At 37.7% G+C, this 72,089-nt stretch overlaps 1 protein-coding gene across 1 annotated transcript; it reads right to left on the bottom strand.

The window, feature by feature from the left end:
- Positions 1-44,499: 44,499 nt before the first annotated feature.
- On the bottom strand, positions 44,500-70,567 carry LOC141594203 (uncharacterized). The gene is made up of 2 exons (XM_074414359.1): positions 70,331-70,567; positions 44,500-45,372 (listed from the first exon to the last, which is right to left on the bottom strand). Exons 1-2 carry the CDS (start codon positions 70,537-70,539, stop codon positions 44,676-44,678), a joined length of 906 nt encoding a protein of 301 aa, XP_074270460.1. The 5' UTR covers positions 70,540-70,567; the 3' UTR covers positions 44,500-44,675.
- Between the last annotated feature and the right edge of the window lie 1,522 nt (positions 70,568-72,089).

Below are 72,089 nucleotides of genomic sequence, written 5' to 3'. Positions count from 1 at the left end.
CACGAGAAACTCTTCGTATTATAATGTTGAGGTAAAATAAGTCAACACAAACTACTTACCCAACGTAGAAGGGGTCACATGGAGAGTAAGGTCTTATATGCCTACCGACGAAGAAAGGATTCATAGTTGTTTGCCCTTATAAAGACTAGTCTCAATTTTAGTTTTAGAGGAAGATCCCATCAACTTTATTTTAATTCATTTTAAGTGAACTAATATCTAGCATGCATGAATGAATAAACTAAGGTGATGGCTTAAAATTTTGTGACATCTTTATGTCCATGAAAACTAACATACAATCTATATGAGTCAATTTTCATGCATATAATTAGTAGTAGGTGGTTTGGTTTAGGCGGAATATGATGCACTAACTATCATGCGAATGAAAAACAACGAGAATGAAAAACGTAAAACAAAATAAAGTCCTAGTGTGGCCTATCTACCAAAATAAACATAAATACAACTTTGGAATCCTTCCTGGGACCCAAGAAGCTTGTCTTGATGTTTCATCTTGGTCCATGTAGCGGGAGTGAGCAATCCAATCTCCATCTTTAGTCTTCTCAAAATTACAATTAAAAATTACATAATAAACCTATTTACATTCTAATTTCAAAACCATAATATAAAAGAAAACCAAAAGGAGATTCGAGATCTCAAAATTACATTAAAATTATGTTTCCATCATTACGAAAACATAATTAACTAAGGCCACACTAGTTATTACAAATTACAACCGATTACAAAAATACGTAAATTAAACCATTCAACAATTCATACAACTAAATAAAAATGCATCAACTATAAATTAATCATTCAAGACATAATTCCTTAATTATGTAGAGTAATTTATCCAAACCACCTATTTAAATGATCAAATTATGTAACAATTCCTCAATTACTCACAATAATTTCATCTTAATTCAGATTAACCTATAATATGAATTAATCTAACATTATTTTAAACCTCTTTAAAATAATTTTGGGTATCTCAAATTTGTGAACCTTTTCACAACAAACAATCATACATTATAAATAATGTATAAAAACTATTGGCCAAAAATAAACAATTTTTTTTTTTTTGTAAATGGCTCTCGGCAAAACCGAAAAACAATTTTTTTTTTATTTCGGCATTTAGCCCTAAAACCAAAAACAGTTTTTTTTTTCTCTCGGCATTTAGCCTAAAAAAACAGTTTTTTTTTCTTAAAAAACTCACGGCATTCATGCCCTAAAAAAACAGTTTTATTTTTTTATTTTTTTTTTCAAGAAAAACAACCCTTTTAAAAATGAACAAATTTGTTTAATGTTGCTATTAGAACAAGATTGGCATAATCATCAACATTTAAATTAATGAATAATGATTCTTAAACAACAATTTAACATCATGTGTGTCAAAATCTATATAGCAAAAACAAATAATCATCATTAATCAAAAACAATTTCCATTTACATTTCAATTTAATTTTTATTAAATCAAAACATCTACAAATTTATCATATTATCATCTTAACATATTAAAACAACAATATCAATAAATCAAAATGGAAATTAGGCATCAAAAAAACAAAACCTCTCGGCTGAAAAAAAAATTCTCGGCAAAAAAAAATTTGGTTCGGCCGAATTGTTTTTCTTCAAAATCTTTCTTTGTTTAAATTCATTTATGAAAATCATACAAAATAATTTCGTGGCCTATGCTCTGATACCACTTGTAGGAAATATCGGTATACTTCATCAAGAAAAATTCGGATTATAACGAATTATGATATATGAAATTGCTAGTCATAAACGAATTGCATAAACAAAAGAATAGAGATTTAGAATTAACCTTTGGTCCTAGCAATTTGGCCTAAGAAAAATATCAAAATCGATATTCTCCTAATTGTTGCACCCAAAATGCTTTGAGAAATGCCTCTCTTTTTGCTAGAAAAGATGAACCCTAATTTCTAATTTTAGGTTTTGTGTGATGTGAGAATTAGGTCAAAAGGAATGAGAGAAATGATCTCACTCTTCCTCTCTTAAACCGTCCAAGAGGGAGTAAAAATGGGAAGATTTTATTTTCTTCTTTTTACTCCCTTTGACCAAGTAACCAACCCAAAAATAAGGAGAAGAATCTTCTTATTTTTTGGTAGTTATCATAATGTATAAAAATGTGTATATAATTATCAATTATCATTTATGTTGTCATGTATTAATAAGTCCACATACAACAGTTTGTAGTCGATTTATTAATACCGGTCTGTCAACATTTATTATGACAATATCGTATAGTATATACATTAACTATAAATATAACATATTTATAATTTGCTAATTAAATATAACTGGTTACATTTAATTACGAATTAACATCTTAATTCGTTTAAACAAACATTATATACATAATTAAATATAACAGTTTATATTCAATTTACGAATTCAACAATTAATTCGTCTCAGCTGGTATTATTTAGTTGTATTAAATAATCGTCTCATCATCACATTGACTAACTGTTTAGTCAAATACATGAACTAACCTTTTAGTCATATAAGGCATCAATGTGATTATATCTTAATACAATCACATCTCTCAAACACATCCTTTAGGTGTGACTTTTAGGGACCGGTTGATCACCGCCATCAGTATGATAATAACGTCAAACTTCTAGCAAGCCAACTGTTATTAAGTAAACGTTAATCAACTGATAAAATACTAAGTATACCCTTGTGAACCTATAAGAGATTTATATACGTTATCACACTAACTGTGGAGGACACAAGCTCCAATAGGAGGTATGAAATGAAAGTTGATAGATATGTGATTTGTATGTTGGATGAAAAGCATGTTGTTTTTTTATGATGTGGCATATTGATAATATGAAGTAGATCATTTTGTTGATATATAAAGAGTTGCGTATATATGCATGCGTAGTAGTTGTTGTTATTATGTTGAAAGTATACGAGTTGTATATAATGTTGGGAAAGTGAGATAAGCATGCGGGTAGTTATACGAGTCTGCATGACTCAATCGAGTGGGGGGCACTCGATCGAGTAGGTGAGGTGCTCGATCGAGTGTGTCTGACTCGATCGAGTAGCGAGTTTAGTGTTTTTCTGGGCAGAAACGTGTTTTTGGGTACTCGATCGAGTACATAGGGACACTCGATCAAGTAGGGTCCGCTCGATCGAGTGTCTTGTCAGCTCGGTCGAGTGTGATTTTGAGCAGAGGTCTGATCAGGTTCTGGAGTCGAGGCACTCGATCGAGTAGGTTGGGCACTCAATCGAGTGGCCTCAACTCGGTCGAGTGGGTTCTGGTACTCGATCGAGTGGGTTCTGTACAGGTTATATACGTGTTTTGGGTTATAGTATGCATGTTTATGTCTACCTTTTCTTATATAGTTACAAGATGCCGCTAAAAAAACCCGCCTTGTATGTTAGAGCTGAGAGTATGACGATTGAGGACATAGTGAAGATGTAGGAGCACCAAGATGCTCTTACGGAAGCGTTGAAGAGAGTGGGAAAGGATAAGGAGGTTGATCACTCTAAGATCAGCATCCACATATCTAGGTTCAGTTCGAAAGAGTATAAGAGAACCGGGGCGCCAATTCTTCTGGATAATTGGCACAGGGAGATGGAGAACATCCTGGAGTTGGTGCACGGCCCGGATGAGTTGAAAGTGGAACAAGCTGCGTTCTACTTAAGGGAAGCTGCAGGTGAGTGGTGGGATAAGGTCAAGGTGAGTGCTAGGGAGATGTATGCGAGGCAGGGATTACCTGCAATACCTTGGGATGACTTCAGGAAAGCTACGAGACGCGAGTTTGAGCCGGAGCATGTGAGGAGTAAGCTGAGGGAAGAGTTTGATGAGTTTAAGATGACATCTGATATGATGGTGGCTGAGTACTACCGCCAGTTTAATGAGAAGTCTAGATATGCTGAGGACATGAGGTTGAGTGAAGAGAATCTAGCTTTGAGGTTTGAGAAGGGGTTGACCCCCAAGATAATGGAGAAGCTACCGGTGGGAGTCCTTACAGATGTTAAGGAAGTCTATGAGAGAGCTGGGAGGGCTGAGAGGTTAGTGGAGATGACCAAAGAGAGAGGTGCGGAAAAGGAGAAAGCTGAGAACGAAGGGGTGGTCAGTCCGGTTATAAGAAGAGTAATCATAATCAGGCAAGAACATATTCATCTGGCTCGGGGTTTAGTGCTGGGGATTCCTATGGGCGTGGCCGTGGGAGTGGTAGCAGTAGCTGGGGGATGATCTGTTTTAACTGTGGCGGTGTAGGCCACAAGAAACATAAGTGCACCAGTGCGGTGAGTGGGGGAGTTATGCGAGTAACAGACCGGTTGGGTCATGGAACAACAGGGGAGGTCAGAATAACAATGGTGGGGGTAACCGCAATGGCGGTAATTCTTATCAAAACCCAGGTACGAACACCAACAACAACCAGGGGTCGGGTCCTAAGCCGACTACCTAAGCTAGTACTGTCCAGGGAGGTGGGCAGAAGACCAGTGGGAAGCTGTTCATGATGGAGAAGAAAGCAGCTGAGGACGACGCTTATGTTATCACTGGTACTTTTCTTGTTAATGATGTTTATACCTTTGTTTTGTTTGATTCGGGAGCATCACAGTCATTTGTATCATCGAGTCATGTTAAAAGGTTGGGTTTAAGAGAGTATGAGTCTGTGAGAGAGGAAGTTTTTATACCTTCGGGTGAGTCTGTATCGTGTGGGAGGTTGTATAGAAATGTATCCATGATAGTTGGGCAAGTTGATCTACCTGTAGACTTGCTAGAGTTTCCTTTAGATGGTTTTGAGATGATAGTCGGGATGGATTAGTTGGGAAAGTACAAAGCTAACATAGATTGTCATCAAAAGAAAGTTTCTCTCAGAGGTCCTAAGGGGATTAATGTGTCTTATCGTGGGTTTGTTGTCAAACCCAAAGTTAAGTTGATTGCAGTTGTGACCTTGAAGTCTTATCTGACGAAAGGGTGCCCATTGATCTTGTGCCATGTGAGTGATCACAGAGTGGAGAGTCCGACAGTTGAGCAGATACCAGTTGTGGGATAGTTTTCAGATGTCTTTCCAGAGGATTTTCTAGGGTTACCACCAAATAGGGAGATAAATTTCAGTGTTGAGCTGAAACCGGGGATGAAGTCAATCTCTAAGGCACCGTACCGGATGGGTCCTAAGGAGTTGGAGGAGCTAAGGAAGCAGTTAGATGATCTGATTGAGAGGGGATACATTAGACCTAGTGTATCACCGTGGGGAGCACCAGTTCTGTTTGTGAAAAAGAAAGATGGGAGCCTGAGGTTGTGCATAGATTACAGGGAGCTGAATAGAGTAACGGTGAAAAACAAGTATCCTTTGCCAAGGATTGATGACCTGTTTGATCAGTTGAGTGGTGCAACAGTCTTTTATAAGATTGATTTGAGGTCGGGGTATCATCAGGTGAAGATTAGAGATGAGGACATACCAAAGACAGCTTTCACGTCGAGGTATGGCCATTATGAATATGTGGTGATACCGTTTGGGTTATCTAATGCACCAGCTGTGTTTATGGATTTGATGAACCGAGTCTTTAGTCAGTTCTTGGACAAGTTTGTGGTGGTTTTCATAGATGACATCTTGATCTTTTCTAAGACTAAGGAGGAGCATGAGGAGCATCTGAGGATTGTGTTGCGGACATTGAGGGAACATGAGTTGTATGCGAAGTTCTCCAAGTGTGAGTTCTGGTTAGAGGAGGTTGCTTTTCTGGGGCATGTGATTTCAAAGAAAGGGGTAGTTGTGGATCCTACGAAGATTGAAGCAGTTACCAAGTGGGAAGCACCAAAGAATGTAGCTGAGATCGGGAGTTTCTTGGGTTTAGCAGGATATTATCGACGGTTCGTGAAAGATTTCTCCAAGATTGCTAGATCTATGACAACTTTGATGAGGAAAGAGAACATGTTTTGTTGGGATGAGAGTTGTGAGACGGCGTTCCAAACATTAAAGGAGCATTTGACAACAGCTCCAATCTTATCATTGCCTGAAGGGAGTGAGAACTTTGAGGTGAACACAGATGCTTCAAAGAACGGGTTGGGTTGTGTGTTGATGCAAAATGGTAAAGTGATTGCCTATGCTTCTAAGTAATTGAAGCCTTATGAGGAGAATTATCCGACGCATGATCTAGAGTTGGGTGCAGTTGTGTTTGCTCTTAAGATTTGGAGGCATTACCTATATGGGGCGACCTTTAAGGTATTTTCAGATCACAAGAGTCTCAACTACATCTTCACTCAAAAGGAGTTGAACATGAGACAGAGGAGGTGGATGAAATTGATTGGCGATTATGACATGGATATTATCTACCATGAAGGGAAAGCCAATGTGGTTGCAGATGCTTTGAGTAGGAAGAGTGTGCATTCTTGTGCACAGCTATATCTTTGATGAGATTGAGAGATGAGGTGGGGAAGTTCGGGATACATATGATCCAGAAAGGGGATACCATAGGAGATTTGACAGTGCAGCCTGATCTTTATGATGATATTCGCGGTAAACAGATGTTGGATCCCAAGATGGTGGAGTGGAGAGCTGGAGTAGAGAAAGAGACAGTGTCTAGATTCTCTATTCATACAGATAGTAGTCTGAGGTTTGATGGGAGGTGGTGTGTCCCTAATGATGAGGAGCTGAAAAAGATGATCATGACAGAGGCTCATTGTACACCATACTCGGTACATCCAGGTGGTGACAAGCTATACAAGGATTTGAAGAAGACTTTCTGGTGGCCTGGGATGAAGAAAGAAACAGCTGAGTTTGTGGCCCGTTGTTTGATATGTCAGAGAGTAAATGGGGAACTGCGACGACCACAAGGTAAGATTCAGTCTTTAGAGGTACCTGAGTGGAAGTGGGAGTCCATTTCTATGGATTTTATCGTGGGTTTACCGAAGAGTCAATAGGGAAACAACATGATATGGGTTATAGTGGATTGACTGACCAAGTCAGCTCATTTTGTGCCAATGAAAGATACGTGGACTAAGGCACAATTAGCTATGGCTTATCGGAAGAATGTGCTGAGATTGCATGGGGTGCCTAAAGACATAGTATCTGACAGAGATTCGAGGTTTATCTCACGGTTTTGGAAAGAGTTGCAGGAGTCTTTAGGAACTACATTGAAGATGAGTACAACATTTCATCCTGCGATTGATGGTCAGACAGAGAGGACGATCAAGACTCTTGAGGATATGTTAAAAGCTTGTGTTATGGATTTTGGTGGTAGCTGGGAATAGAGGTTAGATTTGATTGAATCTTCTTACAACAACAGCTATCACATCAGTATTGGCATGGCGCCATTTGAGGCTTTATATGGGAGGAGATGTAGGAGTCCGATTTGTTGGGACGACAGTGCTGAGTCAGTGGTTTTAGGACCAGAGAGGGTACATGAGATGGTAGAGCAGATTAAGCTTATTAGAGAGAGGATGAGAGCGGCTCAGGACCGACAAAAGAGTTATGCAGATTTACATCGACGGGATATAGAGTTCCAGGTTGGGGAAAAGGTTCTTTTGAAAGTGTCTCCTATGCGTGGGGTCATGAGATTTGGTAGAAAGGAAAGCTGAGTCAGAAGTTCATAGAACCATATGAGATCTTAGACCGTGTTGGAGAGGTTGCTTATCGGTTGGCTTTACCGTCTGCTTTAGACAGGGTACATAATATGTTCCATGTGTCTCAGCTGCGGAAGTATGTTAGTGATCCGTCACATGTGTTAGATGTAGAGAACATAGAGCTGGATGAGTCCTTGTCTTATCTTGAGGTGCCTAAGTAGTTCCTCGACCGGAAGGTTAGGAAGACTAGACATGGTGAGACAGTCTTGCTTAAGATTCTTTGGTCTAATCATGAGGTTGAGGGAGCTACATGGGAGGCGGAGGAGGCCATGAGAGAGCGTTATCCGTTTCTTTTTTATCAGGTATGTATGGTTACGGGGACGTAACCTTGTTTCTTTTAGGGGGGTAGGAGATGGTCGTGAAGAGTTTTTACATCTTTTTATGTTGATTTTGTTATAGTTAGTAGCTGTTTGAGTCGGGTTGAGTTTAGTTTGGTATGTTTTGGAGTTTTATGTTGAGTTATGTTTTTTTTTGTGTCGGGAGAGTGTTAGTGTGTTTTTGTTTTGTTGTGGTTTGAACTTCGGGGACGAAGTTCTTTTTAAGGAGGGGAGACTGTAATACTACGGTTTTATGAGTCTGTGGGTACTCTATCGAGTGGGGCTTACTCTGTCGAGTAAGTATGTTTGGTTTACGAAACAAGAGTCTGCCTCTAGGGTACTCGATCGAGTAGCCTTGGCACTCGATCGAGTAAGTGGCACTCGATCGAGTACGAGACTTACTCGATCGAGTAAGTCGGTTATTAGGTATTATTTGACGGGTTTTGTTAATAATGCGGATTAATATATATTATACTCCGTTATCTTTCCTAATCACTTTTTACAAACCTAATACACAAAAAGAGAGATTGCAAACTACGTTGTTCAATTCATTCGCATTATTGGCAAATCCCGGAGCTAGAGAAGTCGGATTTCGTTGTTCTTTATATCATTGTGATCCTTGCGTCAAGGGTAAGTTCTACGTACCGTTTTTATAGTATTTAGTTGACTTTGGTTAAACCCTAAATTAGGGATTGGGGGTTTTTATGATTATATTGTTGTGGTAGTGATTGTATGATTATGTGTATAGGAGGAGGGTTTGTAGAAGAGAGATTTTGAGACAGCTGCTAGATCATCTGACATTGTGGTTGCTTTTTAGGTAGGGTTTCCCTGCTCGATATTAATCACATGATTGTGGTGATTGTGCTGTAGTTAGTGATTGTTTTAGACGGATGTGATTTCATATTGTTGATTGTTTAGGACGGTTGTTGAGGTTGTATTGTGATTACTGTTTATCTGTCTGTGTTCTTCGGGGTGCGTCCCTGGCTGAGTGGGGTCACTTGCGGGAGCGGCTTCACGCCCTTGATCCGCCTCCTGTGGAATCCGCCACAGAAGGGATGTGCACATTAATGAACAAGGGTTTATCGCTCAATGGAGATGAGCGGAACATAGGTGGGAACGGCTGCGGTCCCCCACTGGCGGTGTGGAGTACCTGTTGCGATGGGTACTCTGGCGGGACTACACACTTTAGTGTGTAGTCGTTATGAGGAGATTGATTATGGAGTTGGGGATTGATTGTGACGATTGAGCTGTTTGACTTTTGTCTTATTGTGATTGTATTGTGTAATTAGTACTGACCCCGTTTAAATGTTTTAAAAATTGTGGTGATCCATTCGGGGATAGTGAGCAGTTGTTGAGCAGGTTTGATTTGATGCATTTGGGATAGCTGGAAAGAGTCATCCCGAGGCAGTTTAGAGTCTTCCGCTGTTATACTTTAGTTGTTAAGACATTTGGATTTTGAGAACATGTATCGTACTTTGACAAGTTTTGGTTTTGGATATGTAATCACTTTAAACCTTATTCCTATTTAAATAATGTTTCTTTATTGTCATTTGATTATCATTGCCTCGGGAAACCGAGATGGTGACATTTCTATACCTGAGTGGTCCTGGTAAGGCACTTGGAGTATGGGAGTGTCACGGTAAATAATTAGATATTGTTTACAATAATTGAAGTAATAGTTTGATTGCACGGATGAATGATCAAGTGTCCTTCTTCTCTAATCTTCCTTGTTATTTATACTGGCCTTCAAACGGTCTTTTCCAGTAGTTTTTAGGTTTTTCTTGTAAATAGGCCTTGTGCCCTATTTTCCCGGGATTGGTTGGTTGACTCCTACAGTTGGCCGCCTTTATCTCTGCACACTTGACTCTCTTCGTTTGTTTTGGACTTTGTTAAATGAGTCTCCCTTGCAAATAGGAGCCTTTTATTTGAGCTTTAGTCATCGTCTGACATGCCCTGATGGTGCTTTAATATGTAATTGGCTGAGATGTTCATTCAGGCTTGACATTTTAGATGCTTGTTCTGTTCTTTCCTCCTGGCTGGTGCCTGCTCAGGTGCTTCGTGTAGAATGCCTTTTATCCAGGCTTGGTTTTGGACATTGTCTGATTCTTGTCCGGTCAGGCAGGATAATTCTGGGCCTAACAATTGCCCCTTATCTTCTTATTCCCTTAATGGGTCTGACCAGGAATAAGGAGATAAAAATTCGGGCCAGGCAAAAATTGTATAGGGATATTTAATCGGAATAGAATATGTGTTTGGTTCAACTTCTATAACGGCTATATTGCCATTAATAGGGTAGATTCACAAAACCTTAGGAGAGTCATGATTAGGTTTATCCACCTGTTTTTGCCCGTTTGTTTTTGCGGCTATAAATATCTCCCTCCGTTTTATGTTGCTTTCACATTCCTAATCTTCAAACTTTTCTTTCTCTTTCTAGAATTCTTTTAGCAAAAGAAAATCAGTCTTCAATTAATTCTATAAAATATGGCTGGAGGGAGGAGAAAGACGGCGGCATCTAAAGCTCCTGTTGAGGCTAAGAAGGTTCCTGTTGTTGTTGATGTTCCAGATGTCATCCCTGAGGATGAAGTAGTAGAGATGACTGCTCCTCCAGAAATTTTATCTATGTCATACAAAGGGGTTGAATATACTCTTGTGAAGGTTTGGCTGCTTCTTTCCATAAGGCCAATCAATTGAAGCCAACTTTTGAACATTATCTGAAGGGCAGGGGTCTTATTCCTGCTGAAGTTAAGGTTTGGATCCCTGAGAGCGGTCCAGTTAGGGCCAATTGGGGTAGTCCAGGCTGGTTTTGTATCTTTGGATGGGTGTTCAAGGGTAGATGTCAGCTTCCCATTTCTCCTTTTATGGCTGAAGTGATTAGGGCTGTCAGGGTTCCTCCATTCCAACTCATGCCAATGGTTTGGAAGATTGTTCATTCAATTGAGCAATTATGTACTAAACATAAGCTGGTCATTACCCTGGAAGATTTTATGAATGTCTACCACTTAAAGAGTCATTCTACTGGCCGGTTCAACCTTCGAGTCAGGTCAAAGATGGCTCATCTGATCACTAATTTTGATTCAGGAGATGATAAGGGATGGGCCCAGACTTATATGTTCATCAGGGCTGATTCTATTACCCCTGACCTGGATTACCTTAATTATCCAGCTGTTGAGGGAGGTAGTTTCTATTTTCCTGTATTGTATTCCGGTTAGAGATGATTTATTTTGAAAGATATACTTACTTGCTTTTGTTTCTGTAGTGAATGATTGGGTAAATAATCCTGATGTTGAGGGGTCGGCTGATCGGATTGCGGCTTTCATGGCGTTGCCTGAAGAGGAGAGAGCATAGCCTGCCTGTCAAGGGCAAGCACCCATGCCTCATTTCAAGAAAGCTAAACTGAGTACTTACAAACCAGTGAAGGGTGCTAACGCTTCAGGGGCTTCTTCGTCTGGGAGTAAGTTTTGTTGACTTTGCTTTGTAGATTTTTATTTTGGACATGTGTTTATATTGCTGATGTAGAGCCTCGTCGTGCAGCCACTAGGGCTTCTGCCAGGATAGCTAGTTTTGGTCTGTCCCTGGTGAACGCAGGCATTTCCCAGATTACGGGGAAGAAATTTAAGAGTAGTGAGGCTACATGGAGTGACAGTGCAGTACAAATTCAGGAACCTGTTCAGGAGGTACAGTTGGCATCCCCTGAAAAGGTTGTGGATGAGGCTGGTCGGGCTAAAAAGAGGAAAAGGGTAGATGAACCGTCAGGAGGGGTCCATGAGGTTAGAGGGGTTAAGGCTCGGCTGGATGAGGTTCAGTTTGCTAAGGAACAGATCCAGGCTCAATCTTTTATGGTTGATGATCCTTATTATAAGTATCAGGCAGAGGATTCTTCTGCTCGTGCTTTAGCTGCCATGTACCGCACCAGGGATTATGATGCCAATCTGATCGCTATGCTGCAGGAGGTATTTTTCTTTTTGTCTTTTTTTGTGTTGGTATTTATTTTTTGTTTTGTGTGGCTTAAACGGGGATATAATTTTTTTTTGTCAGAATGTAAATGATATGTTGAGGGGTGCCTGTCGGCTAGATTCTATTACCAACCTCAAAGATACCTTGGATTGGGAGGTGCATATTCTGAAGAAAGATGTTGTGAAGCTTAAGGCTGAATTGGAAACAACAAAGCTTGAGAATCATTCTTTGAAAGAGGACAATGGGGCAGGGAAGGCTCGGTTGGTGGTGGAGTCATCCAAGCCGAGTTCTGCTCTAGATGCCCTGAAAGCTCTTCAGGCTAAATTTAACATTGTCCAGGGGGAGTTAAAGGCCGAGAAACAGGCTATGCAGAAGCAGCTAAGCTGAATGAGGAATTGGCTGTTGAGAGGGATTTGGTACAGGGCAGGTATAAGGATGCTGCTCTTTACTTCTTTGGTAGAGGTCGTATAGATGCTATGAAGGAGCCTGTTGAAGTTAGGCCTTTTTGGGATCCTGACCAGGAATTAGCCAACCTAAATGCTACTTACCCTGAGCTTTGCAGGCTGCATGCTGATGAGGAGGTGGATTCTCCTCCATCCAAGGAGAAAAGTGGTGATGCTGAGGAAGGAGGAGATGACGAGGATGAGGAGCCTGTTGATGAGGGGATCAACTCTGCTACTGCTTCCAAGGTAGGCTAATTTGTTTTTGGTTTATTATATTTTTTTTTTGAAGTAGTCTGTTTTTGTTTTGGCGTATGTTTTGTTTTGGCCTATCCAAGGGGGAGATATTCCCTGGACAAACAATATGTTTTGATTTTTATTTGAGGTTTTTTGCCTTATCTAGGAGGGCTGTTCCCTGGACAACTTCATTGTATTTGTATAATTTGAATCCTCTTTTCTCTTGATTCCTTTAAATGACTTGATTTGTGCCCGTGAATAATGCATTTTGACGTGTTTTGTTAGAATGATGCCTGTCAGGAGGGCTTATGGCCCTCATTCCGTATTTAGGGAATGATGGCTTTGTTGCCTGTAAGGAGGGCTCCTAAAAGAAGGGACGGCTGCCAGTCAGGAGGGCTTATAGCACTCAGCCTGTCAGGAGGGCTTGTTTAGACAAGTGGTCTGGTCTGTTCCACCATTGTACTTGTCTTTTATTTTTTGTACTGAGCTCAGTTTACTTTTTGGGTCAGGCGGGCAGGTGCCAAATTATTGTAGAGCATTTCTGGAATGCTTTTCAGGTTGGGTGGAGTGGCCCTCAATTCTAAACATTTGTTTAAGCCTAAGTGGAGTATATAACTAGTGAAAAGAAGGCGTAAAACAAGTTTTCAGGATTTGATATAGTAGGATTTAAATAGACATGCGTGATAGAATTTGTATAAAAGATAGCAGGCATGTATTTAGGCAAGATAGCAGATAGTAGGAAGACATAATTTGTAGAGGATTTGCTATGTAAAATTTAGTCGGGCACATAAAGAGTTGATAGTTTTACCTTGTTTTAGTTTAGCCATGAAATAACTTTAGGTGGGAAATGCTCCAGGATCTGGGGATCATTTCTCCGTCCAAAGTTTGCAGCCTGTAAGCTCCCTGTCCTACTATTGAATCAATCAGGTATGGCCCTTCCCATGTGGGGGCTAGCTTGCCTGTATTTTTGTCGCTAGTGTTAGGGAAGACTTTTCTCAGGACTAGGTCTCCTTCCCTGAACACCCTGATGTTGACATTCTTATTGTAACTTCTCGCTATTGTTTGCTGGTAGGAGGCTATTCTGATCTTGGCTGCATCTCTCAGTTCTTCAGACAGGATCAGACTGTCTTGTAATAGTGGCATGTTTTCCTCTATGGTATTTAAGCTGCTTCTGGTGGTTGGTACGTGGATTTCCGCGGGGATTACTGCTTCACATCCATAGATCAGGGAGTATGGAGTTTGGCCTGTGGCTGTTTAAGTGTAGTTCTATCGGCCCAGAGGACTAAAGGGAGTTCTTCAGCCCATCTGCCTTTTCTTCTTTTTAACTTCTTTTTCATGCAATTAATTACTACTTTGTTAATGGATTATGCCTGACCATTAGCTTTTGGGCAGCCTGGTGTGGATGTTACCAGGTTAATATTCCATTGTGCACAGAAAGTTGTTGTTCTCTTTCCCACAAACTGTGTACCAGTATCACAGACTATTTCTGAAGGTATCCCATATCTACATATGATATTGCGTTTAATGAACGATATGACGTCGTTCTCTTTTACTTGCCTGTATGAATCTGCTTCTATCCATTTGGAAAAGTATTCAGTCATTGCTAACATGAAAACTTTCTGTCCAGGTGCCTGAGGTAATTTGCCTAATATGTTTATGCCCCATTTCATGAATGGCCAGGGAGCTGAGATGGAGTGTAGTAGCTCTGATGGTTGGTGGATATAGGGAGATTGGATTTTACAGGCTTCACATTTGGAGCTGTAGGATATGCAGTAAGCTCTCAGGGTTGGCCAAAAGTAGCCTGTTCTTAGAACTTTACTAGCCAGGCTTCTGCCACCTTTGTGATTTCCACAGTTTCCATCGTGTATATCCTCTATGACTTGTTTAGCTTCATGAGGTTCCAGACAGCGCAGGTAAGGTCCAGCTTGTGACTTTTTGTACAACATGTTATTGATAATGGTATAGGTATAGGCTTTGACTTTTAGGGCCCTTGCTTCGTTCTTATCATCAGGAAGTATCCCCTGTAAGAACCATAGTATGGTTTGGTCCAAGAAATTGTGTCCTCATGGATAGGACAAGTTTGATCAGGTTTTTCTATGGTCGGTTCTAACAGGTGGACAATGGGTATTTTATCAAACACAGTAGGGCTGAAATTTGATCCCAGGCTGGCTAAGGCATCAGCCTGAGTATTCAAGTCCCTTGGTATTTGGTCAATATCAAATGTACCAAATTTTTTGCAAAGATTTTTGACATATTCTAGATAGAGGACCATTTTTGAATCCTTTGCTGGATATGTTCCTTTGACTTGGTTGGAAATTAAAAAAGAGTCAGTTTTTACCTTGAGGTTTGTCACACCGACTTCTATACATACCTTAAGTCCAGCTATCAGGGCTTCGTATTCAGCTTCGTTGTTTGTTGCTTTGAATTCAAAACTAATAGCCTGTGCAATTAGGTCTCCCTGTGGTGATTTCAATACTAGTCCTAGGCCAGTCCCTCTCATATTTGTTGCTCTATCTACGTGTAAGGTCCATTCCTAGCCTGATTTATAGGTGTCTAGATGGTTGACCTCTTTTATGAGGTCTGGTTCTAGGTTAGGGCTGAATTTAGCCACGAAGTATGCTAATGCCTGAGATTTAATTGTTGTCGTGGGTTCAAAGGTTATGTCATAGGTACTAATTTGTACTGACCATTTTGTCATTCTGCCTGATAGCTCAGGCCTTCTCAGGACAGATTTGATAGGCAGGTTGGTTCTGATAATGATTGGGTGACTTTCAAAGTAAGGTCTGAGTTTAGTGAAAGGCATGATTAAGCAAGTACGTATTTTTCAAGTAGATCATACCTTGTTTCTGCATCTAGGAGACTCTTACTTACATAATAGACTGGATGTTGTTGGCCTTCAATCTCCTTGGTTAGGACTCCGCTTACTGCGGTTTCAGTGACAGATAGGTAGACCGTCAGGGGTTCTCCTTTGTTTGATTTGGCTAGCAATTGAGGTGTAGTCAGATATGCTTTAAGGTCCTGGAAGGCTGCTTCATGTTCAGGCAACCATTTGAATATTTTTTTCTTTCTGAGGAGGTCATAGAAAGATCTGCATCTTTCTGATGATTTGGATATAAATCTGTTCAGGGCTGCAACTCTTTCTGTTAAATTTTGGATGTCTTTGACTGACTTGGGAGATTCTAGTTCCAGGATAGCTTTTATTTGTTCTGGGCTGGCTTCTATTCCTCTTTTGGTTACCATGTATCCCAGAAATTTGCCTGAAGAAACTCCAAAATGGCATTTGGAAGGATTGAGCTTCATATTGAATTGTTCCAGGATCTTGAAAGCTGCTTCTAGGTCCCTGACATGATCTTCAGCTTTTTTTTACTTGACCACCATGTCATCAATATAGACTTCCATCGTATCCCCTATTTGATCTTTGAACATCATATTGACCAAGCGTTGGTATGTTGCCTCTGCATTCTTCAGGCCAAAGGGCATTGCCGTATAGCAGTATATGCCTCTTTCTGTGATGAATGTAGTGTGTTCCTGGTCAGATGGGTGCATTTTGATTTGGTTGAATCCACTTGAGGCATCCATAAATATTAGGAGTTCATGTCCTGTTGTGGCGTCTACCATTGCATCTATATGAGGAAGTGGGAACGGGTCTTTTGGGCAGGCTTTGTTGAGGTATATGTAGTCTACACAAACTCTCCACTTACCATTAATTTTGAGTACTACTACCACATTAGCCAGCCAGTCAGGGTACATGACTTCTCTTATCATTCTCATGTCTAGTAATTTGTCTACTTCTTCATTAATAATGGCATTGCGTTCAGAGGCAAACTTTCTTCTTCTCTGTTGCACATGCTTATAAGATTTGTCAATATTGAGTTTATGTGTAATGACATTAGCATCTATATTAGTCATATCAAAATGAGACCAGACAAAAATGAAGATTTACTCTTAAGAAAACTTACTAATTCTGGTCTGATATTGGCAGGAACATCAGATCCTACCAGTACATGCCTGTCAGGATACTTGGGGTCTAAAATGACTTGATCTGTTTCCATTTTGGTTTCTGCCACATAAGTTGTCCTGACAGGGTACTGTAATTGCTAAGAGAGGGACTTACCTGTCTTGGAAGGTTTCAATAATTCAGTGTAACATTCCTTGGCAGATTTTTGTTCACCTTTTATGGTTGCTACTCCCCATTCTGTTGGTATCTTGACACATTAGTGGTAGGTGGAAGGTATATCCCTGACATTGTGGATACATGGTCTTCCTAGGATATCTTGTAGAAAGACAGGCAGTCCAGGACTCCAAATATCTCATATGAGGAGACTCCTTCCACATATGTTGGCAGGTATATTTTTCCCAGCGTGTTCTTTGTTTCTCCACTGAATCCCACTAGGACATTAGATTTCTTTATGATTTGGCTTTCATCAATCTTCATTGCTTTAAGGACGTCAAGCATGATCAGGTTTACTGAGCTGCCTCCATCTACTAAAATTCTCAGGACACGTGCAGTTCCTATTTTCATGGTGATAACCAGGCTATCATGGTGTAGGTCAGGAATTCCCTGCATATCAGTGTCGTCAAAAGTAATTTGAGGTAAATTTCTAGGTTTAAAAGGAGATTTCATTTTTGACTCTCTGACAATTTTCTTTGCAGCTGAACTGGTCATGCCACAGATCTCAGATCCTCCATTAATGAATTTGACCTCATAGATGGGTGGTGTTGGGGGCAGGTCACGTTGTTGCCTTTCTTGATTCTTTCTTGTTCCATCATCTTCCATGTTCTTTGATATCATCAGGTCTTTCAGATATCCTTTCTTTAGTAGGTAGGCTACTTGCCTGCGTAATCACAGACATTCTTCTATTGTGTGCCCTATGTCCATGTGGAATTCACACCATCTTGTAATGTCTTTTCTTGAGTTGGGGTTGTCTGTCTTCTTTGGCCATTCAACAATGTATCCCATGTTGTCAAGTCTTTTGATCAATCCTGCAATATAAACAGAGAAGTTATACTCTTGGATAGGGGGATAAGTATAGGAATTACCTCGTTGTTCTTGTGCATAGTTGACTTCTGATCTGTCAGGCCTTGTATAAGGAGATGGCCTGGAACTGCTCCCTCTGTGGTTGGAACTTTTTCTGTTGACATTGTCATATCCTGAGTTATTGTCAGTGTTATCTACTTTGAAGCCCTTATCTTCTTCCAGCCGAATATAGCCTATGACTAATGCCTGGACATTTTCAAAGGTATGACAGGGCTTCATAGTCATTGCATCGTAGAAGTCACTGTCCAGGGGTAGCCCTTGCCTGAAAGTTTCCACGGCTGTTCCAACATCACATCTGGGGATTGACACCTTTTCTTTGTTAAATCTCGTCATGTAAGATCTAATTGATTCACCAGGCTTTTGCTTGATCCAGTATAGATCACTGGATCTCTTCTCAAGTTCCCTGCTGCTGGAAAACTGATGGTTGAAGAAGTTGACCAGGTCAGCAAAGGATTTGATGCTTCCATTTGGCAAGTTTATGTACCATTGTAGAGCAGGCCCATTCAGGGTTGTCCCAAATCCCTTGCACATACAGACTTGTCGTAGTTCACTAGGAATAGAGGCTTCCAACATCCTTTGCTTGTAATAGGCTACATGATTTTGTGGATCTGTGGTCCCATCATAGATTCTCATCAAAGGAACCACAAATTTCTTTGGCAAGTCTATCCTTGCTATTTCATCCACAAAGGGTGAATCAGCATAGCTTTCTGGATTTGCTTCCTCAATTGGAGTAGGTACTCCAGGAATCTTTTCAAATCTTTCATGGAGTTTTTGAATTTTCTGGAGCATGGTCATCATGATTGCTGTATTGGTTTGATCTGGTGGAGCTTCTTCATTTTGAATATCTTCTGAGTCTGTTTCTTCTCCTGCTTTGGACTTTGGTGGAGTAGGAGTACCAAAGTTGGAGAAATCAATGTTCCTGATGATCGAGGAGAATGGCGTGCCATGTTGAACTTTCAGTTTTGATCCTAAAGCTTTCTCTCCTAGCCTTAGTTTTAGGCTGGACTCTGATTCGTTTAATTTTGCAACTTCAGCTTCAGCCTGTGCCATTTTCTGTTTGAGCTGTTCCATTTCCAACAATTGTTGTTGGGCGACAGCCAGTTGTTGTTCAATACTGTCTCCTGTCATTTCTTGAGTTTTTTGTGCTATTTGGTTTTGGGTTTTGATTATTTTTGAGCTAGATGCCCCACGGTGGGCGCCAATTAATTTAGCAGGAATTTTACTAAATAAGAATATCCTGCCAGGGGAGGTGTTAAGGGGTGATCTAACTCAATTTGACTTGCCTGACCTATGTAATTAGATAGAAAAACAAATAGAATGTAAAGACACAAGGATTTATACGTGGAAAAACCCTGGGAATAAGGGAAAAAACCACGGGCACCAAGCCAGGAGGGGATTTCACTATGATTTTGGTTTGCCTGATAGGGGATTTATATATCAGGCGTTTTGCTAAATAAGACTGGTTGTAAATAATTAGACGTTGTTTATAATAATGTAAGTAATAGTGTGATTGCACGGATGAATGATCAAGTGTCCTTCTTCTCTAATCTTCCTTGTTATTTATATTGGCCTTCAAACGGTCTTTTCCAGTAGTTTTTAGGTTTTCCTTGTAAATAGGCCTTGTGCCCTATTTTCCCGGGATTGGTTGGTTGACTCCTACAGTTGGCCGCCTTTATCTCTGCTCACTTGACTCTCTTTGTTTGTTGTGGACTTTGTTGAATGAGTCTCCCTTGCAAATAGAAGCCTTTTATTTGAGCTTTAGTCATCGCCTGACATGCCCTGATGGTGCTTTAATATGTAATTGGCTGAGATGTTCATTCAGGATTGACATTTTAGATGCTTGTTTTGTTCTTTCCTACTGGCTGGTGCCTGCTCTGGTGCTCAGGTTCTTCGTGTAGAATGCCTTTTATCCAGGCTTGGTTTTGGACATTGCATGATTCTTGTCCGGTCAGGCAGGACAATTCTGGGCCCAATAGTTGTAAAGACTTAAACTAATATAATATAAGTGTTGTTTAATTGTCTATTTGATCTACTACCTCGGGTGTCCGAGATGGTAACACCTTCATACACTGGGTTGGTCCTTGGTAAGGCACCTCGGTGTGCGGGGGTGTTACAAAGTGGTATTAGAGCCAACGATTTTGGAACCTGTAACAAATTAACCTAATGAACGTAGAGAGTTTAATAAAATGAACATAGTTTATGTGTGTTGGGAGCCCCAACTGATGCTAGATTTTGGGTGAGTTGGCGCCCTCATTTCAAAATCATTGCTCCATCGTGCTTAAGCCAGGCCCAGAGAAAGGGTAGATAATAGGAGTAGTTGCTTAAAGAGTGTTTGTCATGTGTACTTGTTAGCCATAACTTATATTGTTTGGGGTTGTTTGTTTATGTGATAATTGTTATCGTTGTAAAGATGTGTAATAAAAGTTATGAACTTTGATAAAATTGTGATTAAGTATGATAAAGTTTTGTGCATGACAAGTGTTGTGTGAAACTTCCGTGGTATGTGTGTAAGAATGTATCATGAGGTGTGAAGATGCAGCATTATAGATTTATCTCTACAGGTTGTGTAGCTAATCTTAGTTGTGTGTGTTGATCACGACCTAATTGTTTACTGTAATTAAGGTGAGGAATGTATGTGATTCGTTGACTGATTTAGCAGTAGTTATATTGTGGGTGGTGCGTGTTAATGTGGTAGAGTTAAGTTCTAACAGTGACGAGCTCGATTATACGGAACTCCGAACGTCGTTACTTGTTTTGCAGGTTCAATAATTCTGAAATTTCGCTTCTGTTATGTGAGACTCGACCGAGTATAGCTTATACTCGACCGAGTAGGCCACACTCGTCCGAGTATAGTATCACTCGACCGAGTAACATGTAAGTCAGTTTAGAGTCGCTACTGATCTCTGCATAATCGACCGAGCAATCTGGGTACTCGATGGAGTAGTCGATACTCGGCCGAGTAAGCGCCATACTCAACCGAGTGCGGTTTTATCATGACTCAACCGGTGAACTCTAAAAAAACCCTATAAACTCTTCTTCTTTCTTATTTCCGCCTCCCACTTCATTCTTACACTTCTAAAAACTTCAAAACCTCTTCTCTCTCAAAGTTCTTGGGTGATTTGTTGGTAATTGCTTGTGGATTTTTTCTCCTTGTTTACTCAAAACCGCAATCAAGGTAAAGATTTAACCAATCTCATCAATTTGTTTTCAATTCTTGGTATGCACTTACCATGTGTAATCTGAAAATTGGTGTCTTTCTTTTGATATTTTGAGTTTAGTTGTTTACAAACATCGCCTATGTCGTCACAATCACGATTTCATGACTTAAGATCGTTTCTTGTGTGATACAAAATTTTCTAGGGTTTTGCCCTAAGTTGAATTTTTGGTTCTATTGATTGTTCCAAGATACTCTTTCAAGGATTCTTAGTGATAAGTATGCCTCTTTTGGTTAGAATGCTTGGTGTTTTGTGAGAAAATTTTGCCTTAAAACTTCGTCTTAAAAAGTTCTCCTTAAAGTGTATACAACTCAAAAACAGTCCGTCCATGGCAAAATTTTGTTGCGAATAACCTTGCTAAAACCCATCTTTTTGCAGCATGCCAAAAATAAGAGCCCCAGCCAACAAGCGGACTCGTGCCAATGTCCAATTTGAAACGGGTCAAGCTAGCCGAGAACCCGTTGTTCCACCGGTGGAAGAACATCCATCGGTAATCTTTCCGACTTCAAGCAACGTAAGGCCTTTATAGTTTTGATGAGTCGTCCTTTCCGACCTACTCGATGTGTGAACCCCGAGATTTTGGAGACTTTGGGGATTAAGGAAGCCATAGTTCATATCTTTGAGACCTTGGGAATGGAGGAGCTATACCACTTGCGAAAGAAATCGTACCCTCACCCGACCTTGGAATTCTTGAGCTCATTTGGGTATGACGTGAAAGAGAAGACTGTTTCTTTCCGTCTTATGAATGAGGACCATGAGTTGACCCTTGATGAGTTTGCTGGCCACCTGGGCCTAGAGGCAGAAGGGGAGGGATACCTTAGTAATGTAGCCAAGAACAGTGGCGCACCCCTTTATCTACCTTATCTGACTGGCCGACCTGCTCCTAGTGCTAGTGCGGTGCTGATTAATGATGTTCAGCACGTATCCCTCTGCATGTTTCTAAGGATGATAACCTGTCTTTTGTATGTGAGAGATGATGTGAGTAAACTGAATTCTCATGAGGTCATGTTGTTGATGTCTTACTTGAACCTGCATCGGAGGAAGCCCTTTTACTATAGTGCTCCGAGGATAGTATGCTCTAGCCTTGATCATATGGCACGGTCCCCGGATCGTCATATCTCTTGCGGGGTCATAGTGACCCGCCTAGCCCAGCGCCTGACTGACTTTAAGGCTCCACTTCCCTCGGGGGACGAGCATATTGAGACCGTACCTACCATGAACGCCAAGTATTGGTGTCACAACAGATGGCTGAGAAAGATGGATGATGGGTCTTATGCTTGGAGAGTGAGGGGATCCTCGTGGATGGTGCTTCTTGACCATGCACGCCTTCCCGTAGTTGACCATTTAGCTGAGTAGGAGTCCGTGGGTGGTGTACTTAGACCCGGACCTCAGTATTACTTGATCGACCCCACCATTCTTCTAGACTTACCTGACCCTTAAGCGGCATCTGAGGGACAGCAGGCTCCTCCCCCACCTCGAGAGCGTCGTAAAGTTAGACATCCTAGGGCGGACCCGGTTGAGACATAGCCCTCTTACTCCACACCGGACTTCTACCCACAGCAGTACTCACCTTATCCCACAGTGCATGATCCTAGGATGCAGGTGAGCGACATGAATGAGCGGATCTCCACCACCTTCGTGCTCCGCAACATGTATAAGATGGTCTTTAATCAGGGCATAAGGAATGAGCTAGCACAGCCAGTTTGGTGGAGAGGACCCGGAGTAGACACAAGTGTCTTCCACAGCTATGGAGTCGACCCCGGCTTTTGGAGGCGACCAGAGGAGACTTAGTTTAGCTGCCTCGCGGGTCCGTGGGGTGCCAACTACGGCAGTCAGCTAGGCGGACGCGGTTACTCGGCTGGAGGTTTTCATGGAGCGGGTACATCAGGAGCTGGTACATCCGGTGCAGATGGTGATGATGAGATGGAGGAGGGTCTAGGCGTGTGATTTTCTTGTATTTCTAGACTTGTTTTCATTTTGTTGATGGATATTTATCGTTTCTTGTCTTACTCTTTTCGTTCGGATGACTGTAATTGTATATAAGGCCACTACTTGTTTTCATATCCCATGTTTGAGATTTGGTAGACACAAATTTTCAGCTGGGAATGGCACATATGACTTGGTGCAGGTAAGATTATGGGTGAAAGTGTGCTCAACGGCGAAATTACTCTCTGGCCACGAAAACTCGACCGAGTAGAGATTACTCGGTCGAGTACTCTCTGATACTCGGCCGAGTACCAGGGTATTGTATGGTATAGTATTGAAAATCCTTCTAGTCTTATATGGTTACTTCTTTGATCCTTAGGGTACTGTAATGTCTTGCTGGCGTCTATGAACCCTGATATAGGGTACCTTATACTTGTAAATATAACCTATGGAAGAGTTTCAGGTATGGTGGTAACAGTAATATGTGGTGTGTTGTGTTCGCAATAGTAGTAATACCATGACATTCCCTGTCGTTGTAGTTCGTTGTGTGGGCGGTGTATTGCATTTTTTTGCGTAGTACTCATAACGTGGTTGGTTCTTTACGTGTATAAGTGTGGGTTTAATTCGCACCAAAGTATATATTTTATAATGTATGTTCGGCTTTCAGTTGACCGTACTTACTGAGTGGAACAAACTTCGGGGACAAAATTCCTTTTTAGAGGGGTAGATAACATATCGCGATATAAAGTTCATACAAACCAAAGTGAAATCTATGATGTTCTCTTTCTATGCCATCTTTTGAATTGGTCGCAAACTTTGTATTGGTCAGAGTCTTGTGCATTGCGTGTTTTGGTAGTGGTACATCTTGTGTGTTTTATGGTGGTCGGAGTCTTGGGCATCTTTTATATTGTATCGAGCGTCGCTTAGGTGGTTAACCTCACCGTTGGGATGTATGGGTCAAACTTTGAGGACGAAGTTCCATTTTAAGGGGGGAAGACTGTTATACCCACGATGTTTAAGGACCTTTTGACCGACCCTTTGACCATGGAAGACCTTAGGAGGGGATATGTGAGACATCGAGTGAAGATAAGTGTCTTACGGGAGTGGTTGCTCGACCTAGTAGGGACTACTCGGTCGAGTAGTGTGAATACTCGACCGAGTAGATCTTACTCGGCCGAGTATGGGAGTACTCGACCGAGTATAGTTTTTGTTGACACGTGATTATAAAATGCAAGTTCGCAAGTCTCATTTCTTTTTCGACGGTTCATTTTTATCTAACCCTAATTTATCTCTCTCACCTATTACCCATATCCCCCTACACTCTCATATATCCTAGACCTTAACCATGGAAAGAGAAAGGTTTACATAAGAAGGATGCGTGCGAGGATGTCATCTTTGCCACCATCGGTCCGCGTCACTAGGTAAGTCACTGTTTTGTTGTCCTTTAAGTAGATTGTTGGGGTAGTCTTATAATAGGATGTGGTTACCGTTGTAGGATGCGTCTCGGAGTCTTGCTTGGCTGTTTGTGGATGCGTTTTCATGGTTGGGGATGAGGGAGGGTTTCCCTACTCAGTTCCTATTTAATTGATTTAAGTTTGTATTGCGATTGTGGTAATTGTTGTTGTGATTATCTGTTGTTGATGGAGTGTTGGAGTTAGAGTTGGTGTTGGGTGGTGACGATTGATGATGATGATGATGGTTCGCGAGGTGCGTCCTCGGTTGAGTGGAGTCACTTGTAGGAGTGGCTTCACGCCCTAGTTTCGTCCTCCGTGGAACCCGCCACGGGAGGGGATGTGCACATTAATGGACAGGGTTATCGCTCGTTGATGAGCGGGGTTTAGGTGGGTATTGGTTGCGGTCCCCCACTGGCGGCGAGGATTACCTATTGCGATGGGTAATCTGGCCGGGCTACACACCTCGGTGTGTAGTCAGTGATTGTGGGGTGTGTGATTGGGAGACGGAGGTGGATGTTGATCAGTTGATTACCTTGTTGTAATTGTATTACTTTAATTGTTCAGTAACTGACCCCGTGTTGTGTTTTCAAAACTGTGGTGATCCATTCGGGCATGGTGAGCAGTTGGTTTAGCAGGTACAGTTGGTCTGTTTGCTGATGGGCTTAGAGGGGTTCAAGTCACCACGCTACCGGAATAGATGTCCTGACGCATGAGCTCTATAGTAGTCATAGCTATCACTTTGTATCACGTTTTGTAGTTTGGTTGTAAAGACTTAAAAGTAATATAATATAAGTGTTCTTTCATTGTCTATTTGATCTATTACCTCGGGTGTCCGAGATGGTAACACCTTCATACACTGGGTTGGTCTTTGTTAAGGCACCCCGGTGTGCGGGGGTGTTACACTGTTTTGTCCATATTTTGCGCAGGGCTGGAAATATGACCATGGTAGAATAGTATGGGGGTTAACTAGTATTATCCTATTTTGATGTTATCGTAAGCGTACCTAGGTAGGATTGATAATAATAAAAGTAGTGCAAATAAAGTAAATAATATGACAAAGGAATTTGTACGTGGAAAACCCTTAAATGGGAAAAAACCACGGGCGCCAAGCCAGGAGAGGATTTCACTATGATTTAAGAGGATTATAATATCACGAGTACAAAGCATAATATTTTCTCTAAGTATTATAATAGTCTTGCTTGCAATGTGATAAGTTGTGTTGTGTATGTTCGAGTATGTCTTGTCTTGCCAAATGATCTTCAAATGCTCCTTTTATAGCCAAGCTGAATGGCTGCCAAATCTTTGTACTTACTGCTGAATATTCCTCCTTAATTGTTATCTTTATTGCTGTCGTTATTGCGCATTAATGCCTATTAATGCTCCTTCTTTATGACCAAATCTTCTTCTATAATGACCATATTTATGTGGTAGAAATCTTATATATAATTATCCATGACTTGGTCAAATGTTGACCTTACCTTGACCGTTGTCCTCTCCGGCCTGGTGCCTGTCTTCTTGTACCCTGATGGATTGACGTCCTGAGATCCTGGTGGCTTGACGTCCTGACACCCTGGTGGCTTGACGTCCTGACACCCTGATTGTCAGGCCAGGGCTGAACTTGATCCTCATGATGATGCGAGAGTCTAGGCTCATCGACTGGTGCCAAACTTGGACTACCCTGACGAACCTGCCTTGATCGTCAGGCCAGGGTAGAATTCTATCCTGTCAGTAGTGCAAAATTTCTGGCCCAACAAACGCCCTGTATCTCCTTATTATCACTGGGTCAGACCAGAAATAAGGAGATAACCTTCTCTTTTCATCTTTGCATAACTTCTTCAGGATGATTCATCGTGCTTTATCATTAAGAAAACGGCTAGTTGCAGTAAATCCCAATCATTACCATCTATATATAATTTCTTCACTTCATGCTTTATTAGCCACCAAAACTTGCTCAATTCCTCTAAATTTCTCTTAATCTTTCTTCCATCTTTATCTTCAACCTTCGTCTATTTTCCCAGAATTTACCAGAAAATCTAACTATGGTTGTAAAAAGAAAATCAACCAGGGTTGTTGTTGCTCTTGGCACACATTTCGTCCCAAACCCTGAAAATAAGTCTAAATCTTCTGAAAATCAACCTATCACTTCTGGAGATGCATCCCCTGTTCCAGCTGTTGTTAAGGTCACCATCTTTTACAAGAATTTGAGTTTAAACCGATAAAGGCTCCCAACGAAGAACACTCTTTCCCCAATCGTCTCAAACCTGAGTTTGAGAAAAGTTTGAAGGATAACGGGATCATTACTGCTAATCCTGACATATGGATTCCTGCAAATTCTCCCATATTGGTGGACTAGCTATATATATATCAGGGCCAACTTGGTTGGGCTTGACCTGGCGTATCTTAATTTCGATGCATGCGTTGGTGGTAAGTACCCTTCAACTTTTGCTTATCCTGCACATATTATGTTAGTTCAAAGGAAAGAAGGAAATATTTAACAGAATATACCTTCTTTGTAGTTGACGATTAGCTGGCTAATATTTATTATCCCTCTGAAAGGCTAACTTCTTTCCTGGCAATTCCTCTTATTGAGATGTCATGGCTATTTTGTTGTAGGGTGGAATGCTTTCTTCATTGTTCGAAGGCTGAATGTTCTTCCAAGGTTCCTAAGCAAGTTAAGCCTGCTTGGGTTTAAACTTCTGGAGGTAAGGCTTTCTTTGCTCAGGATGGTCAATTTCGGCATAGCGGACTTGAATGCTTGACTTTGCGAAAGTCAATGAGGAGGATTACCAGGGTAGAGGTGGTCTTGGGACTGAGGCTGATAAGCTGATTGTCCTGACTGATGCCCCTGCCATTCCTGCTCGCTATTTTCAACATGTTAACCTGAACGTCTGATTTAGTTATGTAGCCTGCGTACAGTTGACCTGGCTTGTCTTTGCCCCCACTATATGAATCAGTAATGTTTTCTTCTTGATAAAGTATAATCACGGAGTGTGTGTGAGTCAATGTTCATTTGCTGCGATAAGGCAGGGTAAGTCAAGGCTTATATTGGAAAAGTATCTCGAGCCGATAGAGGCTAACATGTTTCGTGAGAAAGAGGAATTGTGGTGCTCGGTCAAGCAAGGAATAATTTATGACCGATGTTAGTATCTTGCCCTTACAAGAGGGATGTTATTTGCAGAAATGTCAAACAATGGTATTTTATCCAACCAAGGAGAATGTCCTTGGTAGAATCATTAATTATTTTGTACATTTGCCTAGGGGGAATGTCCTTGTAAAGACAATTTCATATTTCGTTGGTCCTAGTCAGGGAGGTTATCCCTGATAGGATGGATATACATTTTGCTACCTTTGCCCCAGAGGGTAAGGGTTTTATTAATGATATAAAGTTCATCTTTTAGGCTTGCTTTGTTCAATCCTGTCATTGTTTTCAAATCTTGTTAACCTGTTTTCTTCAAACCTGTTAACCTGTTTTCTTCAAACCTGTTAACCTGTTAAGTTTCTGAATCTGTCTTGCGATTGAAGCCATCGTATGTAATTCAACCATGTATGGTTTTTGCCATAATGGTTGAAGGGGTGGGAAAAATCGGCCTGACAGGAGGGCTTATGTCCCCTGCCTGACTAGAGGGCTTGGCACTCGGCCTGACAGGAGGGCTTTTTAGACTGATGGTCAGGAGAGAACACCCTTCCATCGTCTTGCTGCATCCAGTCGGTTGTAAAAGTTTGCAGTAAACCTAGTCAGGTCAGGCAATTATTTCATGCCTGATTGGTCCTGACATTTATTGTATCCGGTGATAGTTACCAACTTATTAGGCACAGTTAAGTGCAAAAATTTTTGTCTTTAAGAGGCTCATGTATAGTAGAGTAGCCCCCAATCCTGAAGATTTTATTCATGCAATAACAATTCATGTATAATTTTTTCAGGATTCAAGTAAGACAAATTTGGTTAGAACATCCAACATGTGAAACGCAAACACGTAGGCAAGAAAAGAATGAACATTGTCACGTAACATGTTCAAGAAAGGGCACGACATGGCACACATTCAGATGAGTATATTTGGAGTTTTTACCTGGAACATGCAGGGCAGAAATTACCACATTATGATTGTGCTTTTAGGTGGCTGTCGTTCCAAGATATTGGAATCGTGTCTCCTTGTAGTGTTTGTGTCATGTAAGGTTCTTCAATCCGTTGGGGTCAGGTTGATATTTGCTCAAAGATATTCAAACCATATCTATATGGATTTCATCAGGGATGACTTCTTTACATCCATAAACCAATGGATAAGGAGTATGGCCAGGCTGGCAAAAATTTTTAACGACCACCTTTTCATTTAATTTCAGCTTTACCATAGCCATGCCCCAGTCCACAAATGGCTAGGGTGAAGAGATTGGATGTAATAACTAAGACAGTTGATGAATAGTCAGAGCTTGCTTATGGCAGGCTTCTCATTTCATGTTGTAGTCCAGTTAGTCAGCCCTTAGGGTTGGCTAATAGTTGTCATTCCTCAGAACTTTGCTTTGCTTCATGTGGTACCAGACATTTCACGTATGATTTAGCCTGAAATCTTTAAAACGTGTCATTGATAACAAAATAGGCAGAACTTTAATTCTAAATGCTCTTAGCCTTATGCTTACCCTACGGTAGTATATCTCTCAGGAACCAATCATAATAAGGCTTAGTTTATGAATCATTGTCAGTATTGTCAGGGTTCATATGTTCAGGCTTGCTGATGGCAGGTTCAAGTAAATGCACAATATGTAACTTGTTTAAAAATTGCAGGGGTGAAGTTTGAATCAAGGCTGGCCAAAGCATCAGCCTAGATATTCAGGTCTCTTGGTATTTGCTCAATATTAAATAAAATGAATTTATCGCAAAGTATTTAACGTATTCCAAATATAAAATTATTTTTGAATCCTTTGCTGCATAAATTTCATTTATTTGATTTGAAATTAAAAGTCAATCAGTTTTTACCTTTAGGTTTTGAACACCAAGGACTAGACATACCTTGAGTTCCACTATGAGGGCTTCATACTCAGCCTCATCATTGGTGGCTTTGAGTTCACAGCTTACAGCATGAGCTATCGTGTCTTCTTGTGGCGATATTAGCACTACTCCTAACCTTGTCCCCCTGGCATTGGATTCCCCATCTATGAACAAGGTCCATTCTTGGTCCGAGGTTTAATTTTAGGTTAGGGCTGAAATCAGCCACAAGCCCACAAAGTCTGGTAAGGCCTGTGATTTGATAGTTGTCCTGGGTTCAAAGGTGATATCATAGGTGCGTGCTAAGCTGGATTGACCATTTGGCCACCCTGCCTGATAGTTCAGGCTTTCGCATGACAACTTTTATGGGTAGGTTGGTCTTAACTAATATAGGGTGAGACTCAAAATAAGGGCGCAACTTGTTTACGATATAATTAAAGCTAAAACATATTTTTCAAGTAAATCATACCTCATTTCAACAACTAGTAGACTTTTACTTACATCGTAGACATGATGTTGCTAACCTTTCTGTACTTTAACAAGGTACTGATAATATTGTCAATTTGAGAAAGAGATAAACCGGCATGAGGTTTTCCTTTGCCTGGCTTGGCCAGTAAAAATGGAGACGATGATAAATATAGCTTCTAATCCCTGAATAATGTTGCCTCGTATTCAGGAGTTTTTTTACTTCCTCGTAGATGTTTATATTTCTTTCAGGGGCGGATTTGCGCTGTTTCTGCCGCACAAACTTCAAAGATGTATCAATATTGAGCCTATAGGTGGTAATATTAGCATATACTTCAATTGTATGAAAATGAGATCAAGTAAATATATATATATATATATATATATATATATATATATATATATATATATATATATATATATATATATATATATATATATATATATATATATATATATATATATATATATATATATATATATATATATATATATATATATATATATCTAGATATATATATATAGGGGCGGGTTCAGGTACGAACTAGCTTCTAACCAGTTTTTTTTTTTTTTTTTTTTTTTTTAAAATACACCTCTTATTTAGATACATTTTATAACCTATGTAGATACACTTTTCTCACAATAAAATTCTAGATGCACTTTTACACTTTTTTAAACACTAATTTTTTTTGAGAGTTTTAACACTAACTCCCGAGATACATTTTATACTATTTGCGGATACATTTTATATTATTAGTGGATACACTTTGTGGAAATTGGTACAAGTTTTAACAATAACTCTTCGGATATGTTTTATATTTTTTGCGGATACATTTTATATTTTTTACGGATACACATGACATTAAAGTCAGATACACATTGTAATACTTTTGGATACACAAGTTCATACTTCCGGATACACATCGTATTAATACCAGATACACATGGTTATACTTCCGGATACACATGTATCCGGTAGTAATATCGTGTGTATCTATGGTGATATTTTGTGTATCCAGGGCCATACTTTATTACTACCTCAGATACATACAGTATTACAACCGCATACACATGGTATTGGTATTGGATACACAATTACACATGTATTCGATAGTACTACCAAGCGTATCTGGGCTTTTGTTTTGTGTATCCACCCCTCAAACATGATCCACCAAGCTCACCACCACACCCTAGCCCACCATAATCGTCATCATCGCCAGCACCACTACTACCACCGCCACCACTGCTTTCACACCCACCACATTATCCCTACCCCACCCACCCCATCATCAGACATTGTCGTCAGTCACACCATATACACGCATTACTCCGACGACGATGTCGCCTATGCAAATCACCGGAGTGCCACAATCATTAACAACCCAGATGGCACATTACTCCGACGACGATCCCATCACAACACCCACGACTCACCTTATCACCACTCACCCACCGTTGCCAACCACCATTGCTTGAATTTTGGAGATCTGAAATTTTAAATCAGTGTAGATCTGAAATTTGTCGAGGATATATTGGATAGTTAAGACCACCAGCAGCCCACCATCGACTAACTAATACCACACAACCACAACCCCCACTCACTTCCACGACCACCATCGAACATAGCCGCCCTCCCACCGCCATCCAGCACAACATTTAGATGTCGTTGGTGATATCATCAATCACCCCAAACGCGGTCGACGCAGCTAAACTCGATCACACATGACTAGAAGCCATCACGACGACGACAACTAGATGACCATAAGCCACCACTCAGTCAAACTAGACCCAGACAACTACCACGACGCCGACTACCCTTACTCTAATTCGAAATTAAACCATATCTGGTCGAGAAGAGTTAAACCCAGACAATAACCACTCATCTCCACGGCCATAACCATCATTAAACCCTGACAACCGAAACCACGACCTCGTCAACTAGTTGCTCGGTGACTCGCCTACACAACCACCATAAATCTTTTTTTTTTTTTGAAAAATGGTGTGATCTAACTCATAGATCTATAAAAAAAATGAAGAAGAATTACAAAAATTTGACCAAATTTCAGAAATTAATAAAGACAGATACCACAAAGTAGACACCGAATACTATCAGGAATATAACTTAATCACCAAAGTAGAAGCGCCAAAGTAGACACCGAATACTTAATCACCACACCCTTCTCCCGCCGACTACACCACAACACACCACAAACACCAGCCACCCCACAAAAAACAACCAACACAACCGCTATATGTCATCTCAGACTGATTTAGTGATTAAGTTCAAAAGGCTTCGAATGGTGGTCGACTAGATCTGAAACACCAGTGGCTAACCAGATCTAGGACGCAGTGGTCGGAGGAGCAAAAGGTGGTGACGAATGTTTAAAACAGTTCGAGATAAGATGGAAAGAGAAAAAGATGGAAGAGTGAGGAAGGGAGACATCGCAGGTGGACTAGCCGGAGTTAGTGTCTCGCCGGAGATTGTGAGTATGTATGAGGGAGAAAATAAATGTGAAAGTGTTGTCTGCGTTGTTAATTGTGAAAATATGGAGTTGGGGTTTGTTTTTGGAGAAAGATAAACACGGGAGTAATAAGTAATCAAATAGCAGCCGTTGATTCGTTTGATCTAAGGGCTGAGAAGGAGTTCATACGGTTCGTAACTTAATTTGGTTCGTACGTGATCCAGATTCTATATATATATATATATATATATATATATATATATATATGTATGTATATATTTTAGAAACTTACTAATTTAGGCCTGACAGAATCAGAGGAATGAGATCTTATTAGGACGTGCATATCAGGGTACTCATACCTGATCAATTTCCATGCCGGATGATGCTACACATGTGCCCCTAATTGGGTACTGTAATTGCTAGGTGAGAAACTTACCTGACTCGGAATGCTTTAAGGTTTCAAAATAACAATCCAGGGCTAATTTTTGTTCAGGTCAGAATCCAACCTGTCAGTTTTGGATGTCCCTGACTTGCTTTGGTAATTGGAACTCCAGTATTGTTTTAATCCGTTCAAGTCTGACTGTTATATCTCCTTTGGTCACCATGTAACTCATAAACTTACCACATGTCACATAAAGTTGCACTTGGCAGGACCGAAATATCTTACAAGGATATCATAAGTAGATTATAAATGATATACATAAATTATAAATCACAACCATGTTAACTAGCAGGCCAGGATAGATTACGTCTCCAAATGTTCATGTTGTGTAATGTGTGTAACATGTTAACATTAAAAATTCTATTGATAAAAGGTTCTAATATTATGCCAGATATGTGTGATATATAATAAGGAAAATTTAATGAGTAATCATGTAAGGATTCATAACAGTAGTATGATAATAGATCTAAGCATATCAGGACAGGCTAGTCATGACAAGTTAATTCATCCTTCAAAAAGTCAATCAGGTCAGGCTTAGTCGATTTATTTTTCCTTGATCAGCCATGTCATGTTAGGCTTGACTGACCCTAGCATATCAGGACTGACCAAAAACTATCATTTGTAATATGGTCACTATTAAAAAATATTTAATTCATGTCTACCTTGGAATATGTACAATAATGACATATTTATTTAAAAGTTATGTAAAGGATACGACTTACCTGTGTAGGAATATTACTTAATACCTTTAATGATTTATTTTTGTGTTATTGGGTTTCATACTATCGATCAGCATTCCTTGTCTGATCTGTCCTGATTGGATCTTTAAAGGCGGTCAGGCTTGATTAAGCGACAAACTTTATTTTTGAGAACTCTTTCTTCATTGATGTTGTTCAACCTTTTTTTTCTTCCTCGATCTCATTCCACTAAGAATGTACCACGTTGAGTGATATAAATCTCCTTCTGTCTAATTTCAGGCTTGGTACAGTCGTTCCGGGTTGAACTGAATGGCCAGGCTTGTAATGACGTTGAGGCTGCCCGATCATCGTCGGAATCGACTTTGAAGCCTGTCACGATCAGGACTGGATTGCCCTGCCAGGCTTGAATTTTCGAAGTTCAAGGTTTCATTTCCTAAAAACATCAAATTATTAGAATTAAGAAAATTCACCATAGAATAAAAGCCAAAAGTACCGAAATTTTAAGATATATTGTTAACATTTTGTAAAACTTGTATTAGATCTAGGAAAAACTTATCTTTGAATTTCTTTCGTGACAAATATGTCCTTGAAATCCACATTCTCTTAGTCAACACTGAAAGTTGTTATACTTATGATCGTTGGAAGGAATTTTAACTTGATCTGGTAATTTTTCCTTTGGATCTAGCAATTCTTCATTGGAAATGGGAGTTATCGAAACTCTTGTATCAATTTTTTCCAAGGCTCTCAAACTTGTGAGAAGAGAAAATCTTATGAAATTTCTTGTAGGAAATATAAACTAGTTTCCCCACAGACGGTGCCAATTGTTTTGTCCATATTTTGCGCAGGGCTGGAAATATGACCAGGGTAGAATAGTATGGGGGTTAACTAGTATTATCCTATTTTGATGTTATCGTAATCGTACCTAGGCAGGATTGATAATAATAAAAGTAGTGCAAATAAAGTAAATAATATGACAAAGGAATTTGTACGTGGAAAACCCTTGAATGGGAAAAAACCACGGGCACCAAGCCAGGAGAGGATTTCACTATGATTTAAGAGGATTATAATATCACGAGCACAAAGCATAATATTTTCTCTAAGTATTATAATAGTCTTGCTTGCAATGTTATAAGTTGTGTTGTGTATGTTCGAGTATTTCTTGTCTTGCCAAATGATCTTCAAATGCTCCTTATATAGCCAAGCTGAATGGCTGCCAAATCTTTGTACTTAATGCTGAATATTCCTCCTTAATTGTTGTCTTTATTGCTGTCTTTAATGAGCATTAATGCCTATTAATGCTCCTTCTTTATGACTAAATCTTCCTCTTTAATGACCATATTTATGTTGTAGAAATCTTATATATAATTATCCATGACTTGGTCAAATGTTGACCTTACACTTGACTGTTGTCCTCTCCGGCCTGGTGCCTGTCTTCTTGTACCCTGATGGCTTGACGTCCTGACATCCTGGTGGCTTGACGTCCTGACACCCTGATTGTCAGGCCAGGGTTGAACTTGATCCTGAAGATGATGCGGGAGTCTTAGCTCATCGACTGGTGCCAAACTTCGACTACCCTGATGAACCTGCCCTGATCGTCAAGCCAGGGTAGAATTCTATCCTGTCTATTTGATCTACTACCTCAGGTGTCCGAGATGGTAACACCTTCATACACTGGGTTGGTCCTTGGTGTAACACCCCTGGTGTGCGGGGGTATTACACGTTGTGTTTATCTATGTGACTAGAGTGTCGCACTACGGTGCAGTTGTTGATGATAAAATGGTATGTTTGAGTTGGTAGTATGCCCTGGATATCTTACCTTAAATGTGTAGTGATGATGGCCATAAGTCCGATAGTTGTGTTTGATTCGGTTGTTTAAATGGTATATGAGTCACTATCGGGATTTATTACCAATCGTGTGATGAAATAGGAAGTTTGGAACCAAGTAACATTCTGCCCCAGGTGACACTCGACCGAGTGTACCATGCACTCGACCGAGTGGTCGCTTACTCGGCCGAGTGGCCTCCTACACTCGACCGATTGGACTACTTTGACTCTTGTTTTGCGGATATTTGACCAAATAGTGAGCATGTACCCTTATTTCGCATTTTATATTAGTTTACTTGGGTTGGATGACCATGATTGACCTTACATGGGTGATATGTGTGAATTGTTTATGTTTTACTACGTGGTGTGACGTTTTTCAAAGTAAATGGAAATTGTTGATTTGACATGGGTGGATTATGACATTAATGATGTGATAACCTTGTTTGATGTATGTTAATCGACGTGAGTTCATTTCGTTGCGTAAAAGTGAGATGAAAAATGCAAGTTGTGTGTTGCATAGTGATCATTTGCATGATTGTGTATATGGTCTTCCGTATGAGTGGAAGTGTTAGTGATAAATAGGAATGGATGTTGAAAATACGTGTGTGATCATGTGGTGGATTTGACGCGGTATATGCGTGGCATAGTATCCGGAAAATGGGAATGTTGAGCATAGTTGAGTCACATGACGAGTGACGTTGCATTATCTGGTTATTTCTTAGAGTCCGCATGTTTATGATTGATTTGCATACAGGTGTATGTATAAGATTTAGACGTGATGTGTGTGTGTGTGTGTGTGTGTGTGTGTGTGTGTTTATATATATGTGTGTGTGTGTGTGTGTGTGTGTGTGTGTGTGTGTGTGTGTGTGTGTGTGTGTGTGTGTGTGTGTGTGTGTGTGTGTGTAATAATCAAGTTATACCCCGAGATTGATGCGTAGACTTAGAACCAATTGAGTTCGGAGTTGTTATGGGATTAGAGTTTCAAACCGTGGACGGGACCTTGTACCTTGACGTTTTGGAGGCTCGTAGAGTAGGGTTATATCAACGACATTGGGACCATATCTGATTTATTTATGGATTCGCAATAAGTAGGAGAGCATGTTGAACCTGAAACATAGTCATTTGAGAGAATTTAGTAATGAGTGTATGGGATCGGTTTTCGAGGTTGATAGTTGAACTTCAGGACGGAGTTCTCTTTTAGGGGGAGTGAATGTAAAAATTCGGAAGTTTAGGAAAAGGAAGCACGGAATGTGAGAAAATAGTGAGAGTTGTGAGGAAGTAGTGAGAGTTGAACACCGAACTTTGGGAAAAGAGTACACATGAGATTTGAGGGAATAGTCGAAAAGAGAAGAGTGAGGTGAAATTTCGGTGACGAAGTTCATTTTAAGGGGGTGGGGAAGATCGTAATACTCCGTATTTAATAATTATATATAATAATAATAATATTTTATTATATTTAGCGAGTTGGGCTTGAGACGGAATAATGAAAATAATAATAATTATTGGGACTTGCTATTTCCTACACATCATTTTACTAAATCCTACACAAATTTCCGTATTTTTCCGATCTTGCCCCTTTCATTTCACAAAAAAAAAATCGAACCTAACTCCTAATCCTGACCACCCCTCCCCCACGGCCAACCCCAGACCACCGTGGTCAGGCGGCAACCGACCGACGACGATCGCCAATAGTTTATTCCCCCACTATAACCCCAATAACCTTCGTCGTTAGTCGCTCAGACTTTTGAGCATTCTTGCCCTTCTTTATAATCATCAGAATCCTAAAATTTACTTTTGAACCCTAACCCTAATTCCACAAAACAAACCCAAATTACGTACAAGAATTTGAAAGAATAAGCAATTGAATACATAAAAACAAGCAGTAATCGAAATCAATGCGCGAAACTACGCTAAAGTATTCCCTCGACTTTAGTAAAATGGGGTCGAGACCCAAACTGAACGAGACTGACGCCACCGTCGAGTCCGATTCAAAAGATAACCCATCATCGGAGGCCATTTCGGCAGTGATCGCTGCCGGTTGGGGTTGCGGTTTGAGGTAGGGGGAAGGGCGGAGGGATTGTCGGGGCTAGAGAAGTTGCGTTCAATTTTATTTTTTGTGTGTTAAATGAGAGGGGTAAAATCGGAAAATACGGAAATTTGTGTAGGATTTAGTAAAATGAGGTGTAGAAAATAACAATTACGTAATTATTATTATTATTATAGGATGGCAATGATAATAACAATAATAAGTTGTAATAATAATAATAATGATAATAATGATAATAAAGATAATAATAATAATAATAATAATAATAATAATAATAATAATAATAATAATAATAATAATAATAATAATAATAATAATAATAATAATAATAATAATAATAATAATAATAATAATAATAATAATAATAATAATAATAATAATAATAATAATAATAATAATAATAATAATAATAATAATAATAATAATAATAATAATAATAATAATAATAATAATAATAATAATAATAATAATAATAATAATAATAATAATAATAATAATAATAATAATAATAATTTGCCTCACTATAATAATAATAATTCAAGACCATGAAATGGAAGAATAAAGACATCGTTTGGGACTACATCTTAATGTCTCCAAGACGGAGGTCTTTTGGCCTGTGGAGGACCCGCGGAGTCGGCTTCCTGGGGTTTTCCCCACTTCTATTTCTCGGCCTTTACGCGGTGTTACAGTTTTGGGAGGACCTGTCAGTACTTGTCCTGGTTTTAGCAGTGAGATTGTGGCGACGAGAGTGGCTAAGACCATTGAGCTAAAATCCTACACATCATTTTACTAAATCCTACACAAATTTCCGTATTTTTCCGATCTTGCCCCTTTCATTTCACAAAAAAAAATCGAACCTAACTCATAATCCTGACCACCCCTCCCCACGGCCAACCCCAGGACCACCGTGGTCAAAGCGAACCGACCGACGACGATCGCCAATAGTTTATTCCCCCACTATAACCCCAATAACCTTTGTCGTTAGTCGCTCAGACTTTTGAGCATTCTTGCCCTTCTTCATAATCATCAGAATCCTAAAATTTACTTTTGAACCCTAACCCTAATTCCACAAAACAAACCCAAATTACGTACAAGAATTTGAAAGAATAAGCAATTGAATACATAAAAACAAGCAGTAATCGAAATCAATGCGCGAAACTACGCTAAAGTATTCCCTCGACTTTAGTAAAATAGGGTCGAGACCCAAACTGAACGAGACTGACGCCACCGTCGAGTCCGATTCAAAAGATAACCCATCATCGGAGGCCATTTCGGCAGTGATCGCTGCCGGTTGGGGTTGCGGTTTGAGGTAGGGGGAAGGGCGGAGGGATTGTCGGGGCTAGAGAAGTTGCGTTCAATTTTATTTTTTGTGTGTTAAATGAGAGGGGTAAAATCGGAAAATACGGAAATTTGTGTAGGATTTAGTAAAATGAGGTGTAGAAAATAACAATTACGTAATTATTATTATTATTATAGGATGGCAATGATAATAACAATAATAAGTTGTAATAATAATAATAATGATAATAATGATAATAAAGATAATAATAATAATAATAATAATAATAATAATAATAATAATAATAATAATAATAATAATAATAATAATAATAATAATAATAATAATAATAATAATAATAATAATAATAATAATAATAATAATAATAATAATAATAATAATAATAATAAAATAATAATAATAATAATAATAATAATAATAATAATAATAATAATAATAATAATAATAATAATAATAATAATAATAATAATAATAATAATAATAATAATAATAATAATAATAATAATAATAATAATAATAATAATAATAATAATAATAATAATAATAATAATAATAATAATAATAATAATAATAATAATAATAATAATAATAATAATAATAATAATCATAATAATCATAATAATAATAATAATAATAATAATAATAATAATAATAATAATAATAATAATAATAATAATAATAATAATAATTTGCCTCACTATAATAATAATAATTCAAGATCATGAAATGGAAGAATAAAGACATCGTTTGGGACTACATCTTAATGTCTCCAAGACGGAGGTCTTTTGGCCTGTGGAGGACCCGCGGAGTCGGCTTCCTGGGGTTTTCCCCACTTCTATTTCTCGGCCTTTACGCGGTGTTACGCTTTTGGGAGGACACACAAGATTGTCCTGGTTTTAGCAGTGAGATTGTGGCGACGAGAGTGGCTAAGACCATTGAGCTAATGGACTTGGTTGCGAGGATTGAGGACCCGCAGGCCGCAGTGTGAGTTGCTTCTTCTTCGAGCTTGTACTGGTATTTCTAAGCTCTACTTCTCCCTCCGTACTTGTTCCCCTAGTGTGTTTGGGTCTCCGTCCATCTTCCTTTTGATGCCGCTCTTCGTTCTAGCTTGAACGTATTGTCACCGCGTCGTAGCCGGTTTTGGGGATTAGCGGTGGCGCCTTGCTACGTTCCCTTTTCACCTTGGTGGTCTTGGTGTCTATGCGGCGGGAGATGTTTTATTTTATGCTTTTATTGCGTCCCTTGCGGTCTGTTGGTTTTGCGCTAAGCTCCTCGACCCTTCGGTGTTGTAGGCTGGCCCTGCTTTTGATGATGCCGCACGGTGTTTCTTTCGTGACTACGGGTTCGATATATTAGGTCACCCTAGTGAAATTGCTGCCCCAAACTTATGAAGAAATTGGCGAGATATTTATTTCGCGACGGTTCTTTGCTACCTCGAGTTTGTTTTCTCTTTGACACCACGTCGGCTTGCTTTATGGCGATCTCGGCGGGTTCTCACTCCTCGATTGGTTACGTGCGGTTCCTATCTCGGGGTTGGGGCGGACTATGAACGGGAGGACTTACCGTAGTGTCTTTGGGGTATCGTCTGGTGTTCCGTTATTCACGGTATCTAGGCCCCGTCTGCTTGCTCTCGGGTTTTTTTTTGGGGATGTTTTTGGGGACCACGCTGTTTCTTATCTTTGTACTTGTGGGCGCTAAACATCGGCATAACCTTGTCCGGGACACTCTTTTCGACATCTGCTATAGATCCGTATTCTGCGGGAAAGGAGGTGGATATCGGTTTGGTTGATGGGCATGGTGGCTCTCTTCGTCCTGCGGATTTATTGCTTTATTCTTGGGACGGGGGCGTGATGTGTGCGTCGACCCGACGGGTTCTTCACCTTTGACTCGGGGCGGGTTGGCGGGTTTTGTCTTGGGCGGGTTGTCGGCGATCTTTGCTCGGCGAAAGTGTGCTAAGTATGGGGATTTGTGCGCGGTAGCGGGTTATGGTTTCCTACCTTTCTCTTTCTCTTCACTTGGGGAGTTGAGTTCGGATGCTGTTGCCTTGCTCAAGCGGATCCATAAATTCTCGGTATCTCAGGATGCTGGGGCTCGGGTAGCCGCTTACATTTTTACTCGTATTAGCTTTACTATTGCTAAGGGTGTGGGAGCCCAGATTGTTTCTCGGCTCCCCACCAATTTCATGTAAACTTTTATTCTTATTTTAATGAAAGCTGCGCGCATCCCTTAAAAAAAAAAAAAAAAAAAAAAAAAAAATAATAATAATAATAATAATAATAATAATAAGAGTAAATTATAAATAACTCCCTTATATAATCGACTATTTTGAAATAACTCCCTTTTATAATTTTTTGTTCAGATAACTCTCTTTTAAAACATGTTTTTATACAAATCAATGCCTCTTCACTGGAAGAGACTTATTTTTGAATTTTTCAGCTAAAAATTCGTTTTATCCTTCATTTTTCACTTATATGAGATGTTAAATAACAATTGTGCCCGTTTACTCACTATTTTGTTCTTTAAAATAAGACAAAACGGCGAATTTATACTTGATTCTTCTTCGTTCGGAGTGCATGATTTGAGTGTTAATATTTCAGAGAGATTTGGAATTGTTCATAGGTTATGAAAACGTAGTAGCGATGTAGGGATTATGTTATAAGAAGGGTAAATCAATCAAATTATAAAAAATAGATTTAGTTTCGGTGAAGAGGCATTGATTTGTTGAAAAACAAGTTTTATAAGGGAGTTATTTGGATAAAAAATTATAAAAGAGAGTTATTTCAAAAAAGATGATTATATAAGGAAGTTATTTGTAATTTACTCTAATAATAATAACTTCCACCGTACCTTATCCACTCACCCTTATCCATTTGTAATCTCAACACAATCTCCACCCATCTTTTTAGAGAGAAAAAGAGAAAGGAAGATAAATGAAGATTTTGTCCCTCCGCCTCGAGATCGTAAGGTAATATCGCCTTACATTAACTTTTATATTAATTAATTTATACCATTGATCCGCCTTAACCCCGACTCACCTCGTACCGTCATTGACTACCACATTGATCGTCGTTGACCGTGTAATTAGGGGTTTGACCGAGCCCTTATTTGGTTATTTATGTTGTTTTTATACCGTATTAAGAAGCATTTTTTACCACCAAAACGTGACTGACAAGGGCTGGGGTTTGGGTGGTTGTATCGTGGGTTGAGTGGAGGCCATAGTGGAGGTTGTGGGTGGTGGTTTAAGTGGTGGTAAGTGGGCTGTTTTGGGGAGATGTCGAGTGTTTGTGGTTGTTGTTGTTGTTTGTTGTTGTTATTGTCGTGTGGGTGAGGTTGGGCTCGGTTCTGGTAGTGGTCAAGAGTGCTGGGCAGGACCACGTTGTACCATGGTTGGGCTGGTGGCGGTGGTGCGAATGGTGGTGGTGGTTTGGCGGTGTTTGAAGAAAGTACCGTGTATGTGTATGTATGTGTCGAATGATGGTGTTGGTGGGGGTGACTGTTAGGTTGTTAGTGCCGCTGCCTTAGTCGGTCGTGGGTGGCTGGGTGGTGGCCCATGGTGGTGGTTTTGGGTGGTTGTATGACTGAGTGTGTTAAGACGGGTTTGGGTAGTTTAAGTCGGGTTTTTAAATAGCTTTAAAACGGGTTTTATTTAATTAATTAATTCGTATTTAGTTAGTGGTATTTGTATGATTAAATGAGTATATTTATATGTATACGTATACATATTAGATTAGTATATTTATACGTATTTATATATGTATTTGTATGATTAAATGAGTATATTTATACGTATTCGTATTATTATCGTATTTTAGGAAATGAATTTTGTGAGACGGTTTTACGAGACGGGCCTAGCTTGTGTGACGGTTGCTTATGCGGATTTCCTGTGAGGTAGGTTTATCCTACTCAGTTTTCATTGTTGCATTTATTTATAAATGAGTCTTTCATCATTCATTTGCATTAAGTGAGTCGATAATTGGCATGTTATATGGTAAATCGTATTTGTTGTGTTGTCTTGTATGTCGGAGGACATGGTGGTTTGTTTGGTTACTTGTTGTGGAGATGTAAGACGTTTTGGAGACCGTCTTGCGCTTAAGTCGCCTCTTGGAGCTTCCCACTCCAAGAGGGATGTGCACATTTATGACTTGAGTTATGGAGGCACTCGTGTAGTTAGGACACGACGTCTGGCATGGGATCTGGTTGACTTCCAGACCCAGTACGTCTGGGCGTGTCCCGGTACCTGTTTGTGGTTATCACTATGTCTGGGCGTGTCTCGGTACCAGTGTGGTGGTCGGGATGTCTGGGTGTGTCCCGGTACCAGTGTGATTGTCGGTATGTCTGGGCATGTTCCGGTACCGTGGCGGTGGTTGTTGATGGTGGTCCATTCATATCGTAGTCATGTTGCATGTTCACACTCGAGTCGTGTAACACTTTATTTATTTAATGAAACTGACGTTTGTTGTGTCTGTGCATTTGTCACCTATCTCTTTTGGGGTGGCCTGTGTCGATCCATATGATATCCTTTGGTCATATGGGGAGCAGGTTAAGTTCAGGTTGTTTGGTTAGCACACGGGAGACGGGACGAGCTTGATGATATCACGAAATGAGTCTAGTTGACTAGAAGAGAATAGACATCATGAGTTGTATTTTATTTATTAATTTGTTTACGTTTATGTAATTCATTAAACATTACATTAATAAAATGTTCTTTGATTGGAGTTTTGAAACCCTACCTCGGGAAACCGAGATGGTAACGCTCCAATTATCCGGGCCGGATAGTTGGGGTGTTACATTGTCAGTACTTGGCTGAGACAGGAAAGTCAGATGTGTATTTTCTTTTTGATAGATTAATATGACTTTTTTTTACTCTTCATGTTTCTACCGCAACAACTGAAAGAGCGTTTTCTGCAATGAAGATCATGAAGACAAGACTACGCAACAAGATGGAAGATAAATTTCTTGCGGATAGCCTGGTTATTTATATTGAGAGGGAAATTTCAAAATCTTTTAGTTTAGAGACTATTATTGACGATTTTAAATCTGCCAAAGACCATCGAGTATTGTTTGATTTGTAGGACCTTTTTTACTAATATATTAATTTTAATAAATTAGTTTACAATTTACATGTTTCTTTTTAGGACAAATTACAAATAACCACCCTGTATTTGCAATTTTTTACAAATTACCACCCTGTATTTGTATTTTTACAAATAACCCCCAAACTTTAACGTATATTCTCCAATCACCCCCGTATTTTTTCCCCGAACATGGTTTTTCTCATTTCCCGACTCGTTAAGTGACGATTTATGTAAAATACCAAAACTGCCCTCATTAATTTACACTAACACATCCTCCACAAATAACATAACATTTCCCCAATTTAATTAAGGGACCCTAACTCCCCAAATTCAAATAATTGATTTCCCTAATTCAATTAGAGAAATTAATCAACTTAAATTATCTCCATTATTCCTTTTGATGATTTTCGCAATTTCTACACCAGTCTGGCTGATTAACCCACCTGCATCACTGTCAAATATTTGAAAGTGCATGAATTTCCATAATCTCCCATAGCCCTCCTCCACAAAGCTAATGTTGTTTGAACGCATCTTAAGAACTTCAAGGTCCGTCATGTTTCTGAGCTGATTAATTTCCCCAATTTAATTGAAGAAATTTATTATTTGAATTTGGAGATTTAGGGTTCCTTGATTAAATTGGGGAAATGTTGTGTTTTTGTGGAGAGTGTGTTAGTGTTTAATGAGGGTAGTTTTGGTATTTTATTTAAATCGTCAGTTAACGAGTCGGGAAATGAAAAAAACCATGTTCGGGGTTAAAATACGGGGGTGATTGGGGAATATACATTAAAGTTTGGGGGTTATTTGTAAAAACGCAAATACGGGGTGGTAATTTGTAAAAAATCGCAAATACAAGGTGGTTATTTGTAATTTATCCTTCTTTTTAACAAGTCGGAATAGTAGTAGCTAATTCTCTTCGGCTCCCCTCATAAATTCATCCAAGATCCGCCACTGCGTATACATCTAATTATTGCTCAATATTATTTTTATAAAACCCCTTACCTGGAGTAGCGGCTTGTTGACTATGGAATTTGTCAAAAAAAAATTCCAAAAGTTCCACCAAGGACAAAAGTTGTTACTTGAAGTGGTGACTTTTTCTCAAATTTCAAAAGAAAATAATGTGGATACATTGACGAGAAATAGTTTTAAATAAGAGCTGAAACAATAAATAGAGATAAATAACATTGTAAAAAAACAAATCTCTAAAGTCTAGACAATTTCATCATCCAAGTTTGTGACCTGTAACTTAGCACATATATCAGTTGTCGTCCACATAATAGCATTGAGCATATTTTCCTTCCCGTAATCGGTGTACCTTTTACAGTAACAAGCATTTGACATATTTAGCAGAGCCACAACATTATGATCAAGCAGATGAGCCCTAAACATAGCCCCAGTATCGGTTGTACCTGGTTCGACAACATCCGCCACAATCCACTTCTCAGCACCAAGCCTCCAATACTTGCCAAAATACTTAGACTTAATACGAATGATACCATCATTCGAGATGCACAATTCTTGGGCAACTTTCGGGTCATCTACGTCATCATAAGCAAACTTTAAATATGGGATTCCATCATTAAGGAATGCCCCGAGGTATTTGTCTTCGTCACCTTTGAAGGCTACATTCTTAGGGAGTTTGTTAATGGACAACCAGTCTATGATAGTGAAAACATCGCAACTGTTCTGATCCCTAGACTTGGAACTCGCATGTAGACACGAGTCGTACGGAGCACGTTCTTCCCTTAAGCCAACGTAGTGACCCAATTGGACGTGCCTTAGTCTAGCTTTATCGGTAAAACCGTCTTTGTAGCAGTATGGCTTAAATAGTGTGCAACTCCAGTCTGTTTGAACTTCGTTGGGTGTCTCTGCTGAGGCCGCAATCCAATAATGATTAGGCGACCACCTGCATCCATGTAAAAAAATCAAGTTTCTGAGGGAATGAACGAATGGAGGATCAGTCTATTGCCGTGACAATGTTGCAACCCTAAAGTGTCAAGGTCCTTGTTCTTGGCTTGAGTTATAGTAGTTTTGGTGTCCGCATACACCCGACTACCTTTTTTTTTACCATTGAAATTTTATTTTATATGAAATAGAATTACATTATGTTTGCCTAACTCTTACATTTAATTACTATTTATAATACTCCCTTCAATCCTCTATTTTCTTCCTCTTTAGTTTGGGCACAAGGATTAAGAAATGGAGTATTATATTGATAAAAAGTTGAGTGGGGTTTGGTGATAGGAGAGAGGAATGGATAATTAAGAGTTAAATAATGAATTGTGGGTCACAAATATTAAAGTAAGGAATAAAATAGGATTAAAAGAGTTGGGTGGGGTGGAGTAATAGGAGAGAGGTATGAATAAAATAAGAGTAAAAAGTTACCAAAAATAGAAAGGGGAAGAAAACCTGAATAACCGTTTTAGGAAATAGGGAAGAATATGGTGAATTGGAGGGAGTATATTTTTCTCTATGATAGCATTGACTCCCTCCATACCACAACATTGGTAGCATTGACTTTTTCACACTTGTCGTGACACGTTTTATAACGTGAATATCTTTAGTTACACATTATTAAAAATTATAAAAAATTGATATTCTTATAACATTCATGATGATAAATCAAACAAAATCTCACATGACTATATTTTGTCTTAAGATTAAGAGTAATATCAAGATTCCCTACGACCATAAATAGTGTCAAGATTCTCAATGTTACCATTGGTGTGGTATGGAGGAGTATATATATTCCAGAAACCAGGTGATTTCAATATAATTAAATAAATCTATACAACTTAATTATACTATATAATCTTTAATTGATAGCATTGTGCGATGGGCCCGACCAAAGGACTTCAACGTAAATATTATATAATTTTGGTTGAAGTATAAATTTAGAGAGTATCAAAATATGGTGACTTTCCTTAAAATAAACATGCCTCACTTATGTTATTAATTAGTATCATCATATAATTATACAATTATTTAACATATACGAATATAATATAAGTAGGTTATATTTTGGAAACTAATAAAAGGTAAATAAATCAAGCTAGATTTGCAAAAGATATAATATTCTATAATTATTTCGATTTGATTTAATACATATATGTAATATATTTATATAAATATACAACGTCTTAAAATTGTATGACTAAATAGTAAAAGTAATTATATTAGTAGCGAAAATAATTGTACTAACATTGGATATAATAATATGATGTTACTAATCACTCATTTCATAGTCAAAGTAACTATATTAGAAGGAGAGTAGTGAAAGTAATAGAAGTAACAACGGGAGTAGTGAAATTATCAATATTCATGTGACAGTAGTGAAAGTAACAATAATTACGGCAGGAGTAGTAAAAGTAACCGTAGTAATAACGAATGTAATAAAAGTAACAATACTAACAACAAAAGATAGCATATATGAACAATTAGTTAACTAATCGATTTAAGTAAAATATTAATGGCGGAAGTAGTGAATTTATCTCAGAATTTATTTCATTATAATTTTAAAATATGAAATACAAAAATATATTAAAGATAAATTTATGAGTTATGCAACTTTAAATATTTTTATTTAATTGAAAATAATTTTTAATAGTATATAGAAGTAGTACAAAATGTAGTTTGGGAACCAATATATATATATATATATATATATATATATATATATATATATATATATATATATATATATATATAGATATATATATATATATATATATATATATATAGATAGATAGATAGATAGATAGATAGAGAGAGAGAGAGAGAGAGAGAGAGAGAGAGAGAGAGAGAGAGAGAGAGAGAGAGAATTGGGATCCTATGAGAGCCATCAAGATAATGAGAACCGTGAGAACTCCATCTAACTGAATTTTTTTAAGAAAATAATGACATATTTGGATTCGACATTGAATTTTATGGCTAGAAAACATATTGATTGATCAAAAAATTATAACTATTGACGGAAATCGAAGCGAAATACATTTTATTAATTTTCTTGTATCTAACAATTTTCATGCACCTAGAACTCGTTTTCGTGCATCTAGAGCCCGTTATTTTCATGCACCTAGTAATCATTTATGAACTCAGTAATCGTCTTGAGGACAATTGGATGGGGGAGATGAAGGGTTGAGATTGGAAGCTAAAAATGGTGATTATTAACCTAATTAACCCTCTATCTCTCTACTCACCCTAATTAATTATTAATCCACTTAATCATCGCTAATTTAATGTATATAGTTTTCTTTCAACCACTTCTCTCTCTATCTACCACAATTTCATTCTTCCTCTCCTCTCTTTAAAACTTAAAAACAAAAAAAAAGACTCTCCTCTCTTCCTTTTCAACACGACCGAGAACTACCACCACTCACGACCCACACCCTCACACCACACCGAAACCACCCTACCAACCTTCCCCACCCGGATCTTCTGCCACCCTCCCTCAACCAACCCTCCACTATCACCTACACTTTTTGCCACCAAATCTGCCACTACCTACCACTGTTGCAGCCCCCACCTCACACCTCCGCCACCACAATAACCCCACAACCACTTCAATCCAGACCTTGACTCCCTCCTTTCACGCCGACTCCCTCCTTCACCACCCACCCGCCCCCACCATTACCACGGCCCACTCGCCCACCCACTACCACCGCATCCTCTCCACCGGCATACAGACCACCGCTACTTCCTCTCATCCGGCGTCCTCCAGTGCCCGCCTCCTTCCTCTTCACCTCTCCTTTTTTTTGTTGTGATGGTGACGTTGTTGGATGTCGTTGGTGTTTCTGTGGGTATTGTGGGTGAACTCGTTTTGTTCAGATCTTGTTTCACCCTTTTTTTTCTTCTGTTTTTGCTCGTTTTTTTTTTGTCGGTGATGTTGGTGTTTTTGTTGAATGTCGTTGGTTTTGTATTTTTTTTTCACTTCATATTCTCACTTCTCAAGATCTGGTTTTTGTACCTTTTTTTCACTTCTTTTTCTCCCTTTTCAGATCCGGTTTTGTGTGTGTATTTTTTTTTTCTTTTTAAATTTCGTGTGTTAGTGCGTTTAAAATTTTGTATTTTTTTTAAACTCTGGTGTGAGTGTGTTTAAAATTTCATGTGGTTAAAAAATTTCTTATCACATGCAATTTATTATTTTTTTATTTTCGGGGGTTAGTATGACATTAGATATATATTTAAAATTTTAGATCTAGGTTTTGAAAAGAATTGTTATTTTTATTAGATTTTTTTTTAAGATTTTCTCTTTATTTGTTGATTTTATCTTCTCTTAAAGTTAAGATTACACTTATTTCTATTAAACTTACACTTATAAAATTTTCTCTATTAAAGTTACAGTTCTTTATTAAAGTTACAATTTTCACTATTAAAGTTACATTTATTAAAATTACAGTTTTCTCTATTAAAGTTACATTTTCTCTATTAAAGTTGTACTTTTCTCTATTAAAGTTACACTTATTAAAGTTACATTTTTCTCTATTAAAGTTACTTATTAAAGTTACATTTTTATCTATTCAACTTACACTTATCTCCATTAAAATTACACTTTTTTTTTATTAAAGTTACACTTATCTCTATTAAGGTTACCCTCCCAATGACCAAAGTTATCCTCTCAATGAACTAAAGTTACATTTTTAATATGTACTAAAGTTACACTCTCAATGGACTAAAATTACACTCTTAATGGACTAGGTTATACTCTCGTTGGACTAAAGTTAAACTTTCAATGCATGGACTAGGTTATACTCTCGTTGGACTAAAGTTACACTTTCAATCACTAAAGTTACACTTCTAAAAGATTACAGTTACACTTTGTTTTTGTTAAAATTACACTCGTAAAAGACTAAAGTTACAATATGTTGTGATAAAATTACAAAAATTCAAAATATTATTCATCAAAATCACTTGAAAAAGACTGAAATTAAATTCGTAAAACGCAAAATTCTCGTAACCTTTCTTTAAATTATAAATTTCAAAATAATATCCGTCAAACAGTTTCGTTTTGTTAAAGTTACACTTTTTTTTTGTTAAAATTACACTCATAAAAGTCAAAAGTTACATTTGTAAAACATTAAAAGTGTTACAAAATTTGTATAACTTTGAAATATAAGAAGACAAAAGATATTGTTAAGTATGTATGATAATGAATTAGTGAATGTATAATTAAAGTTAGAGAGATAAAGTGAATTAATTAGTGTTAAGTGTGTTTCTTGTTTTTTATCTCAACCATTCACAATGCTTGATCTAAGGGTTGTGGTGAGGATTTAGAGACTCAAAGGATATGAAAGACTCATTTGAACTTCTCTCTCTCTCTCTCTCTCTCTCTCTCTCTCTCTCTCTCTCTCTCTCTCTCTCTCTCTCTCTCTCTCTCTCTCTCTCTCTCTCTCTCTCTCTATATATATATATATATATATATATATATATATATATATATATATATATATATATATATATATATATATATATAGTATAAATATCAAGGAGTCCTCCTTCTCCTATTGAGTCCATAAGTCCTCTTAGAGGCCCTTGGATCTTGGAGAATTAAGGGTTTAGATTGAAAGGGAAAATTAGGATTATAGAGGTAATTAAGAGTCTCTCTTATCTACTCCCTAACTAAACACTAATCCCACTACATATACCCTCCCCCCCCTCTCTCTCTTACCTTATTATTCCTCAACTTACTCCTCTCTCATCCTAACAAAAAAATACTCTTCTCTCATTTCTCTACAATCCTAACAAAAATCCCAATAATTAAAAAATTCAAATAAATAAAACAAAAACCCAAAAAATCAAAAATCCAAAACTCAAATAAATCATCCACTCTTCTCTTCTTCATTCACCACCACCCACCACCTCCACCATCGCCGCCAACCCCACCACCACCGCCTACCTCACTACGGGTATTTTTTATAATTTCGTTTTTTCCCCAGATTTTGAGTCTCGTTTTTTCGTTTTCTTTTTTTTTTTTCTTTTAAAAAAAAATTGTTGTTTGGAGTCGGTTTATTTTTATTTCTTAATTTTTGTTGTTTTTTATTTAGATTATTGTCTTGTTATTTATTCTTTTCAAATCTCGTCTTGTTATACTTTTTTTTTTAAAGATTTCGGTTTTTTAAATCTCGTTTTTATTTTGTGAGATACTTTTATTTTGATTTTAGATCTACTAATATAGATTTCATATAATTTGTTTATTTTTATCTTAAGTTACACCGGACAAAAGTTACACCATCATGGACTAAAGTTACACTCAAATAAATAGAGTTACATAAACTACATGACTAAAGTTATAGTATTAATGACTAAAGTTACATACTTAAAAATATATAAATTACATGAATTCCAATGAATTTATCAAAAAGGACTAAAATTACACTATTATGGACTAAAGTTACACTTAGAAAAAACTAGAGTTACATAAACTCAATATAATGTATAAAATGGACTATATGACTGAAGTTATAGTATTATTGACTAAAGTTACCCCTTTAAACATTAAAGTTACATGAATTCAATTAATATATCCAATGACAAAATTGATTTTGAATATAGAAATTTGAATTTATATAATTTTAAAACAATTTGATATAACTTTAGCGTTTGACGACTGTAACTTTAGTCCAAATATGTGTAACTTTAGTATTTTATAGGTGAAACTTTAGTCCAAATTTGTGGAACTTTAGTCCTTTTTTATAAACTAATTGAAATTTATGTAACTTTGGTCCCACTGTAACTTTAGTCATTTTTTGTATAAGTTTAGTGTCAAATTGTGTAATTTTAGTCCAAAATCGAGTAACTTTAGTCCAAATTTAAATTTCAAACCAACACAATATAAGTTCAAATTAATATATCCAATGACTAAAGTGATTTTGAATATATAAATTTGAATGTAACTCCAATATAGGATGAATGTAACTTTAAACCCCAACTAACATACACCATACTACCACCACCACCACCATAACATGAAAGTTCATGTAACTTTAATCAAAAAACCAAAATAAAAACCAACTATACTAGATCTAAAATAATAATAATAAAAAAAAACCGGAAATAAGGAGGAGAATAACTAGATCTGGAAAAAGCAACAAATAAGTATGAAAATGGTGGACTTAAAAACCAGATTTAAAAAACCGAGATAGCAAAAAAGACGCCTTAAATCACGAACAATCGATTTATTTTATTGATTTTTCGAAAAAAGAAATATAGGAGATCTGAGAGAAAAAAAAGAACAAAAAAATCACACGACTACTACCCACAAAAAAAAACCATTGAACCACCACCACAACACACAGAAATATCAGCTACAAAAGAAAAAAAAAAAGGACATTCCTCCAACCACCACGACCACCGCATGCCTCCAACCACCACGACCACCCCATGCCTGCAACAAAAGCAAAAAGAAACGAGATCCGACAACAAAATGACTGTAAAAAACGAGATCGGAAAAAAAAAACGATGTTGCCGGTGGTCGGATCGGCCGTTGTTGGTGGTACAGCAGGCGGCGGGTGAGAAGGACAATGGCGGTGGTGCGGTTGATATAGGACGATGTGTTGGTGGTGGCGGTGGTGGGAGAAGCGGAAGAAGAAAGGAGAAGAAAAAAAAGGAGGAGAGAATGGCGGTTATGGGTTGCGGTGATAGACGCCTTGGCCGGAGGAAGGACGGGGTGAGGAAGCTAAGGAGGGATGGAGTTTTTTTTTTCTCAGATTTGATTTTTGTTTGATTTTTTTTGGATTTTTTTGTTTTGTTTTGTTTATTGGGAGAGAAGTGAAAGAGAAAGAGGGGAGGTTGAATGATTAATGAAGGAGGATGTTAGAAGGAGAGGAGATGAATGAATGATCAGTTGAGTTAAAAAGAAAATTAATGGAGGTGAATTATTGACCTTTCATTTAGATATAATCTCAACCTCTCATCTTCTCCATCCTATGGTCCATATGAAGACTTAGGGACTCAATAGATTTGAGGGACTCATTTGAACCTTATATATATATATATATATATATATATATATATATATATATATATATATATATATATATATATATATATATATAGAGAGAGAGAGAGAGAGAGAGAGAGAGAAAGGATCAAATGAGTCCACTATATGTATATAAGTCCCTAAGTTCTTATAAGGGCCCTTGGATGGTGAAGATGGATGGCCAAGATCAACCCACAAAAAGTGTGTTTAATGCCTAATCTCACCATCTCTCTCATCCCTTACTAATCCATCCTAATTAATCACCAATTTACTATATATTTGTTTTTCACTCACCAATTTCTCTCTCATCTTACACATTTCACTCCTCTCTTCTCTCAAACCTCCAACCAAAAAAAACCAAATAAATAAAAAAAACCCAAAAAATTCAAATAAATAAAAAAAAACCCAAAAAATCCAAATAAATAAAAAACCCAAAAATCCAAATAAATAAAAAAAACCCAAATAAATCAAAAAACCCAAAAAATCAAAAATCCAAATAAATCAAAAACTTCTCTTCCTCATACACCGCCAGTGAAACAACCCACCCGACACCACCCACCACCACCACCCACCGTCCCACTATCGTCGCAAATTAGTAACGGTTTTTTTCCAGATTGTGGGTCTCTTTTTTATCGTCTTTTTTTTTTCCAGATTTTGTGTTAAATTTGTTGTTTGGAATTGTTTTATTTATATTTATTAATATTAGTCTTAGATATATTAAATTTATTATAATTCATATTTTGACATTTTAAATATCGTCTTGTTTTTTATTATTTCAAATCTCGTCTCGTTAATATTCGTCTTGTTATATAAATTTTGCAGTTTTACTATTTAAATTTCAATATGTATTTATTTATTTTCTGAAATTTCAATGTGTATAACTTCAATTCTTGTTTTATAAATTATATAAAATATCGTCTCGTTAAAATTCTTGTTATACAAAATTTTCAAATTTAGTATTTAAACTTCAATGTGTATAACTTCATTGACATTATACATAACTCCAATTCACATTATGTATAACTTCAAAGACATTATGTGCAACTTCAGTGACATTATGTGTAACTTCAATCCACATTATGTATAATTTCAATGGCGTTATGTGAAACTTCAATGCACATTATGTATAATTTTCAGATTTAATATTAAAACTTCAATGTGTATAACTTCACCGACATTATGTATAACTTTAATCCACATTATGTGCAACTTCAATGACATTGTGTGCAACTTCACTGACATTATGTACAACTTCAGTGTGCTTTAGTGACATTAACTTCAATCTCATCTTGTTATTGTGTTGGTTTTAAATCTGAATTTATATTTGGCTAAAGTTATACAAAAAATGACTAAAGTTACACTATTATGGACTAAAGTTACACAAATTTGGACTAAAGTTATACAAAAAAGGACTAAAGTTACACTATTATACACCAGAGTTATAATATTAAGGACTAGAGTTATAACATTCTTAAAGCACTAGAGTTACAATATTTTGAATATCTAAATTGCATTTGTATAATTTTAAGTTAAGGTTGTGTAACTTTAGTTCATATTTGTATAACTTTAGTCCAAATTTATATAACTTTTGTAATTTACAGGTAAAACTTTATTTCTTGAGAGTGAATTTTATTAAATCACTCTAGTCCATATTTGTATAACTTTTAGTCCAAATAATTATAGTACATAAACTTTCACTATTTAGTTCAAAATTGTGCAACTTTAGTCCAAAAAAAAGAGAAGTGAGAAGAATAAGAGATTTAATATTTTAAGGGTAAAACTTTAATCCTTAATGATATAACTTTTGTCTTAAATATTGTAACTTTAATGTTTAAAGGGTATAACTTTAGTCATAATTACTGCAACTTTCATCACAAGTAGGGTAACGTAACTTTAGTCATATAGTCCAAGTTTATGTAACTTTAATGTTTGAAGTGTATAACTTTAGTCGTAAGTAATGTAACTTTAGTAGCAGATAGTATAACTTTAGTTATATTCACATATAGTTTTGAAAATTCAAAATAAAAAAAGTTAACAAATGTAAATTGTAAACAAAAATTATAAAGTAGAAAAAACCGCATAACTCACCAATACTAGATCTAAAATAAAAAAAACCGTAAAAAAACTAAAAAAACAAAAAACAAAATTGAGACTAAGAAAACTAGATCTGAAAACTAATAACAAAAACATAAAAGAAACGAAAAAAGAATCGAAAATAACTTTAATCCATAATAACAAAAACCCGTTAATCTAACAAAAAAAACCTGTTAATCTAAGAAAAAAAACAAATAACTAAAAAAAAAAATAAATAACAATATCATGATTCGTAAAAAAAACTAAATAACTTTAATGTTTTAAGGATATAACTTTAGTCGTAAATAGCATAACTTTAATGTTTTAAGGGTATAACTTTAGTAGTAAATAGTGTAACTTTAATGTTAAAAGGGTAAAACTTTAGCCGTAAATAGTGTAATCTCAATTATATAAAATAGATCTATAACTTTTATATTTTATGCGTATAACTTTAGTCGAAAATAGTATAACTTTAATATGACAAGGGTATGACTTTAGTCGTAAATAATGTAACTTTTCTTTTTTCATATATAGATCTCAAAAATTTCAATTATAACTTTTTTCTTTTTTCGTAAATAGTATAACTTTAATCGTAAAAAGTGTAACTTTAGTCGTAAATAGTATGACTTTAATTAAAAATGTAATTTGTAAACAAAAATTCACAAATAAATCTGAAAAATAAAAAATGTAAATTTCAAATTAAAAAACCGAACAGACCAAATGTTGTGAACTTCAGCACAAATGTGTGTAACATTAATAAACAAAGTGTGCAACTTTAGTCCAAACCAAAATATAAAAAAACCGAAAAAAATACAAGATCTAACAAAAATAATTAAATAACAACATACCACATAATAAAAAATCAAATAGGAGTAACAAAAGAAAAATATATTGGAAATTTTAGCTTAATATCAATAAACAAAGAAGAAATGGATCTGAAAAACAAAAACCGATAAAAAACAAACAAAACAAACACAGAGAAAAGGAGATTAGACCGGAGGATCGAGGAGGGAGGCGTAAATCTAACAAAAAATAACTAAACAATACTACATTTATATTAAAAAACCGAAACAACAAAAAATCAAAAAAAAATTGAAATAAAACGAAGAACAAATCTGAAAAAACGAGTGAGAATGTGGGAGGGAGAACGATGGTGGAGGTAGCGGTGTGGCGGATGGTGTGGGTTGTGCGGCGATGAGGGATGGTGACGACAGGTTGTGGGTTGTACGGTGATGAAGGATGTCCGGCGGCGGCTGGTGTGTGCAGGTCGTGGTGTAGTGGTCACCGAGAAGGTTGTGGGTTATGCAGTGAAGGTTGTGCGGATGGCGGCTGGTGTGTGAAGGATGTGCGGGTCGTGATGGTGACGACATGTTGTGGGTTGTGCAGTGCGTCGGGTTTTGCGGTGGTGTCGACTTGTTGTTGTCGGGTTTGGTGGCCGACAGGCCGTGTTTTCCGGGTAGATCTGAGACAAGAGGGGGAATAGAGGTGGTGGTGCTTTCGTGGGCTGTGTTGGCTGTCGGGTTTGGTGTTGTCGTGGTTGTAAGCGTGATGGTGTGGTGAGGCTGTCGTGGTGGTTGTGGGCTTGTGGTGGCTGTCGGGTTTTCTGAGGAGGTGGATTTGTTTTTTTTTTTGTTTTTTTTTTTGTTTAGAGAGGATAGGAGGAAAATGAGAGAGAATGAGTGAATGAGAGAGAATGAATATTGAGGAAGTGAGTAGGGAGATGAGAATGGGGAAGAAGTTATACAAAATTAGGAAGAGTTATGGAGGATTAGGAAGGGAGATTAGGAAGAGGGATTTATGGCCTTCCATTTAGATGCATTCTCATCCATCCATCCCTTGCATCCAATGATCCATATGAGGACTTAAGGACTTATATGATATAGTGGACTCATGAGACCCTTCTCTCTCTCTCTCTCTCTCTCTCTCTCTCTCTATATATATATATATATATATATATATATATATATATATATATATATATATATATATATATAGAATCAGGATCCTGTACGAACCAAATTATTGTGCGAACTGTACGAACTGCATATTAAAGGCTGACTTTTCTTTATTCTACTTAAAAAGCCCGCCTCTTATCTCACCTATACAGCCCAAATTTCATAATCCATTCAATATTTATAACAAGTCCACCTCAAATCCTAACTTTCCATGACCTCGACCACTGCCGCCGGCCACCACCAACAGACGTTGTCCACCACAAGCAGACCACAACTCTCCCGGCGACAGCTTCAAGTCTAGACGCACATCAAATCGGAGTTAACTCTTTCCATTTTCTCATATATTCAATCACTATTTCCTGTTTATCTCAATCCCTCCCCGTCGCACACTTACATCGGCGAACCACCGGAGGTCCACTCTCGTTTTTCTTCGCCCTACAATCACGCCAGTTCATTTCGTTGTTGTTCCGTCTTCTCGTCACCTAACACCTTTGGTTTTGGTGTAGATCTGAGATTTCGAATTTCAGATCACAAGTCGTTATCATAGTCGAGCGTCGGCACACTGGCGTCGGCGATTATGGTGGCTTGCTTTATCTATTTTGTGTTGTTTTTATATTAGATCTGAATATTTTTGAAATTAATTTTTCGGTTTAAAGAGGTAGTGTTGCTGGCTGTCGGATTGATGTGTGGTGGACGCTCGTCGGAGTCGTGCGTCGAGCTGGTGCAAGGTGGGGATGGTGCGGTGGTTCAACAGGTGGTAGGTCGGTGTCTCATCGCCGGATTCCTCACCTTCCACTAGACTCTCATCGGAGATCCGGCCACATTTAATTTAGAACTCGAATTTAAAAAAACAAAAGTCGATTTGGTCGGAAGATTTCGAGTCAATATTGATATAGTTGGCTGGAATGGTTCTAGTTGTGGTGTGTGGTGTGAATTGGGATTTTGAATTGTCGTTCTTGTGTTCCGGCATCGTGGCCTCAATGACGGTCAGAGGTGGCAAGAGTGGTTGTTATCAGCGTTTTCTGGGTAAGGGGAAAATGAAAGGGACATTGGCGGTGGCAGTGGCGGTGGAGTGCGGTGGTGGGGGCAGTGGTGACGATGGTGGGCGGTGAGGTTGTGGATACATCTAATATGAGACTAGATACACTTATAAGTGCTCTCGGTACATGTGTATCTAAGGGGTGGTGGTGGCGGCGGCGGCGGTAGTGGTGGCGGTGGTTGGTGATGGTGGTTGGTGGTGTTGGTGGAAGTAGTGTTTGGGGCAGTGGTGGTTGTTGGGGCAGTGGATACACAAAATACAACCATAGATACACATGATATTAATACGGGATACGTGTGTATCCCGTAGTAATACCATGTGTATCTAGTAGTATGGCCCTAGATACACAAATGGATTTTTTGTATCCAGAAGTACTAACATGTGTATCTGAAAGTACGAACTTATGTATCTGAACCATGTGTACCCGTAGTAATACAATGTGTATCTGGGTTTGATAAAATGTGTATCTGACTTTAATGACATGTGTACCCGTAAAAATTAGTGTTAAAAAAGTGTGAAAGTGCATTTATAATTTAGTGTGAAAAAAAAGTGTATCTACTTGTATTATAAAATGTATCTGGATATGATGTGTATCTGACAAGGATATAAAGTGTATCCAAAAAAAAAAAAAAAAAACTGGTTTTAAGCTAGTTCGTACGGTTCGTACGTTAAGGTAGTTCGTACCTGAACCCGCCCCTATATATATATATATATATAATCACTCGTATACCATTAAAATTTCACTCGTATAACATTAAAGTTTCACTCGTATAACATTAAAGTTACAATAGTAAATTAGAGAAATTACATAAATTTTAGTCAAATAACATTGTTACATAAATACAAATTTTTATATTGAAATGGCCTAAAAAACTAAAGTTTCGCTCGTTTAACATTAAAGTTTTATTCATAAATCAGTTAAATTAAATAAATATTAGTCACAGTTACATTATTACATAAATTCAAATTTTTATATTATAAATGGCCTAAAAAAAGCAAAAGTTATAATTTTAAGCATTAAAGTTTCAGTCGTAAAACATTAAAGGTACATTCATAAATTAGTGAAATTAAATAAATTTTAGTCACGATTACATTATTACATAAATTCAAATTTTATATTAGATTGGCCTAAAAAATTAAAGTTTCACTTTTAAACATTAAAGTTACACTCGTATATCATTAAAGTTACACTAAAAAATCAGTTAATTTAAATAAATATTAGTCACAATTAAATTATTTTATAAATTCAAATTTTTATATTATAAATGGCTTAAAAAAAGTAAAGTTACACTTTTAAGCATAAAAGTTTCACTCGTAAAACATTAAAGATACACTCAAAAATACATAAATTTAATTTTTTTTACAAAATGACCTTGAAAGATTAAAGTTACAATCGTAAAGAATTAAAGTTACATTCATAGATTAAAGTTTAACTTATAAAGCACTAAAGTTTAATTCAAAAAATTGCTTAAAAGTTTCAAATCTCAACCATCAATCTTAGAAGATCTAATGGCTTAGATTAGGACTTAGAGACTCATCATTTTAAATGGACTCATTTGAACTTGCGAACTATTTTACGGTGCGAACCATACGAACTGTGCATATAAGCCCAAAACTCTTCACCGACTTAATAAAAAAACCCAAAGACTTCACTGACCCTATGACCAAACACTAACCTCCCATAATCTCTCTCCTCATCAACAACCATCTAACGCCTGCAGCCACCTCCGACCACCGAGACAATGCCATCGTCGTCGACAAAACCACCAGTCACCAAACGTAAACTAGCGAGATACTTTAAAAAAAATCATGTGTTTTCCTACGACATTAACTCAGAACAATTTCTGGCTCTCAATTTTCCGTCAACGTCGCTGGTTCGGTAAGTTTTTTGATATTTTACTTCCAATTTTGTAGATTTAGCATTCAGATGGGAAATTTATAAAACAAATATAATCCAGAACAAAGGTTGCCGATTTAGGAAAATTTGGAGTTTGAAAACATCCTCGTCGGCGAAATTAGAATCTCCTAGTGATGGTGGTTGGAACGGCGAAATTGTTTGTGGTTTCCGGCTTCTCGATTTGCCGTCGACGATTCCTAAAATGGACAGTGACATCATCGGGAACTTTCTTTTAATTGCTCTAAATATTTCGTTCTCCCTGCTCTGACGACCATCGTCGGATACCAACACTTGTGCGTCTCTCCATTACAGTTCGTAGACACGCTCTTGCCTCCTTGATGTCTGGTGATTCGTCTTGTAATACCACGATTTTCTAAGTCTTTTACTCGGCCGAATATGGCTTACTCGGCCTAGTAAGGGTGTCGTGTGTTTCTGGATAGTTTACTGCCCAACAATACTCGACCGAGTATAGAATACTCGGCCGAGTATACTCTATACTCGACCGAGTATCCGGTCTGACGGGTTTTATTTCCGCGGTTTGATTTAGAGATGATTAGAGTTATATAAGACGTGTTTAACAGTTTCTAATCACTTTTACAAAACCTAAACATTTTAACGTAACTCTAATCCTCTCTTAATCTCTCTCAAGTGTGTGGATCATTAGCGAGTCTTCTTCATCATACATTACATTGTTGGTGTCGGCAAGCCTTTGATTTCACTAATTCTAGTGTTTTATCTTTTTAAGGTTTTGCCCTAATTTGTGATTTGGGGAAAAAGGGTTTTGCATGTGGTAATTGGAATTATGTGATTGTTGTTAGGTGAGGACTTCGTAGAGGAGCCGTTCTAGATTGCTTTGCTTGTGTATCTCATTGCATTTGTGCTAAGGTAGGGTTTCCCTAATCGGTTTACTATTTAATTGTTATAAGATTGTGTGATAATTGTTGTAAGATTGATTATCTGCTGATTGTTGTTGGTGTATTAGAGTTGGATTAAGTGTTGTGATGGTTGATGATGATGTTTGCGAGGTGCGTCCTCGGCTGAGTGGAGTCACTTGCGGGAGTGGCTCACGCCCTAGTTTCGCCCTCTGTGGAACCCGTCACAGGAGGGGATGCACATTAATGAACAAGGTTTTCGCTCGTTGATAAGCGGGGCTTAGGTGGGGAAAGGCCGCGGTCCCCCACTGGCGTTGAGGATTATCAGTTGCGATGGTTAATCTGGCAAGGGCTACACACTTTAGTGTGTAGTCAGTTACGATATGTGATTGGGAGTTGGAGGTGGATGAAGATCAGCAGTTTGTCTTTTGTACTTGTCGTATTTTGATTCTACAGTAACTAACCCCGATGTTATTTTATAAAATTTGTGGTGATACATTCGGGGATGGTGAGCAGATTGTAACAGGTGATGTTGTTCACTAGCTATGGGGCCGTCATGGGGAGTCATCACTCGAGTCTAACTTCCGCTGTCAAGAGATTTAGCATTCCGTTTTAGTTGTTGAGCATTAGTAACAGTTATTTTGGTTTTTGGATTTTGGAACATGTAGCCATTAATTATTTATATTTTAATAATTGTGTTTTGGATTGGTAACTTTGATATACTAACCTCGGGCAACCGAGATGGTGACGTCTCTCATTCTAGGGTGGTCCTGGTAAGGCACATTGATATGTGGGGGTGTGACACGTATAACCGCTTGAATTTGCGCCAGAGGCGATGGTACAATAGTGTTACTGTGGGGTGGCGATATGGTAAGTGGTGGGCTGTTGCGAGTTAATTTGTCGTGGTCAGCCAAGTCGACGCAGTTTTGTGGTGGTGGTTGTGGTAGGCTTGCGGTGGTGATGGTGGTGGTAAAATGGCATTGCTGGTGGTAGGTTGGACGTTGTGATGGTTTTGATGGTGGTGGTGGTAGGGACAGTGGTGATGATAGTGGCAGTGGATATACAAAATACCACCCTAGATACATGTGTATCCGAAAGTATGAATTTGTGTATACAAAGTATTATACCGTGTATCTGAGTAGTTCGTACGGTTCGCACCGTACTTTAGTTCATACGGGATCTCACCCATATATATATAGAGGTGGGATCCGGTGAGTCCACCTAAATATTTGAGTACATGAGTCCATAAAACAAAATCACTCACTATACAAAACAATATCACGATTTTTTTTTTTGCGAAATTTTTTTTTTCAACTTTTTTTTTTCGATTTTTTTTTTTTTTTTGTAATTCAATTAGAGCTGGCAAATAATGACACGACATGAAAACACGACACGAACCCCACACGAAATTAACGGGTTTGGGTTGAGGTTTAACGACCCATTTATGTAAGTGGTTCGACACGAACACGACACGATATTTAATTGGGTTGAGTTTGGTTTGAGCTCTCTAAACACGAACCCGACACGAATGACTTGTTTACTAAATTAATCATAATTTTTCTTAAACCTCCATCACATAAATATACTTAAACTTTCCAAATATGAACATGACACGAAAACACGACACGAACCCGACACGAAATTAATGGGTTAGGATTGAGGCTTACTGACCCATTTATCTAATTGGGTTGACACGAACACGACACGATATTTAATTGGGTTAAGTTTGGGTTGAAGGGTTTAGGACCCGTTTACATGTGACACGAACACGAACCCAACACGACCTATCTAAATACAATATCACAGCTTATACTAAAAAAAAAAAAAAAAATCCGTCATATTTTTGTAATACAATATCACACGTTATGTTAAACAATATCACAGCTTACAATATCACACGTTATACTAAACAATATCACAACTTACAAAAAAAAAAAAAAATCGAACAAAAAAAATTTGAAAAAAAAAACGTGATATTGTTTTGTATACAATATCACACGTTATACTAAACAATATCACACCTTACATATCACACGTTATACTAAACAATATCACAGCTAACACTAAAATAAATTTCGAAAAAAAAAAAAATTGATAACTTATACCTTGAATAAGTCACTTTTTCAAATCTTATACCTAAGATAACTTTCTTTAAAATCTTATACTTAAAATAATATTTTCTTCCAAATTAATACCAAATCTGAAAAAAAAAAAAAAAAACTTGAATTGACGATCTTACCCTTACTAATTAAACATTGTCATCCTTTGCATCACCTATTAACACACACATCCATGATTACCACCACTAAAATCCATCAAATTAGTAAGGGCAAAATCGTTAATTTAAAGATTTTTTTTAAAGGTTTGGTATCAAGTTTAGAAGAAAATGTTATTTTAGGTATAAGATTTTAAAGAAAATTATCTTTCGTATAAGATTTGAAAAAGTGAGTTATTCAAGGTATAAGTTATTAAATTACCCAAAAAAAATTCTATAAAAGCATGCACTTCACCAGATAATTTTTTTTTAGTGAAATCACCATTTGGAATTACATTATTATGATAATTGAATTTCATTTCAAACTTTTGGCTTGAAATAGTATCATATGTTGTAAAACAAAAAAAAATTGTTAAAACTAATAATGTTCATGTCCTGGATAATTGAATCAATCAAGGGATATTTGAAAAAGAAATGATCATTGTCCTCACTAAGATGATTGCGCAAACATTAATATAACTTCTAAGAAGCATACTTTTCGGGTCAGCCATGTATATATGAAAGATGCTCACTAGACTGACTACACTCCCCTAACTGATTGTAGTTGATCACGGAAAAAGATTGTACACATCATGGCTTTGTTTAAAAATGCATAAAACCAGGATAATTGGCTAGGCGATGACAAACCTTATACTATCCAAGCTGGTTATCATTGGTTAAGAGAGAAAAAGCCTCTTGTTCCATGGAGGTTTATGTGGTGGAATAAGCTGAATATTCAAAGACACTCCTTTATCTATCGGTTGCTTCACATAAGAGACTCGTGACTTGAGATAGAATGGTGGGATTTAGGAAAGATGAAACTTGTTATTTGTGTGGTGTTTATAATGATAATCATTTGCATCTATTCTCAGGCTACATACTTAGTTAGCAATGCTTCAGAATTCTGCAACAACAGCTAGAGGTTCATTACTGTTAGGGTGCAAATCTATGTCCCACATCGGTAGAATAAAGATGGAAGATCATCTTTATAAGTGTCTACAAAATATAATAGTAAGAGGCCTTTTGGGAAGGAGCCCAAGAGTAAATTCGTGAGGGTTTGGCCTAAAGCGGACAATATCGTACTATTATGGATTATGGACACAGATGCAGCTGAGGCCCAACACATGATATTCACGCTTCCGCACAACAAGTGGTATCAGAGCCCAAGGTTCGACTTGGGCTAGACACAGAGATTCATCAGGCCAAGACTTGAAGGTGGACGTACACTATATATAAGACGTGGAACTCTTATATGTAACACCCCACGAGTATGAGAGGAAAATTTTCCCACATCGTGAAAATATGTAGCTTGTGATATGTTTATAAGAGATTCCACCTACCACTTAGTAACAAGGCCTTGTAATTTTGGGCTTAAGTGAGGACAAATAATGGGCCCAAAGGTGCACACCCATCTTATTGGGGTTGTGTTACGACGGTGGCGGGTCGGGTTGTTATAAATGGAATCAGAGCAACCCTGCGACCGTGTGGTGAGCCTGTGGTCAGGATTACCCGGGTCACACACCTAGCGAGGGAGGATTCTGGGCTTGGCTGCGGTCAGCCTCTAGGCACAACGAGGACGTTGTGTTATTTAAGTGAGGGAGTTTGTAGCACCCTAGGAGTATGAGAGGAAAGTTGTCCCACATCAGGAAAATATGTAGCTTGTTATATGTTTATAAGGGATTCCACCCACCACTTAGTCACAAGGCCTTGTGCTTTTGGGCTTAAGTGAGGATAAATAATGGGCCCAAAGGTACACACCCATCCATCTTATTGGGGTTATGTTACGACGGTGGCGGGTCGGGTTGTTATATTATAGCTCGAGGGAGAGCTAATATGTTCGCGAGAAGGGATATGATCTCACGGCGTTGAGACGGCAGGACGTCCAAAAGAAGATCGTCAGCGACCCGGCGAGGTGGGCTAAGGCTTAATGGAGGCAACAAAAGCGATCCATGGTAAGTCCAATGGCGGTTCCGGGGCGACGCACTGAGGCACTGGATACGGACCTAGTCCAGGGTATATTGGATGCAGAGGAGTTTGGTACGCAAGTGTAGCACAAGCCCCATGAGACACATGGTGTGTCGTTTAAGGGGAGGTTATCAAGACTTGGTGATGCGAGTGTCTAGAAGTTGGGGCTGTATGGTGTGGGAAGTTCTCTATAGAGGGCAAGGTCCGAGTCAAGATCATGGTCCTTGGTTTGTGGGGAGGATTGTTAGGGTGTAAATCCATGTCCCACATCGATAGAATAAAGATGGAAGATCATCTTTATAAGTGTCTACAAAATACAATAGTAAGAGGCCTTTTGGGAAGGAGCCCAAGAGTAAATTCGTGAAGGTTTGGCCCAAAGCGGACAATATCGTACTATCATGGATTGTGGACAAAGATGCAGCAGAGACCGAACATGTGATATTCACACTTCCGCACAAAAATTTCCCTGTTTATCAATTGGTGCAATGGCAGGCTAGGTCACTTTCTTTTACCAGATTGTAGAGGAATATTGTATATGTTATTCATGTGGCCGTGATCTATGAAATCTGGAAGAATAGAAATCATGCTCGAATTAATGGATATGTAAGCAGGCATGAGAAACTTGTCCAACAATGCTTACAGGCTGTTACAAGCAGATTTTATGGGAGAAATATTAAACCTCCTGCTCGAAGGGAAAGGGAATGGCTACAACAACTCAGATGACTTATATGCATTTATTGTAGTAGGTCGGGCTATGTAATGGTAGTGATGTATGATTAGTAATGTGCTAAGAACAATACGGTTGTAATGCGCTTCAAAGTTTATACTCCCTCTAATTCTCAATAAACTTCCCTATTTTCATTTCCATCTATTCACAATAACTTCCCTATTTCTATTTTTGGTAGGTGTTTTTGTGGTCCAAATTTAATTGTATGGTGGGGTAGTGTGTTGTGTGGTCCAAATTTACTTATATAGTGGGGTAGCGTTGATGTATGGATATTCGGCGCCAATTACCTCTACTTCATCTAAGATTTTTGACGTATTTTGACGATATTTCGAGTCTTTTGCTTGCAATTTTCCATCCTCCTTCCACTTCTACCATTTTACACCTTGTAATGTAGGTATTTAGCTCGGGAAGGATATTTTAGCAAGCAAGCAAGGCACGAAGATGAGCTAGCATGAAAGAAGAGGGAAAAGGACCAAGAGAAAGGAGCAAGAGAAGCCCCTGGGCCGGTCGATGGGGGGACGTCCCTTGGAAGTTTTTGAAGATTTAAGCACCAAATTTCATTTGCCTCGACACCGGGTAGTGGGTCGTCGGCCGGTCGACCGGCTGTTATCGCTGCTAGCAAAGCTTTGCCTTAAACTCCTCTCTTAGAACCCGTACCATGAGGAACACTATAAATAGCTTGTCTTAACTTATTTTTGACACAAGACCCTAGATCTAATATATTGCACTTCAAAGTTTCAAACTTTCTTAATCCTTTCTTAATCATTCCTTAATTAGACTTTAATCTTTCATTAATTAGCTTATTTCTAGATCTAGTAATTGGGTTGTAAGAAGATTGAAGATTTCCTCCATTCTTATTATATCCAACTTTCTTTCTTTTCACTCTAGTTGGTAATTTATTTCCCTTGTTCATTTGTTCACATTTGTCTTCCTTCTAGTTTCATTTATTAGTAGTTGTTGGATTCCTCTTGCTTATTATTGCTAGAATAGAGTAGTTCTCTCTTTTGTTTACTTGTTCATGTTTTTGGTTATTGTTCTCTTAGTAAAGTTTGGATCTTTAGTATTTATTATCAAAGACTCTTCCTTTGTCTATTAATCCATCTTAATATTTGCTTACTTAGTTAATCATTATAATCTTAGGTATTAATTGCATGAATAATTGTAGAAATCAATTTAATAACATGTCAGTTGCTAAAATGTCAACCTTTATCATTTGTTTTGTCTTAATAAACATGATTAGTGAGTAGTCCTTTAATTGGGACTCGATTAAACCCAACATGAGTGCTTTGTTTAATTGATTCCTATAAAAATAGTTGTTGGGGAGGATTAGTAAGGGTTTGCTATAGGATTGATGTGTTAAATTGGTCTATTGTGGGTAATGTTGGTTTGTGACCTTTGTCCGTCGATGAAAGTCGGTTAGGTCGGGAATCAGGTACCCAATTTAGACCTATTGTCAGCCAAGGTTGGGACCGAAAGAGAGAACCAAGGGAGGGCATTCTCTAATCTTGAGTTTGAAAGCGGTCTTCAAGAAGAGAAGTAGGATGACTAGGACTATGATGAGAACTTAATGACCTTAGTTGATGCTAGAGTATCTTGGAAATGTGCATGTTTCTATGGTAGTCGGGTATTACATTAAGGGTTCCAACTCCAAACTTGAGAAGGGGGGTAGTTGGAAAGACTAGTGTCTTAGTGCAAACCAGAGAAGGGGGTACTAGAAAATTAGAGTCATCTCCTCCTTACATATTACATCAATAGCTAGTTAAAAAGAATCATGCCGATAAATCTGAATTGTTGGTGGGAAATCGGGTTCTAGGCCTTTTAGTTATTGATTACAACCTTAAACATTCTTTTGCTCGTATTTCACATTAGTTTAGTTGCATGTCATTTTAATTAGTTTCCACTACAAAAAAAAACGCGGGATAGTGACGGGCACACTGACGGAAAAAATTAAGCCGTCAGAAAACCGGGAAACTGACGGCTTTCTGACGGAATTTCCGTCAGTACCAATTCCTGACGAAAATCTTGTCAGATATAATTGGCGCGTTGACTAAGTCAATGGCGCTAAAAACTATCTGACGGAATTTCCGTCAGTACATTGCTATTAGTGACGGAATGTCCGTCAGATGATTCTCACACACAGCAGTGCACACCAGCTGTTAAATAACTGGGACATCTGATGGAATTTTCGTCAGTAAAAGCAATATACTGACGGAATTTCCGTCAGATGTATTAGATATTTCAAATCCAGTGTGCATCCCAACTGTCACAATAATTGAGCCTTTGACGGAAATTCCGTCAATATTTCTAAATTACTGACGGAATTTTCGTCAGAGACTCACTTATTGTAACGTGTACTGTTGGGTGTATTATTGTCTGAGTTGGTGGGCCTCTGACGGAATTTTCGTCAGTAATTTAACAAAATTTCCATCAGAGGCGTCTTTTATCTCAAACCCACACTTTCCCCTCGACACTTTACCAAATATCCCACGTGTCAGGCCTCTGACGGAATTTCCGTCAGGTATTTGATATACTGACGGAATTTCTGTCAGTCGTCTGCTGGTATTGGACGACGAAAATTCCGTCAGTATTTTAGTGACGAAAAACACTGACGTCGTATCCTGACGGAAGAAATGACCTTTACTGACAGATATTTTCCGTCAGTTTCCCGCGTTTTCGTTGTAGTGTTCATTGTTAGTTAAAAATCAAAATATATCTTGTCTGCTTAGCTAAACATTGTAGCTAGAATAGACTATTATTGCATACTAGCTTCCCGTGAATCAGTTCCTAAGTGCTACAACAACACCATGCACTTGCGGTTTTAAAACATACATCAAGTGTGTTTCCTGAAATTTTGTGCATAAGAGGAATAAGGAAGTTTATTTAGAATTGGAGGGAGTAATATACTTACCCTTTACCTAAAAAAAAAAAAAACATACTTTTCGTAAGGTCATTAACACAACTTTTCCAAAGGAAATATTTTAGCTTAAGAGAAATTTTTCGCTTCCAAAATCCGATCAAAATTCACATTTCTCATTAGTTTGATCAAAAAAACTTAATTTATATTTCCTAGATAGAACAAACTTAATCCGCGAGGACTTGGCCCAAAAAATATTGTCTGCTTTGGACTAAACCCTCACGAATTTACTCTTGGGCTCCTTTTAAAAAGACCCCGTACTATTATATTTTTTGACACTTATAAAGATGACCTTTCACATTTACACAACTGATGTAAAACACGGGTTTGCACCGTAAGAGTTACAAATCACGTACTCTGTAATATTCCATAATTACCCTTCGTCATAAAAAGACCTAAAAAATTATCTCCCTTCTCTCCCTCACAATCCTAAACAATTCATTAACAACTTGACTATTATGATTGTAATTACATATCACACTTGTAATTTCTCCGTTTTATCAACAATTTTATTAATATCGTCTTTAAATTGATTTAATTAATGTTTTTTTCAAAAAAAAAAAAAGGGTTTCTGTAACAAATAAGGTTTGAATAGATGGAATTTATTTGATAATCATTAGGATTTAGGTGAAATCAATTGAAACGACAGATCTTTTTTAATAATGAACATGATGCGAATTGCAAAGCTGCAAATATCAAACTCATTTGATTGATTTTATTGCTGATGGATCAATCGAAGGAGCATTTTTCCAGATTTGATAGGTCATTACTCATTAGTTGAGATGATGTTTATTTTTGGAGGTTTTTCATTTTTTCTTTTTGGTGGGTGTAGAAATGCGAGGGGTACACTTAGAATAAGTGGAGAAAATGTGGGAGATTTAGTAAAATAGCGTGCGGGATTTAGCATGTCCCTTGCTAAAACTCCTAAAATTCATGTGTATATTCAGCTTAAATAGCATTGGAAAACACGATTTTCTTATTAGTTTTCCTATCTCTTGCATAGGAAAGGGGCCGGCTAATGAATCATAACATATTTTATGCCAAATATTACTCCCTCCGTCCTATTAAATAGTTTACAATTACCTGAGTTTTTCTAATGTGTGCCCTTAGGGCACACATTAATAAACCAAATAAGAAAAGATTCATAGGATATTCTCACTAATTATGGAAAACTAAGTTAATAATTGCATTTATCATGAGAATATATTGTATATCTTTCCTTATTTGGTTTATATTAATGTGTGCCTCAAGGATACACATTAGAAAAACCCCTACTTTATATACACTTTATATATGATCATTAAGGTAAGAGAAAAGAATAAGTTTACAATTATTTAAAAAATCAAAAGCAACCTCATTTATTAATAAAAAAAGTGTAAATTATTATCCTAAAAAAAAGTGTAAATTATTGAAAAAAAAAGGTAAACTAATGTTATCCGGGCAAAACCTAGGGGGGCCTGAGTGCCTGACCCCGGTGCAGTACTATAGAAATTCGCCATTAATTGTCAAATTGTTTTGTTTTCAAGGTATTATTATCCTACTCCCTCCATTCAACTTTTATCACCCTACTTCAATATAATACTCCTCCTATGTCTTATCCTCTTAAAATTTTGACATAGCACACCTATAATAATAAAAATGATAATAAAAATGATAATATTATAAGTGTTAATGTGTCATTAGGAGAAATAATGAGATATAAGATGTGACATGTAATGGGACAGAGAATCTGATCTACAACACAAATTCTCTCCATTTCTTCTCATCCATTACCTCTTTAATGGTTTTATATCGATCCGGTAGTCGTAATTTGATTGAAAAAGAAAAGAATTAATAAGTGAATGAAAATATATATTATAGTATTCTACGCCGTATTAAAGTAGTGCATAAAAAAGTACACAAATTCTTGTTTCAGACGGACATTTTTGGTCTTATTTGTCAGACGGATAAAATGTTGTCATTTTTTAAGAAAATGTAACCAATTAATTCACAAAATGTTATGACTAGAAGTGTCATTTTTTACCCTGAAAATGATGTGAACAATAATGATAACATGTTATCAGAAAATAACAACATTTTATTGTAAAATGATGACATGTTACCCGTCTTATTTCAGACCAAAAATAATGGTCTTAAGAAAAACGGACCGAAAAAAAGTAATGAAGTCGAGTTATCTAAAAGAACACATTACCTAACCAAATATTTGCGGGAGTAGCAGGACTTGAGGTGGACGAGGCCATGACCAGACTCAGCGGTAACAACTTGAAATTGGGCTAGCGGATCCACGACCGTCTCACCAGAAAACTGAACAAGACCATTAGTTGTAGCATCATCGTTACAATAACGCAGGTATTTGTCATTATATACCGACTTTAAACAAATTATTAATGGTAATGTCATTCTTTAAATTGTCTGGCGTTGGTGCTTTTCTTTGCTATGTCAACTACCTCTTTATACAAAACTCTCCGCTACCATTCCTATTTTATTTGTTTATTTTATTTTTTTTAACAACTTGTAAATTGTTATGTCAATAAAAAACTGTTGACTTGGTTCTAAACAGACTATTATCAAACACAAATTCTCATTGAAGACATGACATATCCGTCACAAGCTGAAGACGGATACCATTTTACCTCACAATGTACCCACTTTTTCTCTCTCTGCAACACAATTTATGTGGTCCCCTTTCTCCACTAACCCATTTTGTTACCATTTTATCTCACAAAATATCCGTCACATATGGTAACCCGTCACAAGGGAGACCAATTGATTATCAAAACAGACTATTATCAAAACTTTCTTTTATTTCTGTCTTTCGATATATAAAAGGAAAAAAACAATGACCTTTTCTATGGTGTACCATTTTACATAAAAATCTTCTTCGGGTCGTTTGGTTACCCACTAAACAATACAGGAACTTAAATTCATGTGAATTGCAAAATGGGTATGTTGTTTGGTTACCCCAATTCACATGAATTGGAAGTTCCCATGAATTCCAATTCCTCCACAATGGAGGAAGTTGCTTACCTAGGCCCCTGGTAAGTTAGAATCTTTGAATTGCACTTCCTCCATGACAACCAAACATTTTTTTGCAATTCACATGAATTCCAAATTCACGTGTTTTATGACTTCCTAGGCAATACAAATTCTTATATGCAACCAAACGACCCCTTCATATAGTGTGACATTCAATCACTCTTCATATAATAACCCCAGGTACATAAATACATAATAGACCAAAAGACCAATAAAAGAATGTAATACTTGAGATTTTATTAGATAAGAGAGGAGTACATATATACACAATTGGTCTCCCTTGTGACGGGTTACCATTTGTGGCGGATATTTTGTGAGATAAAATGGTAACAAAATGGGTTAGCGGAGAAAGGGGACCACATGAATAATGTTGCAGAGAGAGAAAAAGTTGGTACTTTGTGAGGTAAAATGGTATCCGTCACTCAAGAGTGACGGATATGTGCCGTCACAAACAAGATTTTGTAATATATACAAGGCTAAAACAATATTCTCACCTAATGGAAACGATATTGTTACTCCAAATAGACGATTCAAATATTACAAAAATATTCACATAATACTTATTGTCTAACAGACCCCCACAGTTGAATCGGGAGGTTCACGAACGTTTAGACTAGATCGAAAACCATGAAATAGAACCGATGGTAGGCCTTTGGTAAAAATGTCCGCAATCTTAGATCGAAAAGGGACATGATGAACTCGCACATCACCGCGTGCTTTTTCACGTACAAAATGGATATCGATTTCAATATGTTTGGTACGCTGATGTTGAACCGAATTTCCAGCGGAGAAAATGGCACTAATGTTATCACAATAGACAATGGATATCGATTTCAATATGTTTGGTACGCTGATGTTGAACCGGATTTCCAGCGGGATAAATGGCACTAATGTTATCACAATAGACAAGTGTA

The sequence above is a fragment of the Silene latifolia genome, chromosome 8 (genome assembly GCF_048544455.1).
Source record: "Silene latifolia isolate original U9 population chromosome 8, ASM4854445v1, whole genome shotgun sequence".
In the NCBI taxonomy this organism is placed as follows: domain Eukaryota; kingdom Viridiplantae; phylum Streptophyta; class Magnoliopsida; order Caryophyllales; family Caryophyllaceae; genus Silene; species Silene latifolia.
This window is presented reverse-complemented; position numbering and strand designations above follow the sequence as displayed.

Coding starts and splice junctions, on each gene's coding strand:
- LOC141594203 (XM_074414359.1), bottom strand. CDS start 70,539: ATGACATTACCATTAATAATTTGTTTAAAGTCGGTATATAATGACAAA. Junction 45,373..70,330: donor TCCCGCAAATATTTGGTTAG/GTAATGTGTTCT, acceptor ACATGGATGCAG/GTGGTCGCCTAATCATTATT.